The sequence below is a fragment of the Gymnodraco acuticeps genome, unplaced genomic scaffold, assembly GCF_902827175.1.
Source record: "Gymnodraco acuticeps unplaced genomic scaffold, fGymAcu1.1, whole genome shotgun sequence".
NCBI classification, from domain to species: domain Eukaryota; kingdom Metazoa; phylum Chordata; class Actinopteri; order Perciformes; family Bathydraconidae; genus Gymnodraco; species Gymnodraco acuticeps.
The window spans coordinates 798,935-871,023 of NW_022990889.1; the positions used below are offsets into that span (position 1 = coordinate 798,935).

Consider the following 72,089-nt stretch of genomic DNA (forward strand, 5'->3'; position numbering starts at 1 on the left):
CTTTGATTTAATCATTCACAATAAAAATAAAAGGCTCATCAATTTTGAAATGGACATTTTATTTTTGTAAATGTGCAGGATAATTATCCAAGTCTATTAAAACTTCCCAGAGGGTTGGAAACACTTAACGCTGCGTGCTGCAGCAGGCTGCGAAACAGCGCTGTGTGAGAGCTTTCTTGATGACTGGGAGTGTTGTCAGTCACAGTCTGTGGTTTGATGATGTGTTTCTGTTGCTGTGCACCTCTGCAGGGAACGGTTTTGTGAACTCCAGGGGTTCTCCGGGCATCCACAGCTCACCCAGCGGCAATGGCCTGGGTAAAGTCATGCCCACCAAGTCTCCACCACCCCCCGGAGGGAACATGGGAATGGGAGGCCGTAAGCCAGACCTTAGGGTTGTTATCCCTCCGTCTAGCAAAGGGATGATGCCCCCACTGGTGAGTACAGCACTCCACTGCACACAAGCATCACCAGCTAAAGGGTCTTTAAGTACCTCTGCTGCAGGGCAGACCAGAGCTTTGTTCAGTGCCATCCAGACTTTCATAGAACAATCTTGCTGGGATTTTGCCACAACTATTTTTGACATTATCACATCGATATAGCATTCAAAAGACTGTGTTTATCTACCAACTGGGACTCATTGTGCAGCGTTATTATTGTGCTGCATACTCCCTCTATTAACATGTGGGCAGAGCCAAGAATCTGCAGCCCAGGTGTCATAACTCGCACTCAATTATTCACATTTAAGAGGCTTTCTCTAATTATATTAATGAAGGTGCAGAGAGCTCTGACCACAGCGAACACCTGAGGCTAAATTCTCCTGGTCATAAATCAACATGAAGCAAAAAATATTACATGGGGATTTTTTCAGCCTGTGGCCAGCAAATATTCTATTTTCAACATTGCGAGTTGCTGATGTTGTCAGCAACAGGAGCCACTCCAGGAAAATTATTGTGTTTGGTAAATAAACCAAGGGTTACTGTGGGTGCTCCTCCTTTTGCAGAACATAGCCTGGAGCAGTTTTTAAACAACTGTGTGTTACCATGTCGGCATGTGGAATCAGCGGAGCAGGACAGGAAGTGTTGTAAGAGGTCTGAAACAGGTTAGGCGGTGGTGGGAGGAAGGCTCTGTTGGAGTGGTAGAGGCTGTGGCAGGTCTCCAGACAGCCTGTCATTAGGCCATAATGGTATTAAATTAATCACATCTCAGTGTGACAGAGTGTAGATGAAGACTTAATCAGGGGCCCAGGGTGTGAGCCAGATAATATCTTGTCGCCCTTGTCGTGTCTTCCTGCCGCTATTGATTGAGTGTGGGTATTAAGACAGACCCGGCCTGGTCGCAGAATGTCCCACAGCACAAAGAAGATGGAAGATGGGCCGCTGGTTGCTCTCTCAGAAAAGAGAGGATTTGAAATACTCTGCTAAGTATCATGCAGTCATTGTTGGTACCAGTGAAGTTACTTCATGTTATTTCTGATGACTATGAGATGATTGCAGTTTCACATTCAGAGTTATGTTCGTGTCGGTCAATATATATAACAATTATTTACTCTCTGTTCTTAATTCTGTTCGGAATTTGTCTGCTTCTTCTTCTTCATTATCACAAGATCAAGACAGGTTACATTCTGGCCAATGCTTTGGAAAATATGGTTCAGTTAAGAATAAAACAACGGACATAAAATGTCGAAATTCAATATGACTGCAGAAGTCATCCACTCTTTTAAATTCCGTAATGTCCCTTTTACTGTAAAATCTAGATAGCCGTTGCTATTTTCCAGAGCGATTTACAGGTGCTTTTTTCTGTAACCTCGCCTCTCTTCTTCTCTTCTGTTGAGGGCAGTCGGAGGAGGAGGAAATGGATTTGGTGAGTTTTGACAAATGCCTGGGCAAATGGCTGATATTTGAACATACTCCAGGAAATCACACAAGCAAGACTGAATGCAGTGCTCCAAAAGGAGATTGGCTCTCTGAACTGCCAGAAATAATACGTTTACATTTTTTTTTAGTCACTGCATGTTTGGGTCGGCCTGTGAAAATTGCCTCAGCCTGTTGAATTGGCTCCCCCATTGCCAACACGTCAATGTTAGTCACCTCCAGGAGTTTGAGAGAAAAGGAAAGGGAAAGCGTAGCGCAAATAATGTTGCATTTTTTAACTATTATAGTGTAGCCACAATCTGGAGGGGTTTACAAGTTATAAGTGTTGGGTAACAAACCAAAATCATTTCATATTTGTTCTAAGGAAAGGAAGATTACATCATCTTAAATGACATCATGCTGTGAGATACTTAGGGTTTGGTGAAGTCATCTGGATGGAGAGTGTTGGAACAATGCAAGGAAGCCATCAACTCGATCCTGATGCAATGCTGCTTCAAACGTAACCGTTGGCAGCTGCACATTGTACTCTGAGGATTTGTTACAGTATTGTTCGAAGCTATGTCTGCATTTGATTAGTGGAGTTGGAGTGTCTGCATCTGTAGCTCACAGCGTAGTTTGCTGCATGACCACACAGTGCTGTGTAGGTGTGTTTGAGTGGACTGCATGTCGGTCACTGCACTTAAAAAAAACACCGAAGCTCTACTGTACGTCTCTCTGGAAGAATCCTTTCTCTGCCGCTCAGTTAAGAGATGTTTGTTTGATTGTAAAACTAATCACTTGACTCACTTACTTTGCCTCATTCTTAATGTCTTTTCACAAGGCAATAGAGATGCTGTGGAATGTTGCTCGCACTTTAACAGCATCCTTTTTCATGTCTAACAAAGTACATTTCATTAAAAAGATTGTAGGAAATGGGATTTATAATTAGTTTGGCCTGTTGCTGCATGTTGATTCTTGATGTGACACAATTCATATTTCTGATTAATGATTTTTTTAAAAGTTGTATGTATTGTAAAGCCCTTTTTTGTTGTTGACAAAATAACAAGTTTATCTGCAGTTTGTTGCAAACATATATTTAATTAACTATATCTGAATGACTATATGACAATCCCTGTTCACCACATGAAATATGTATCTTTTGCTGACATATTTGGAAAAATATGGTGAGGAGTGAATCAGAGAAGGATCAGACATCCACAAAGCTACACCACCATCTAGTGGTCACGCTTGTTATTACCCCGATAACCTTATTTACAACGATATGTATTTTTTACAAAGGATCTCAATTAAATGTCTTCAATGACAATAAAATGTGTCCAATTCTTAGTATAGATTTTGGGCTTATGCTGTTTTTTGTGTGTAGAACAACCAGAGGATAAACAGCTCCCAGCAGCTGGCAACTCCGGTGGTGTCTGTCACCACCCCCAGCTTACCCCCCCAGGGCCTGCTCTACTCGGGCATGCCCACCTCCTACAACCCTGCTGGTGAGTCCGTCCTGGCTCTCCTCTCAGACTGAAAAGAACGGGCTCAGCCGCGCTGTTTGCACAACACACTGTTGGTTCTTGCTCTTTTCACAGAGGCACATGGTGTTGTATCTGAAATGAGTTCTCACTGTGTGTGTGGTTACTTTTGTTTTCACAGAGTTCTCCCTGAGCAGTGCGGAGATCTCCTCCCTACAGGGCTTCAGCTCTCCTGGGCTCTCACTGGGCTCCATGTCGGCATGGCAACAGCATCAACTGGGCCAGGCAGCTCTTAATTCTTTGGTGTGAGTAACATAACACACGTCCAAACAAAGGCACACTCTCCAGACGCCCTCGCATAAATGCAACACCCACTGTGCTCTGTGATATCATGCTGAATCCCACATCTACATATTCCTGGCTCTCTACAGTGCTGTGCCTCACATTTGTTGTCTCATTTTTATTCTGAACACAAAATGTCATGCTTATCTTCTCTGTAGTGGTGGAGGTCACCTACCTCACGGCTCCAACCTCTCTATCAACACCAGCCAGAGCTTGAACATCAAATCCGAGCCCATTTCGCCGCCACGGGAGCGTGTCACCCCATCTGGCTTCCCCCTTCAGCAGCAGCAGCAGCAGCAGCAGCAGCAGCAAGGGTCCAGCCGACAGGAAGTCCTGGGACGTTCACCCGCCGACAGCCTCAGCTCCTCCTGTAGCTCCTACGACGGCAGCGACCGTGAGGACCACCGGCCAGACTTCCATTCCCCACTGGGGCTGGGCAGGCCCCCTGCTGGCTCCGAGGACAGGGAGGGCCCCTCGGTCAAGCGCCTGCGCATGGACACATGGGTGACATAAAGAGCCCCTATCACGCATCCAGTCACCAGCCAGTCAGAGAGCGGGAGGGGTTAGACATGGAGATAAAAGAAAGAGCAAGGGTCCTAGTGCTATTATTATGATACTATTATTCAACTCCTTTCAATTTGTAAGACTGAGTGGCAAATGTTATAAAACGTGTCAGGACATATCTAAAGTAAATTCACAAACTGATACAGTAGGATTAAAAACAATCTCAGTTAGCTGGACGGAATTACATGCACAGGCAGGTGATAACAGGTACTTGGTGCAATTCAGATGATGTTTGCAGAAGGAAGATGTTCAAAAGAAAAATTGTTAAACAATAGGCGGTAGATTATTGTAAGCACTGGTCTAGTCAGACACTTACATGTAGTTGCTGTATTGCTGTTGTGCTCGCAAGTTGCAAACAATCAGAGAAAGTTGTGTTGCTTTCAGGCTAAGGACCCGTACATATGATGTTCAATGCAAGAACTATCTTTTAAAATCATGCTGTAACCACAGAAGACCTTTTATCTCAAGTGGCCTCTTGTAATTTATTGATTCATTCGATAAGGGGTACAGAGACCACAAGTTCATTAAGACCATACAGGACTTTTCACCACACAGTTAACAACAGTTGAGACAACCTTAGTTAATAAATGAAACAATACTGTTGGAGGTAAAAACAAAGGAGCATAACAATGAATTGCAATAATGACATATTATTAATTTTTAAATTGAAAAGAGTAGGTTATATAAATGTGCAATTAAGATAATGCGAACCTGTCCAGTTGAACTGGTGCAAAAATCAACACATTTATGTAACAGTTCATCAGTAATATAAGCCAAAGCTGTTCTTTTGTGTCGTTTTGTACAGTTGCTACGGTTTCCTAACAATTCACTCAAACACACCATCTCTTTCATCATAGTTTTATTTTTTATTGTGCTGTATTGCAAACAGTGTAAAGTCGTGTAAACAAGATCTTGAATTGATATCTAAAGCCATGAACATTTGCTGTTCTGTTTGTAAAATGGATCATTTGAGCCAAACCTTTTCTTTTGTTGTGTAAATAGCGACTTTAATATATATCACCAGGGTGTGAGTACGTGCTGAATGTACTGTATGATCACCGTTTTCAAGAAAAGTATATTTTTGTGGATTACAGCCAAGTTTACAAGAGTAGACCCTTAAGAAGTAGATCATTCACTGGTCAATATTTGCTATTATGTTCCTTTTACTGTAATTTCCTCTAAATTGAATTATCCACATAACCTCCTGTGTGTTTTGGTTCCAGATGGCCAATTGTTTTTTTCTCTCTTTATTAGTGATGACTGTTTGTCCTATAGACATTGTTGTAACAATGCTGTGAGATTGAAGTTCCACTATTTTCAGATTTGTAAAGGATAATCACAAGGCTAGGGGAAATAGTTTTTTTTTCTTCCCTCCTATTGTAGTTGTATACCAGCAGCTGCTGAATACACTGCCAACATTCAAACCCAAGGTCCCTGTCCCACATTGAAGAATAATCTATTGTTATTGCATGTAGCTCAACAGTAATACATGCCATCTCCCAAGCCCTTTCCACTATCCTGTTATTGGCCCGAGCAGAAGACATAAACATGGCTGTTGAACTTCACCCAAAAGTGATAAGCTTGTGTTCATATGTGGTTGTAAATATCGCAGTCAGTCATGATTATGTACAAAAACCCTTGTGTGTTTCCCTAATTGGCTCCAGAAATTGTACCTTTTATCAATGCCCTATTACTAGTACTACTTTAGGCTTAGGAGCCAGAAGAGTGAAAATCTGAAGGCATTGAAGTCGTTTATGCGTAAGGTGTTTTGATGCTGACCGTGACAGGGGGGGGGAAGGGGCTGTGACTTGTTTTCTTCTCCATCATCACACACACAAATAATACAGCAGCTAATTCATGATAACAGGATGCCATTGACTCCAATCTCACTGCTGGATGCACACATTTGTATGAGAAGTTTGCTGTATGCGAAAGGCATCGCTCTGCATTCACCGTGACATATCTTGTGTGTTTCTGCGGTCTCTCCGCCCCATCATCAGCTCCATGGTAGTTCTCAATATAAAAAAGTACTGATCTATGCAGTTTACGCCCCAATTCACACGACATATACAGATTATGATGTCATTACAGGTGACATTTAGTCCACAAAGCATCAGGAAGAAGCACATTTATAGATTGACTGTTAGCCTCTTATCCTGAAGTGCCACAGCAGTACTACCAATAATACATTTGATTAAATGATTGATTTGGATACCCCGGGGCAATCTCTTCATGTTCATATACATTGGTAGATATACATTTCATAATGTATAGTAATTCATTATGTAATCTAGTTTAACAAAGCAGGTGAAAATAGCAATAATAAATGACCACAACAACAAAAATAGTCTGCCTCTCTCGGCAGCATCACCTCGTAGTTGAGCACATACTTTAGCACTTGATCACATATCAGGGAATTTTGTAGTTTGTCTAACTATATGCACAGTGAGGAAATGCCTTATCCCAAAGAGAATGATATATATCATTTTTATTTTATTATCTCTCTGTAAAAAAAACACACACAATGCAGATATCATTCAAACTTGACCAGACCTGCCTCTTCTTACAAAAGACCCACACAAGAAAATGCACAGTGAATGCATCGTGATATACTTTGCCATTTTGGTCCATGTCCAAATTGTGCACAAATAATGAATGTGAAAAGAAAGGGTAATCGATGATCCTTTGTAGAAGACTTTCTTCACTTTGCTGTGTAAGAGTACACTGCTTCGCTTCATGGCTTTTATAAACAGAACTACGTGTTTGGTAAGTGTTTGTAGTTGATAGTTCACTTAACAAAATAAGCTGTTTTCGGTTTGAATGCTCAGACCGTTTGGCGGCACAAGCTGGACTTTGTTGCCAATAATGAAATTATTTGTTTCAAAAATCGAAAGAGATTTTAAGTTAATCTACATTTTCTTTCCCTTGAATGTGTTATTTTATTTTCATCATACAATAAATATTCAAGTGAACTTTTTCTTAAACAATTAAGATACTATGCTAGATATTGTTGTACAACATTTGTATTCTTCACAAAAGTACAAATATTGGCTTTTAATGTGTAATTTAGGTTATCTCTCTTATTCTGTATAAAATGAAGTAAACAACTCTTACATAGAATTTGTTCTCCTGTGAAGTTCCAAACAGTACCAACTGTCAACTTTATTAAACATGTCAGTGTATGCTCAGTCTGAACTCAATGTCTATTCATCTTTGAATCTTGCCGAGATTGCATCTCATTCACTGCATGCAGTATGTTAAAACATTCTCTGACATTATCCTTATTGAAATCACCAGATTGATAATGTTTATTTAAAAATAATGCAACTGGTATTGAACTAATTTGACACATGCTGAATAAAGGGTGCATGCAGTATGGCAGCTAGTGGTGGGAGAGGTTCTCATATCTTAAAGTACTACAATGTTAAATCATTACAACTTTGAGCTACTTCTACTTTACTTGAGTATTTCAATTGTCTGCTACTTTGTACTTCTACTCCACTACAATTCAGAGGTAAATCGTGTACTTTTACTCCACTACATTTATACGTTTAATATTTTTACTTATTTTGTAGATTTGGATAGATGATATGAAATATAAAACAAAACCTAAATAAGACTTTAGTTACACCTGGAGTAAATTCACAAGCTACCCTGCAGCACACCAAGTAATTACAATTAGCTGCACCTTTACCAGCTTTGATAAAGACTTTAATTCATCATTGTAATAAAAACAAATAATTTTGGTAGTTTAAATATAATTTGATGCTAATACATTTGTACTTTTACTTGAGTTACATTTTGATTGCAGGATGTTTACTTGTAACAGAGTATTGCTACACTCTGGTACTTTACTTTTACTGGAGTACAAGCTCTACTTCTTCCACCTCTGTGTCTTCAGCTGATTTTGAAATAACTTTAACAGTGCTGAATCAGTATTTGTGCTTTTTTTTAAGCTTCTTTGTGTGCTTCACGTAGCCTACTATGGATACGTACACAGATCAAACATAAACTGTTTCACATCGAACCGTTTTAAAAGGGGACCTCGTGTATTTCCATAGTATCTCCAGCAGGAGGAACTGTAACACAGCATTACACAATAGGCTACTGGTCTGCATCGTTAGCTGAGTTAAGGTAAGTTGGTTAACCACTGAAGCTAACACCTCACAACAACATTAGTCTACAACATGAACTATAATACAGGTTACTAAGCTAACACCACATTTATCTTCACTATCCGTTGGTTGAGTAACGTAGGCCTAGACGTAAAGTAAATTAAAATAGGCCTATGTTGAAATTAAAGATGAGCAACATCGCGAATGTTCATTAGAATATGATGCTTAGCTAACTTATAGTTGACACTGTCTAGACCAGGGGTACTCAAATACAAATCTTAAAGGTCCGAAATAAATGTTTCAATAAGACAAAAGTCCGTTTATTACGGTTATTCACATTTTTAAACAATTGCAACAAAATTCTTAACACGAGGTTGCAAAAACAAAAATAATCTGTATGCAGCAGTTTTCATTGTTATTGTGTCTGTGCTCGACCCCTCAGAGTCGCAGTGTAAGAGCTGCACAGTTATGAATAAAGGCAGCTGCACCCTCTTTCATTCAGCATTCCCATTATTGCTTTATAAATGTCTTCCCCCCCTTGTGTGTCCACTGAGGTTCGTCAGGCCCAACACATCTTCAACAAACTCCCCCTTTGCCTCATCATAAAAACTATAGGTTCAATTCAATTCAATTCAAAACCTTTATTTATACAGATAAAACCCATTGAGATCATAGACCTCTTTTACAATGGTGACCTGCTTCAATTAGTTCCAAACATTAATACAAACATGACAGAAAACAAAGGACATTATATGATACTACAGTTTGTATACTAGTAGCATTTACAGACACCAATATGTTCTGATTGTATAGCGTCTATCCTAGCTTTAAAAACATGAAATGGAATCAAACTGCTTAGCTTCCATTCCTTTTGTAGACTGTTCCATGCTAGCGGCGCTGCGCATCTAAAAGCTGTATTTCCTAATACAGTCCTAGCAGTTGGCACATGTAATACAACCACAGCTTTAGATCTCAGACAGTAGCCATTTACAATACGCTGTGAGATCAGGGAACAGATGTAAGACGGAAGTTTCCCTAACATTGCTTTATAAATAAAAAGATACCAGTGATTTAGCCGCTGTACAGTAAGTGAAAGCAACCCTGCCCTTGTATACAGGGTACAATGATGAGTCAAAGTCTTACAGTCTGTCACAAACCTTAGTGCACTATGATAGGCAGCATCTATCTTGGTGAGGTAATTGGCCGGCGCATTCATATAAAATAGATCACCATAGTCCAGCACAGGTAAAAAGGTCACAGTGACTAGCCTTTTCCTGGCCTCAAGAGAGAAACAGGACTTGTTTCTATAAAAAAAACCTAGCCTAACCCTCAGTTTTTTAAGCAGGTTATTTACATGCAGTTTAAAAGAAAGACAGTCATCAAGCCAGATACCAAGTTTTTTTCCTTGCATGGTTACAATATCTAAAACAGGCTCTGGGGACTTTTTAGCTTTTGAAAAGAGCATTAACTTGGTTTTATCCACATTTAAAAGAAGCTTAAGCGCTGAGAGCTGAGTCTGAACAGTGTTAAAAACAGTCTGTAATTTAACAACAGCCTCCTTAACTGAGGTACCTGCACAATACATCACAGTATCATCCGCATAAAAATGTAAGGTAGCTTCCTCCACATTATCACCCAAGCTATTAATATAAATGGAGAATAAAAGTGGACCTAGAACAGAACTCTGAGGTACACCATTAGAAATGCTCAACCACTCAGAAGTGAGCCCATCAAAGTGTACACATTGGGACCTTTCAGAGAGGTAGTTCACAAACCACCCCACTGCAAGGCTGGACAAGCCAATGCTGAGTAGCCTCTGTTTTAAAATGCGATGATCAACGGTGTCAAACGCTTTAGAGAGATCAATAAACAGAGCTGCACAACTCTGCTTATTATCTAAAAAACTAGTGATGTCATTTACAACTTTCATTGTGGCAGTGATGGTGCTAAGCCCGACTGATGTTTCGACAGGATATCATTTATACATAAAAAGTCCTTTACTTGCTCACTCACTAGTCGTTCAAGCACTTTAGCCAGAACTGACAATTTCGAGATTGGCCTATAGTTATTTAAAATAGTTGCCTCCCCTCCTTTCAGTAAAGGCAAGACATAAGCAGACTTCCATACTTTAGGAATTGTATTTGTGCTAAGGGAGAGGTTAAAAAGAGAAGTAAGCGGTGGAGCAATAAAATCTACAGCTATCTTTAAAAGAAAGGTTCTAGGTTGTCCGGGCCAGCCGGTTTCCTAGGATCTAACTTGGATAAAACATCATGGACAACACCAACAGTAAAAGGGTAAAACTGAAAGGGTTTTCCAGACCACATTGTTCAAGGATTGGAGCGTTCACAGAAGCAGAAGCACAGTCAGTGACAGAATCAAACAGCGAGCCACAAGACACAAAATGCTTATTAAAACAATTGAGCATAGTAGCCCTGTCTGATATAATGCCAGATTCTGTGGTAAGGCATGGAGGTAGCTCATTTGGAATATCACCAGTGGAAATCGATTTTATGGCTTTCCAAAATTTCCTAGGATTATTCAGATTTTCTGTGGTAACTGACAAATAGAACTTTGATTTAGCACTTTTTATTTGTGATGTGAAGCTATTTCTTAGCTGCCTAAAGCGTAGCCATTCTACCTCTGAGCCTGATTTCCTAGCCTTAGCCCAGGCATTGTTTCTCTCATGAAGGAGACTGGACAGTTCAGCGGAAAACCAGGGATTGTCTCGACCCTTCACTCTGAATTTACGCAGAGGTGCATGTTTATCTATAATTTTCATAAAACCAAGATAAAAATAAGACCATGCAGTTTCTACATCCGCACACAGATTGATCTTACCCCAATCAAAATCAAACAGATCGTGTAAAAAACCCTGCTCCACAAAGTGTTTTTTTATCTCTCCTTGTGATAATGCGTGGTTTCACTTTTTGGATCTTAGTGTCCCTAATTGTGGCTACAACACAGTGGTCACTCACATCATTAGCAAATACTCCCACAGATGAGTATTTATGTGGCACATTTGTTAAAATGAGATCAATTAAGGAGGATTTATTTGGGGACTTAATGTTTGGGCGAGTAGGACTATCTACAATCTGAGTAATGTTCAAAGAGGTACACAGGTTTTTAAAGTCCTCTGACACAGAAGTTAACCAGTCCCAATTAAAATCACCAAGCAGCACTATTTCCTTGTAGGAAAGTTGAGATAACAGTTTTGCCAGTGAAGATAAGGAGTCCTTGACAGCTGAGGGGGGTCTGTAGCAACCCACCACCATGACCTGTTGACCCTTTGTGACTTCGACATTCACAGCTAAAAATTCCAGTTGTTTACTAACCGATTTGGAAACCATATTTGTTACACAAAACTTATTTTTCACATAAATGGCAACGCCACCACCTTTTTTAGGACGGTCAGTGCGATATACATTGTAACCATTTATGTAAATGTCAGAGGCCAGGATGGATTTATCAAGCCACGTTTCTGATAAGACAATGACATCAGCATCAGTTGAACTCGCCCAAATACGGACAAAATCTAATTTAGGTAACAGACTACGCACATTTAAATGAATTAAACCTAACCCCGATCTAGAAATAAAATCAGCAGGAGTAGCTATTTGACTAAAAGTACTAGGTGGACCCGGATTTGGCTGTACATTCCCCGATAGCAACAACAATAAAAATACCAAGCACCTTTTCCTCTTAATCAACACACCAACATTGTCCACTGTTTTAGAGTCACCAGAAAACTTCGCGAAAGTGAGATTAGAGTTCAAAAAACAATTCTGAAGGACCATCGTGGCAGGCAAGTGAGAAAGACAGACATTTGACGAGATGAATGTCCGCGACAGTGCAACCAGCAGATGTTTGTGCAACCCATCCGAACCTGTACAGGGGATGTCCACTGCCGGCGACAGAACAGACCCGAATCCAGCAGATTTTTCAGGATGACTACCGATCTTCTCATTGTCCAGCACAGTCAAAAAAAGGCACAGCAGAAACACGACATTTGCCATTTTCCCAGTTCAGCACAACAGCATCCACGAAGTTCCCGAAACAAAACCACGGACAGCAGCAAGGAATAGGCAACCAGCAGTGTGGCAACACTCCGTTTTCTCCGCGATATCCCCCGATCAGGCCTCCGCACCGGCAGAAGCAGAAAACAGCTGTGCGGGTCTCCCCAGCGGATGGCGGCCTTCAGCCGCGGGACTCCTCCGTTGCAAAGGTCATAGATCAAACGTAACCCCAGTTCTCAGAGTAACATGAAGTGAGATGTCTCACTATGGGATGCGCCTCATCGCGGAGCAAACAGAAGCATCAATCTCATTACGCCAATCCTGATTGGCTGGTGATCTTGACGTCAGCGTCAGGGAATTCACCCCCTATAAGTAGCTTGCGCCACGACGCATGCGTCATTCAAAATAAGCACCTCTTCTCGCTTCACCATAGCAAGGAGGGCCGTCTGGTGAGACATCTCACTTCATGTTACTCTGAGAACTGGGGTTACGTAAGTAACCTATAGTTCTCATTCATAACACTCCGTTCAATGTCTCACTATGGGAAATTGTAGCTCCCGTATTGTCAGACGAGCTTATCTCGAAAATCACCAAACCAACCAGAACTTAACAGGTAGAGCTCTGACTCAACCAGGTTCCCAGCACTGCTTGAGTCACACTGGGAGCAGAACGTCCAGCCTGTTAAGAGGCGGACAAAAGTGAGCGGCGAGGACCAGCTCGCCGCTGCACCAATGTCTTGGATGGGAGACATCCTGGACAGAGCCCAGGATGCAGCCAGACCCTGAGTCGAAAGAGCTCGCGGACCCGAGGGTGCCTGCGAACTCTGACTCGTATGAGCCCCAAAGCAATTGCTTCCACAAACCAGTGTGAGAGCCGTTGCTTAGTAACAGGCTTGCCCTTATAAGGGTTAGCCCAGGACACAAGGGGTTGGTCATTATGACGAAGCACCCTTGATCTGTCCCTGTACGTGCGTAAAGCACGGGCTGGACACGGCAAATCCGGCCGCTGTTCCCCGGAGGAATACAGTGGCGGGGAGGATGCCTCAATGTCAAATGTGGTACCTGAACCAACCGCCTTAAGATAAAGGCAGGGTTGGGCTTCAACCACACTCTGTTTGCCCTGGGGCGAACTGAGTGCATGAAGACTGTACAGATAGCGCATGAGTGCCACTGGCTCGCTTGGCAGCTGCCAGGGTCAGCTTCATGTCACACTGTATTCAGATTGTACCACTCACGGGCCAGGCCCATAGAGTCAAGCGCTCTGGGTGTGGGTGAAAGATCGCCCCCCCCCGTTTGGGACAGTATGTCCCTGCGTAGTGGGAGCTGCCATGGCTGCCCGCACAGCAGCTGATATATCTCCGCTAGCCAGTACATAGCTGGCCAGTGCGGAGCTATCAGGATAAGTGTGTGGCGTTGCTCTCTCACTCTGGCCAGAGTTGGGGGTATCAGAGCCAGGGGTGGGAACGCATACAGAAGGCCCGGGGGCCAATTGTGCGCGAGTGCATCCACGCCTAACGGTGCATTTAGATCGCGCATCGAAAAGAACAGCTGACACTGAGCGTTGTCTTTCGATGCGAACAGATCCACCGCGGCTCTGCCGTAACGCACCCACAGCTGGCTCACAATCCTTGGATGTAGAGTCCAGTCTGCATAAAGTGGTATACCTCTGGACAGTAGATCTGCCCCGAGGTTCATCACTCCCGGTACGTGCGTCGCTCTCAGAGAGAGGAGACGTCTACCGCTCCATAGGATCAGTTTGCGCGCCAGTGTGTAACTGGAGAGAACGCAAACCTCCTTGGCGGTTAATATACGATATTGTGGTCGTATTGTCTGTCCTCACGAGGACGTGATGTCCCCTGAGGAAAGGCAGAAAGCGTTTTAGGGTGAGAGACACCGCTAAAAGGCTCCAGGTAATTTATGTGCGCCCGCTGGAGGTCTCTGCTCCAGAGACCCCTCACCGGGCGACCTTCATAAATACCTCCCCAACCTGTCAGACATGCGTCCGTGGTGACCACTTTCCGTGAAAGGACAGCACCCATAGGCACACCTCGTACTAGAAAAGTCGGGTGCAGCCAGTGGCGCAGTGCCATTACGCATTTCACAGTAACCATCTTAGTTTTAGGGCGGCCACCCAGCGCTGAAACTCCCTCATGTGTAAGCGTCCCAGTCGTACGACCAGGATGGCTGACGCCATGAGCCCCAGCAATCGCAGGCATGATCTGAAGAGAACATGTTTGCGCAGCTGGAAAAGAGCGAGACAAGCTCTGAAAGCTTTCACCCTTTCTGCTGACAAGCGAGCTGAAAAGGGCACCGAGTTCAGGCGTAAACCCAGGAAGAGTATAGTCTGTGCGGGGCACAACATGCTCTTCTCTGTGTTTATTATGAAACCCAGGTTGAGCAGGTGCTTTACGAGGACATTTGTCTGCGTAACAGCCTCCTGCTCCGACTGTGCGAGAAGCAGCCAGTCGTCCAGGTAGGTCGCCAGGCGAATACCCTGTTGTCTTAACGGGGCTATCGCGGCTTCCGTACATCGTACAAACACCCTTGGACTGAGAGACAGACCAAAGGGGAGTACTCTGTATTCATAACAGATCCCCTGAAATGCGAATCCCAGATATTTCCTGTGTGGGTAATATACTGGGATGTGAAAATACGCATCTTTCAGGTCGACTGATGTAAACCAGTCGTCTTGTCGCACAAGCCGCAGCAGAGATGTGTGAGTGAGCATTCTGAACTTATATCTTTTTAGATATTTGTTCAGAGCCCTCAAATCAAGTATTGGCCGAATTCCGTTCCCTCCCCGTTTGGGAACGAGGAAGTACTATAGAAGCCGCCCTGACTCTGCTCGGCGGGTACAATAGATATAGCCCTCTTTTCTAGGAGTGAGAGAATCTCTCTCTCCAGAATATGGGCTGACTCTCCTCGGGCCTGCGAATGCAGAATGCCTGAGAAGCGAGGGGGGGGGTGACGGTGACTTGGAGTCTGTAGTTCCGTGTAACTGTCTTGAGAAACCCAAGCAGATGTCGTGAGCATCTCCCGCTGTATGCTCCTTAGAGCCAGCTGAGATGTCACGTCTCTTCCCCCCTGAGTCTCTATTTGTTGTGTTATGGGGCCCTCCAGTGTCAGAGCACTGTGGTGCCCCATTTCGACAATCCCCACCGACACAGCGCATGCGTGTGGCGGTGGTGCCCTTACGGCTCCAGCCGGCACTGCGCATGCGCGTGACGGTGGTGCCTTCACAACCCCAGCCGGCACTGCGCATGCGCGTGACGGTGGTGCCTTCACAACCCCAGCCGGCACTGCGCATGCGCGTGACGGTGGTGCCTTCACAACCCCAGCCGGCACTGCGCATGCGCGTGACGGTGGTGCCGTCACAGACCCGTCAATTGTCCGCCCTTTGAGAGAGGCCGTAGCTGCTCTCAGAAGGGGAACAGTTGACGGACTGTTTATTGTTTTTATTGTTTTTCTTTTCATTTTTTCGAGCTGCGCCCTTGGCTCGAAGCCTGGATGCGTCAGCGGAAAATGTTTTATGACAGAAAAATCAATAAGTGTGTGACATGTGTTTATGCGGACTTGAGGATGGTGTTGAGGCATCTCTCGAGGCGGCGGGAACACATTTAGAGCTGGGGAACCGTAGACTTCCAGCTCTGTCACAGAGGGGAGAAGGAGGGGCTGTCACGCCGCTCGCTTCTTCTTCCTCGACTGCTGGCCGAAATTCTGGGTTGGCTGCGCCTGGGCTGCAGCCGGAACCGGAGATTTTCTAGGCCAGCTCGCCCTCGTTCCCTGCCTGGGCTGGGGACTCGGGGCGGACTGCGACCTCTGCGTTTTCGGTATTTTGAACCGAGCAGGGTTCGGGGCAGCTTGGACGAAGGGCTGCCGCTGCGAAGGCAGCGGCTGGGCCCTTCGAGGGAGGCAGAGGTGGAGGGCCTCGTCCTCCTTCTTTTTCGACTTGCATCTCCTCTGCATGGAGGCAAGAGCGGAGCCGAAAATCCCCTCGGGAACGATGGGCATGTCAAGCACATCCTCCTTTTCCCGGTCTGGGAGGTTGGTGAGGTTGAGCCATCTAGCTCTTTCCTGCACCACCATGATCCCCATTGTTTTTCCCGTGGCCTGGAAGGCGTAGCGTTGGACACTGAGACAAATGTCTGTGACCGCGGCCAACTCGTCCAGAACGGCCGGTCCAGGATTACTCAACATATCCTCACAGAGCTCCGCTTGGTATGCGGTTAGCAGTGAGGAAACGTTCAGAGCCCTGGCGGACAACGCTGCGGCTCTGTAGGACCGTTCAGTCATGGTCGACTGGAAACGGTCCATCTTCGCTGGCAGCGTGGGGTTCCTGCTTGGTGACGGGCCCATCCTCGGTAGGAGGATAGTAGTTTTGTATGCTCATCCGTGAGCAGAGCATCAAGTTGACATGTCTATTACAGCTGAATGTGGCGATTACCATTTTGTTCAGCAAAACGCCTCACAAACGTATTAAGATCAACAGCTTTAGTGCGTTTTGATTCAATGCTGAGTACAGCCAAACTGACAGTCTCTTCTCTGTCAGTGTAGACCGCAAATACCTCATTCCTTCAGTGCTTGGGTCCGAATGCTTCTCGTTTTGCACCGTCCTGTTCAAATGAAATCGCCGCCAATAGGCGCATTCACACCGCAGTACTTTTCCCACAAAGATTCATGAGAATTTAGTTCATGAGAACTCTTTAGTTCTCATGAACTAAGTACAGATCGCGTTCACACCGGAATAAGTCCCTGGGGGTGGATTAGGCAAATGAAGCCGCTGACGTCACTTCTTCTTCTTCTGCTTTGGGTTTACTGGCAGGCCGCAAACCACTTCACGGCGTATACTGCCGCCCAAAGTCCCCGGCCGGAAGTCCCCGGAGTTGGGGACTGGCTTCAGTAGAAGCTGCTGGGACTCCCAGCAGCTTCTACTGAAGCCTTCCGAGTAAATCGCCAGAACGCCGACACCCTCCTCATCTCCACCGCTCCCATGTTTTATTTGTGTTGCCATAAGTTAGTCTCTCTGCGTTTCTGCGCTGGGCTAATGCTAATGCTAATAATGCTAATGCGAGGATAATAAAATGGCGGCTTCACAAAACTTTTTGGGAGTTTTACGGGGCGTGGTTTGCAATCCGCCCAGCCAATCAGACATAGGAACCTTTTTCTCCCACGAAAGTCCCTGCTCTCTAGAGGCGCATTCACACCGCAGTACTTTTCCCACAAAGGTTCATGAGAACTTAGTTCATGAGAACTCTTTTGTCGCGTTCACACCAAAAAGAGCCGGTACTAAAATTTGTTTATGAGAACCTTTTTACCCCCATGAAAGTCCCTGCTAGAGAGCAGGGACTTTCGTGCGGCTCTCTTGTGAGAAAATAGCTATATTTCTGATTGGCTGGGCGGATTGCAAACCACGCCCCGTAAAACTCCCAAAAAGTGTTGTGAAGCCGCCATTTTTATTATCCTCGCATTAGCATTATTAGCATTAGCCCAGCGCAGAAACGCAGAGAGACTAACTTATGGCAACACAAAATAAAACATGGGAGCGGTGGAGATGAGGAGGTGTCGGCGTTCTGGCGATTTACTCGGAAGGCTTCAGTAGAAGCTGCTGGGAGTCCCAGCAGCTTCTACTGAAGCCAGTCCCCAACTCCGGGGACTTCCGGCCGGGGACTTTAGGCGGCAGTATACGCCGTGAAGTGGTTTGCGGCCTGCCAGTAAACCCAAAGCAGAAGAAGAAGAAGTGACGTCAGCGGCTTCATTTGCCTAATCCACCCCCAGGGACTTATTCCGGTGTGAATGTGATCTGTACTTAGTTCATGAGAACTAAATAGTTCTCATGAACTAAGTTCTCATTAACCTTTGTGGGAAAAGTACTGCGGTGTGAATGTGCCTAATGCGCCTTAGCAGGGATTGAAAAGGGGGTAAAAAGGTTCTCATTAACTAATTTTAGTACCGGCTCTTTTTGGTGTGAACGCGACAAAATAGTTCTCATGAACTAAGTTCTCATGAACCTTTGTGGGAAAAGTACTATTGATGTGTCGGTCGCGAACGAGTCAAAGAGCCGGCTCTTTTAAGTGAACGATGGGAGCCGGCTCTCGCCCGCGAACGAGACATTTTTGCGGAGGGATCTAGATCGGCATGAAGGCACATTATGCAATGTGCACATTATCCCGCTTATTACATGGCCACATTCTCAACAAAGTAACGACATGACTCCCAATAGTAATGGAAATGCTTTTATGGATTTAGAAAATGATTTTATTGATTTAAAAAATAGTTTTATGTATTGATTTAAATTGACATGCATCCGCTAAGAAAAGTAGTCCGTTGTTACTGTTTGAACTAACGTAGCAACGGCAGGAACTGCTTCGATAGTGTTTTTGAGGAGCTTTTTGATTACAGATTTGAAAACATCGTTGCTTGCTTTAAAAGTAGCACAATTCATTATGTCAAACCTTGGAAAGTATCTAGATATCCCTGCCCTAATGCCAAAGTAACTGGCAACTGAATATGTGTTGCCGTTTGATGTCTATGTCTGGACCGCTGCCCCATTACTTCTCTTACTTCTATAAAAATAAAACACGGAGGACGGAGATCTCTTTTTCTCCCCCTCTTCTGACAGCCCAGCAGCTGATCTCAGAGCACGCTCCCCTCTCCTGCAGGGGGGCGTGGTCAGCTGCAGCTCACAGAATCAGCCCCCTGCAAAAACAGCGCTGGAAAGAGCAAATAGAGCAAAATGAGGCATGGCTAAAATGCAGGATCTTTTTGGTATTTTGAAAAAAAAACTATATTTATATACTTTATATAGGTCGATACAGTAGCCCCTTTTTTTAAATAGTTTTTATAGGTGTTGTTATCTGTTTTGTGTAGCGTGGTTCTACAAGCAAGTCAACCGGGGGAGGGGTTACATGACGTGCATCTTGTGCTGCATTCACTTACACTCGGACATTAGAAACTTTCTCTCATAAATGTCCGATGAGCCACAACTTTTCTTTCAAAACAAAGCTGCCAACTGGGGTGTCAGCTGGGGTGGCAAGGCCTATTTTTAGGGTGTCAGTTGCCACCCCGGTAGGTGAAACTAGGCTACTAGCTACAGTACAGATGGAACTAGATGAGCTGTTAACTCTCGCTCTGAATTTTTTTTTAAAACTCTCGCTCTGACTCAGACAGGTTGAAAGAGACCATGGATGTATAAAGAGACACACACATTTTCCCCACCCGCATTCCGCGAAGACCCGCCCTACTGTGCCGCTGATTCGCAGATTGTTTGTGGGGAAAAAACGCTGACGGGATGCTGAATGTGATTGGACCAATGCGTTGACAGACACACACAGACAGTGGATCAGGACATGCAGACCGCTGTTTGCAGTCTATGGACATAGCGGATCATTTTGACTCGTTGCGTTGTGGCGATGTCTCGCAGATAACACAGATAATACATATAAAAAGTATAATTTGCTCAGAGTCCAGAGACAGTTGTGGTTGTGTGTTAGTTACATCTCTTTAACGCTTGATGTTAAAGTAATCATGCTTTTACTACAATGTTTGCTTAATCCTCAACTGAACACTGACTAATTAACTAGGTTTACAGTGAGAAACATCCATCATAGCAAAAGGTTCTCTTGTGTTATCAAAACATTGTTAGTTTTAGAAAATAAAAAATGGCAAACATGAACTCAATAGATAGTTAAAAACGGCATAGACGGATTTGGGTGATATTGACTAGGGTCCCCTCAGGACCCAAACAAGAAGAATAAAAAAGCAAAAACTAAAACAGAAAACAATTATATTAATTATTAACAGTTTGATTGAGTCGTTAAATATTTGCATGATAGAATAACGCACCTGTGAGATTTGCTCCATTGTGGTAGGCCTATAGCTACTCAAATAACTAAATTAAATTGAGCAGCAAAACAAAGAAATGAGAGACAAACAGGGGTTTGAGGTTAACTGTGTAGTTGACAAGTTCAATCTTTCATTCATGGTTGTGTTCAGTGAGAAGGCTTGCATGTGCATTACTCAGTATATTTGTCCCCAGTGCATGTTCTTGGCTTCCCCTCTATCGGACCAGCTGTGCTGCAGGCTGGAGCCGGTCCAGTGTGCATGTGTAGAGTAACCAAGCAGGGTTTTAGGCTGTTTGAGTTGTGTGAGAAGGAGGGTGACAGGCCACCTGCCATAGGGGCTTGCCCTGTTCAGATCCCCAGCCCTGCCTTTCAACTGGGAGCCAAGTTAGGGTTCTTTCATGTGGGCCTGATCTCCTTAAGACGTCAGCAAATATTGAACAAGACTCAGTCCAGACTCAAACACATCTGTTGTCATATAGTCTCTACTGTTAGGCACAGACATGGAGAGAGAGAGAGAATGAACACCAGTGGGTCTGTTGCATTAGCTTCCATGTGTGGACAGAAAGCTATACTTTATACTTTGCAAACACAAATGCTCACTCTCGACGAGCTTAGGCTAAACCATGTTCCACTGTAAACAAATATGGGGCTGTGTGAAATAGTTTGAGTTTGGTATGACAAGGCGGCCACTGACTGCCAGATTCGTGCTGAAGATCAGACATGAGATAAGACGATCAGATAGCCAACATTTCATATGCCTCAGCCATGTTGTAGAATCCATCAACAGTATTTTGGGAGCGTTTTGGACAGATAAGAAGGCCAGTTGTATTGTAGAATTAGCATAGATTATGGAATTAAGAGTTTTTCTCAAATACTTGGAGCCTTAAGAGAATACATATTAGAGGAAGTGTAAGGCATGTCAAACTTGAAACAGACAAAAGCCCCAGAAATGCAAATACATATTAAAATCAACAATAAACAGATTCACAGGAAGGGAATAAACAGTCTGTAAAACTTAGTCTACTGTTAGCTCAACTGTTTTAGCATAGTTTCGGTTCTTCACTGTGCATTTAATGTCATGCAACTGTGTCATGGTATCATTTATTTGTTTCTGATCCCACATAATAGAAGTAATGCTCTATTACCCACCACAAAAAGACTTGGGTAGGACTCATCCCTAGACTGTGTCATTCTCATAGTCGTTGAAACTCGTCCTTGTGTGACTGGTATGGCTGGTTTTACCATGTTTTGCCTCTCCACCAATCAGCTGCCTTCAAAATTCTCCTGAAGAAGAAAAGGACACTGACTACAGGTTGTATTGCCTGAAGTACTTCCTCTTTGACCTCATAGTTGGGATGGTTGTGCTGCCTCCTTACAAATGTGTTGTTGCTCTCGGTGGAGACTGATTCAGTGTGTTGGTTTTTCAAGCTGTACGGCAGTGGTCGACTGAGCAGGTATAGTACTTGTTATTATTATACTGCAATGTAGTATTACTTGGGTCAAGTAGTTTATTCAGAAATGTTTATGTTATCAGATATTAGGCCTCAGCACTATTGGTAAGATAGCCTCTCACCTTTGTTTTGTTTTGCTGATTTATTGTAGTTTAGATAAGCATTGTTTGTGTATGCTGACAAATCCTTGAAAGTGCTTAATCTGACATTGTGTTGATACTTCTTGACCTAAAGTCCCCTCTACAGTAATGAAGAGCCTTTTTGATATTTTATTTGAATAAAAGTGTTAAGCTAAGGAAGAAAAAAATGGGAAAATATTGTTTTTAGATTTGTTTATTACCTTTATCAGTGAGAACTCTGGTACATTTAACATTTGACTGTTGTAGTTTACATACATTTTAATTGACTGCATCTTCTTTATATAGTACTTTACTGCATTGTCTTTGGCCTGTTTGTATGTAACCTTATTCTATTTATTTTTATTTTCAAGTCATTGCTCAAGATGGAGGTCAAGAAAAAGAACTTCTTGGGGAACCTGCGTCTGAAAACTAAGCTGGTCAACCTGAAGAAGCCTGGGAGAAAGAAACTAGGAAGAAAGCTGGCCCATCGGCGCAGTATCTCTGTACCAGACCTCAGGTTTGTGCCAGACGAATCATTTCCTGCTGACAACCCCGATGGGTCCACTCCCTCTGATGCCATCTTTTTTGGCCACTCCCCTGGTCAAAGTGATTCTGATTCTGTTGCAAGTGGCTCGATCGTTGATGGACAACACATCACAGACAAACCATACGATACAGTCTCAGAAAATCAACTCCTCAGAGTTCCCAGAGAACGCACGGCTGCTGCTTTAAAAAGAATAAGCGCACCATCGGGGTCACAGAGCCTTTATGATGAAATTGATCAAATGTCATATACAGGCTCAGAGATCAAGCTGAATATTGCTCGAGAAGGCTTGTACGCTAAAGTCAACAAAGGAGCCAAGGGGAATGCACCTAAATTCCCCTTTGACCCTATTCTTCGACCAAAATCTCCTTTCCCAAAAGCACTTTCACCAAGACCAGACCTGGTAGAGAGAGAGAGTGTCTCTGGTGAAGACGCCACAGCAGACAGATGGTCATCAAGTGCTGTCGCTGCAGTTCTGGCCAGAGCAAGCTCAATGGGAGACCAAATTAACCCTTACAGAGATAAGAGGCCCGCATCAGTTGAGTATAAAAAGTCCTCCTCTGAGAAAGGAACTCCACTACAAACCAGAGTAGCTCGTGCGGATACAATGTCTCCGATGTTAGATACTCTGGGTACTCCTTTGGAGAGGTCAGATGGAACCTCTCAGGGCTCTACCTGTGGCTCTCCCAATGACGAACAAGGCAATATGCCCTGGACAACAGATTCGGAGGACCTGGACCGAGAACTTTGCTCTCCCTTTCTGATGGGAGACTTCACCAACGAAGAGATTCTGCTAGAAGAAATACGAAAAGAGGAGGCCTTGGAAGAAACCGCAGAGGTCAGTTTTATTACAAGTTTATTTAATTACATGTATAAGAGGACGACCCTGTTCTTAATTCAAGTCAGAATGTAGGCCAATGTACACCATGATATGTTTGTATTCAGATGTAAAATTTGTGATTTCCTTTCGTGATGATGAATCAATCTGGACAGCCATCCCCTTCTTTGTAGATACCATACAGTCATTGTTAGTGTCCCTTCTGTTGTATGAACTTAGATGTCAGCTCTTATGAAAGAGTAATCTTCAGCCCGACAAACGCCATGACATCGGCATTTATTTTCTAAACTTTAGCTCAGGCTTTAGGTTTTGTCACACTTTATCATTACCTACAGACATATTGTACGATCATTTAATTGTGACGGTTACTTTCATCTAACTGGTGCTAAATATGAAAGCAACCCATATGATGGGTGTAAAACACAAAGTGACCACATGGAATTTGACTTTATACAACCCTGAAACAAAAGCAATTTTTTCTCAAGATGCCTCCAAGATACCAGTCAAAAACCTGTGTTACCAGTTACAAATATGTGTGTACCCCGGAGAGCTCTAGTAAACTTAAAAAAAGAGACTGATAATATCTTACTGTTACTTTACTGTTGTGAGGAAGTATTTACATAGTGTAATCACCAAGCAATCAATGCTTGGTTCCCTAAAACACGTATCTATTGCCAGGACGAATAAATGAGTATGTCTCGAAATAAATAAAGACATTTTTGCTTAAAATTAAAGCAGTAACACAGTAGACATCTCAGCTTAAGTGAACTTTTTATGAAGTGTTTGCATTCAGATGATTCAAAATATATGTAATTACAACATTTTTCCATGTAGATGTCCAGTGAAACATGCGATTTATTTGACGAAAACATGCAAGATATTCTGGAAAGCTCTTCTGTGAGTATCAATTGCACTTAAATTAGGTCAAGGAAATGGTACGAGAAAGAATATAAATGTGAATGGTTCTCTGGAGCAGGTTGTAACTGGGGAGACGGACATCCAGGGACCCCTACCCTGCCAGCGATACCTCCTGAGCATCAACCTGAAGCAGGGAAGGAACCTGGTCGCCCGAGCCAAGCGGTCTGGTAGGTCAACAACAAGCAGGTCATCAATAAGTAATTTTTTTTTTAAGTCTGTACTTTGACAATATTTACTAACTTTTTTTAAGAAACAAAAACAGTTTTTTTTTTGCATCAGTACCCAATAAAAGATGCCAAATCAGATTTATTGCAGTAACATTAAAGATTGAACCTCATATTAAAAGGTGCAGGAACATACAACTTGTATTTATAAGCCAACCAGACAGTGAAAAGTAGTTAATAGGTAAAAGGTATTTTTGTATAAGGAACATGGGCTGTGTTCAGTTAATGCAATTGTTTACCTGTAAGAATGAAACAACATGTCACCTGGTAAGGAAGAACATTCACTGGAGAAGTATGCAGTCAGACCAGTAGGACAGACAGACTGAAAGGGATACAACAAGTAGGCTGTTTTTAAAGAGAACACCTCATCTGAACAGGAAACTACGGGTGTTCCCACATTTAAATAGCTGGAACATTTAAATCGTTTCTTAGGCGTGGATGGTGGAGTCATTATTTAATTGACATTTAAATGGACATCATTTATTGCTTCATGGCTGGTAATCTCTCTTAATACAAAGCCTGTGAATTATACGAACATGTTGTTATATCATCGATAGACATTTTAAATCTACTAAGAATATTACAGGTCAGATCAGTTTTTCTTCTAAATGATTTTGCTGATGTCTTTAGTTTTGATTTTGAAATCAGTTTTCAAATGTGCTGTGTATGTGGGATATTCTATTAATGTTTACATCCTAATGCAGTCCATTTTGACATGTTGTCCTTGGTTATTATTCATTGTCATATCCATGTATAGAAATTCTGAAGGATAATTCAGATTTTACACATTGAAATGAATTGATTTCATAACTGATTTATCGAGTGACCATAATAATCTGTGAGAGAGAAAGATTTTGGGAAAGCAGCGCCCTCAAGTGGCCGGACGTGGAACTACAACATGAACAATTTATGTGTGGCCTAAAAAAAGTTTAGGTATTTGCTTAAAATATAAGTTCAGCCATTTATATAGTAATTGGTTAACTTTAAGTATAGTTCAAGACAATTGTTAAAATTGGCCATTTAAGATTGATAAAAGCATATCATAGTTGATGTGATATGTCAGTATTTCAAAGCATACATACATCTTATTTAATTGAAATGTAATTGCTTAGGATATTCTGTACTTTTAACCAGTTTATGTGTTGCGTGATGAAAAAGGTAAAAGGACTTCCTTTTAAATCTGATCAACTTTTTTTCACCATCCTGGTGGCGGAAGACCCTCCTAGCCCAGTGCCCTTCTCCCTTCTAGTTGAGACCTTACTTTCCCTGACAAGATGGCACCGTGATGATGCAATCCCCACACGCCCCCTGTCTGTCCGCTGTTTGCCCAACAATCAACACCGTGCCAAAGGCTCACCAATGGCATACATTGTCATTACATATTCTGAAAGGACCCACGCCACCAGCCCCCACTCCTAGGTTTTTGTTCTCCTTTTTTTTTCTCCATTAATTTCCATCGTCACCGTTCTCAGTCATGCCAGAGCTTTTCTCCTTGCTAGCTGCCACATTCTCCTCCTGTCAAGTTGCCTGGAGGTTTCCCTGTCACAGGCTGGCAGGGTGGAGCTGCTGTGGGTCCTGCCTGCCTTTGCGAGATGTTCATTTGGAGTGGGGAGCTGACAGGCCTGACAGCCCATCCCCACAGGGCCTTTGTCATGTGATTCAAGCCTCCCTGCAGGCTCTCTCAAGCACCCCTTTATTCCCCTATACAAATGAAGGCATGGGACTGGCTTTCATTTTTTGGCCAATCTGCATGCAATTGCAGAAACAAAGAAGTCCCATACCCCCACCCCACTCGCAGACAGACTTTCTTAACAGGCTTGGGAGATTAACACTGGTTGCTTCTAGATTTTGGTTCCTGGTTGCCTCATGCTGGCGAGTGTTTCTACTCTTTCACAATTAAACAGCTACATCCCTCTGATTTTGCCATGTGTGGGGTGCACCTCCTCCTCACATATTTCAGTCTCTCACACAACCAGCATGGGGGAAGGGTATCTAAGTGTGTGTGGTCATGTGTGTTTTCATACACAGTGTACATTTTTTGACAATATGTTCTACAAGCAGTAAACATAGTTTGCGTTAAATTATTAACTTCCACCATAGATTGCTATGTTATTCAGTGTTATGTTGTTTATATAATAACTTAAAACTTAAGGTAATTATCACTTGTGTCACACAACACTATCTTGCTGATTTGTTTTTCGTTTTTTCATTTTAGGGACCAGTGATCCTTATGTGAAGTTCAAACTTGAAGGAAAACAGTTTTGTAAAAGCAAAGTGGTTTACAAAAGCCTAAATCCGCGGTGGAATGAGACCTTCTTCCACGCTCTTCGAGACAGAGAGCATGACGTGGAAGTTCGGGTAGGTGTTTGTTTGAAAAGAGGGCCGAATCTTGCGCGACAACAGTGATCCTGTACTGGAGCACACCATTTCTGTTAATAATCTGAATGATGTTTGTTATATTGTTGCAGGTCTTTGATAAAAATAGAACTGCTGATGAGTTCATGGGTTCCAGCACTATTTCCTTGAAAAGTCTTGAATTGTACAAGTAAGGAATATATTTTATATTTATATTTTAGGGCATAGATTATCAAAAGGATACCAGTAGGTGGTCTTAAGTTTTAAATTGTCATGTCTTTTGTGTCTCGTCACAGAACATATGAAATGGAGTTGCGTCTTGATGATCCAAAAAGTAAAGAAGATGACATGGGAGTTATTATTGTTGACATCTGCTTGATGTTTAGAGATGCCACGATCAAAAGAAGCCCAGTAAGATTATTTTTCACAGTATTTTTCAGTATTTGTTGTTGTAGTGCATTGGCCCCAGCCTTGCTTGAATTACTTGTACTGATTCATGTATTTTCCTTCCAATAGAGATGGCCACCGAGGAAGAATAAGGTATGGAATTTTATACCATTACATTTACTTTTTGATATAGTCATTTATAATTGAATCCAGAATGCCACCTTGAGTTCAACATTTTAATTTACATGGCAGTGTGGTTACGGTTATCCTGATCTATACCACTAGGGGGCAGTATCTCACTGTACTATGGTGCAACAAAGAGTGAGGTGTATGCTCAGGATGAGGGCTTTTGTGTGTAACCTTGGTTTCAGCACAGCCTGTTTCTTTTGTGGTTTTATCATGAACCTTTTTTGCAATACATATTATTTTGAGTGGCAACATTAGCTGAGAATAAAAATTATGGAACAATATTACATTCTGATAAAAAAAACAAAATAATAATATTGACTGAATACGCTGTCATGAAGGAGCCTTTAGATGGGTATTTTAGAGCAGTATTTGGCTCTGTAGTAAATAAAGTTCCATCTCCTCTCAAGTGGGTTTCAATATATTGCAGCTGTAATTAGATTTAGAGTGAAATAGGAGGGTTGCTGTTTGGGACTCACACTGCAGCGAGTGGGTTTATATTCACACCTATGTAGTCACTACATCTGCCACTGTTCAGTCTCTTGATGGTCCAGTAAACAATCTCAATTTAAAATTAGATAACAAAGGAATGAAGCCATTTTCATACACATTGCAGGTTATCCGCTACAGATGGTTAAAGATACTCAAAGGGAGACAGAAATGTGTGATGGGACTCTTCACAATGTTCTGCTGCCTAAATCACAGTGCTAATTTAACAACGTAACAATGCCATTTTTTTCCCATTTCATTTTTGACAAACGTACAATATCTCATGCATTTAACACCTATCCTGGAAGTGCTGAATACCCAGCTCTTACAGCTCCACTCCCCCTCTTACAGAACCTCGTTTCCTCCCTCTGTGTTACCACCACAGAGACAGGGAATGGCAAGTGCCTGAGTAAAACTCTGCTGTGTGATAGTGTTTCAAACAGGAGGGGGCTGTATGGGAGAGGCGGGAGGGGGGCTCTGCTGTTCGAGGCATGTTGCCAGTGTGGGATGCCTAAGATCGGCAATGCTGATAATTCCCAGGCATAGCGGGCAATAACCCAGATGTTAGGATGTAATATCACAGCTGTGGATGGACAGTGCTGAGGTACCCGCCAAATGGACCTGGGTCTGAGCTCATCGTGCTTGTCCCCATGCTGTCCCACCATATGGAAGCAATCGCACGGCCCTTTTAGGACCAGGAATAGATTCTCTTTAGGGGCCACTTACAGTTAAGTGGAATTGTTTTATTGGCCGCTGAGATAGAAATGTGTCCAAGATAAACACTTGGGATGACTTGGCTGAGGCCTGTTTTATATCGCTCCTCCACTCCCTCTGTTCCACTTCTTTTGAAGGGGCTGATATTTATAGGGCTGTGCCTGTGGTATTCCATGTTAATTCAGGTCCCTGAGATGTGCTTTGATCCCCTCCGGATTGGGTGGCAATGTGGGTTGTGACCCAGCAGTGAAGAGGAGGGGCCGGAGTGGCAGGGGAGTTGTAGTGGGGCTGTTTGAAGCAGCGTCGCCAGGGCAGTGGAAGGAGCTGGGCAATCAAAGAGGCAAGAGCAGATTACGGTCCTGCTCTTTAATTACAGTCCGCCCTACACAACCTCTCTGCTGTTTGTTTTTACAGCCCTGGCCTATTACCGCATGGCCTCACGGGAACTCTAACATGGACACATATCAAGGCCTCTCTCTCTCTCTCTCACTCCCTCTGTGACACACGGCAGGAGAAGTCCATTATTTGCTGGGCTTGTCCTTGATTTCCAAAGAGTTCTCAAATGCACAACATCTACAGTATGTTAGTTTTGTAGAATCACTTGAGTAGCAACTATTTATTATTTTGCTAGTTAAATAAATATTGGTTGAATTTGCCAACATGCAGTAAACTCTGATGCAGGCCATACATACATACATACTGCATGTATGCATAATTTGCTGATGAGAGAGCTGTGCGGTGTGCATCATTACTCACTGCTGCCTGCTGTCTCTTGTGCAGTATGCCAAGTGTCCTGCCTCCCCACACTCAGTCTGGGAGCCAGTGATGAGTGGGACTGTCACAGCCAGGGACATCTGGCTGCTCGCTGACGTCCCTCTCTTCCTCGCACTCCAGGAGCCTCCATGGTGTGGCTTACCTGTCAGTAGAGATGTGCTAATGTGCTCCAACAGAGATGTGCTGTATAGTGTGGACCTTTGTCCTACTTTCATGCACTCTGTGAACATGATGAGGTGCCAAGCTGAGGCAGGAGCTGGTATACTGAGGGGGAAGCAGAAAGCGTCCACACACAAGGAGCTTTTAGGAAAAAACTGTCTGTGTGTGTCTTTGCCCTGCAGCAGAACCCGGCCCCACCAACCCAGCGGCCAAGTGAGACGCAGAGAAATCCGCTGAACAACCAGAAGTGGACAGGAGTGCTCCGTGTCACCTTGGTGGAGGGACTGGACCTGCCGCAGTATGGCGACGGGGACATCTACGTCCGCTTTCGACTTGGTGATCAGAAGTACAAAAGCAAGGTTGGACTTTATTTTTTTCTTAAAGTCTTTACTTCTCCTCTCCTCTTTCCCTTTAATGTCTGCTCTTTATACTTCAAGTCTTCCCTCCCAGCCCCTATCTCTTACTTCCCCGCTTCCCTGTCTCAGCAGGTGCCTGTCAGTGACTCACCTCCACCTTGGCTCACTGGGCCATGGCAGAGGCAGCTCATTAGACTGGGCAAGGCTGCCACTCACTTCTCCCTATGCTTCGGGTGCTGGGCTTCATTGCTCTCATTTGCATACCCAGCATGCCCTGTTCATCTACCTGTACTTGTTGGCCTCCCCCCTGATGATTCTACGGTGCACTTGTCTTGTGTTGTCGTGTCATTTCTTTGTAAACCTCTCTGCTTTCCTCTCTGCTTGTTTGTTTGTTGGACAAAGCTGATTCTAATTGGAAGCTGTCAGTGTTTACAATCCCAGAGTGGCTACTGAGGTGTACACATACAAGCAGACACAAATAGAGACACATACACACAACACACCTCTCTTTCTCCTCTCCTGCTTCGTTCTGGTTGGACTGAATGAAGCCTTAATCCACCTGTCATGCAGGAGCTGCTCAGTCTGATAATGCATTAAAGCTGTCATTGATTCAAAGTGTGTGTGTCTGTGTGTGTTTCTGCGTTACTTTATGTGCTGAATCTGTGTCTCGACTGCCCTCAGAACATCTGCGTTCAGGCCAATCCCCAGTGGAGAGAGCAGTTTGACTTCAATCAGTTTGAAGATAACCAGGAACCTCTGCAGGTGGAGGTTTACTCAAAGAGAGGGAGGAAGGGTGAGGAATCATGGGGGATGTAAGTATTTCCATATGGGTAGTGTTAATTTTGCTCACATTGGCTCCTCCACAGAACTAATTGGCCTTATGTGTTTCTATGGTACTATTTTCCTTGTGTGTCTCAGGTTTGAGATTGCCCTATCGAGACTTCCACTTAATGAGAGGCAGCTCTACACTCATGTGCTGGACCCAGGAAAGGGCAGGCTGGTGTTTCTGGTCACCCTGAGACCCTGCTGGGGAGTCTCCATCTCTGACATTGAAACAGCTACCTTGGAGAGCCCTGATGAGAGAGACACAGTAGAGAAAAAACTCGTAAGCTATTTTTTGTCTAAGTTCATGCAAAAAAAAAGCCCCCCAAATGTTGGCATTAAATCACACCACTATTACAGTTCAGTAAGAAATACAGATATGTCGTGAATGATATGTCATGTGTTAACAATGTAGCTTGATGTAGTACATTAATCAACCATGCTCATAAATGGTGTTGAAAAACTTTTATTATTTATCTTTTCCAGAGCCTTAAGAACACACACAAGTGTGTGGGAGAGGTTGGTTTCCTTCAGGTCAAAGTCATAAAGGCAAATGATCTTCCTGCCACAGACCTCAATGGTAATTCTGTTACACTTCTCTGTTTTTCTATCATCACTATCAGGGCTTTTTGTTTACATAAATAAACACACTTTTTAATGATTTTCAGGCAAAAGCAACCCTTTTTGTGTTGTTGAGCTCGGAAACAGCAAACTTCAAACCCACACATTCTACAAGACCGTCAATCCAGAGTGGAACAAAGCCTTAACATTGTATGTGGGAAAGAAATTGTATCAACATTCATATTATTATGTTGTATATTGTTGTTTGTTTTATTGCGAATTACATGTTTCTTAATTGCAATGTTTCAGCCCAATAAAGGACATTCACGATGTGATAGAGTTGACTCTCCTCGATGAAAATGGAGACAAAGCCCCAAACTTTTTGGGGAAAGTAGACATTCCATTACTGACCGTAAGTGTGTTTAAGATTAGCCGATACATACTACTGTGACTGTTTTTAGTTTGTCCCGCGTAATAATATCTGTCACAAAATACACATTTTTGTTTCTCTAAAAGGTTCAAAATGGGCAGCAGATATGTCTGTTGTTGAAGAAAGAAGACTTGGGAAGTGCATCAAAGGGAACAATCACACTGGTGCTGGATGTTATCTACAATAAAGTAAGGATGACACTTTATTTGTTCAAGCTTGTTTGAAAATGCTGATGTTCCATATCATATCATTAATGGCAGTGTGTGTTTCTTGGTTCCAGGTCCGAGCTGGTATCAGAACCTTTAAACCAAAGGAGACAAAACTAATGGAGGAAAACCAGAAATTCTCCAAAAAGGTAAAAAATGTAGCAGATGGATTAGAAAGACTTGCCAGTATGTTTCCCTCACATCCCAATAATAAAGTAGCAGCAACAAAGCTACACACGGTCGCAGTTTGGATCGGACATAGTCAAACTCATTTGTTTAACTGGCTTTAATCATCTAATTTCACAAATAGCAAATAGGGGATTGTAAAGCTGATTGAAACTCATTGCAAAGTCATAAACATTATGTCCAGAATCAAAAGATACTAACAGTGTTTTTTTCCAATTATTTCCGATTAGGTTCTTGCCCGGAATATATATCGGGTTCGAAATATCAGCACAGCAGTTCTGTACACGTTACAGTACATTAAAAGCTGTTTTCAATGGGAGAGCACGCAACGGAGTCTAATAGCCTTTCTGGTAAGTCATTGCCTCACGTTAATGAACTCTCTTTAAGCCTTGGGGCGAACAAGTTTTGTCCCATTTCACTGCAACCCAGTTTTAACTCTTCCATTTTATGTGAATTAGATCTTGGGGAGAATCTTTGGGTTAGTCATTTTCTTTCCTCTGCTCATCTTTTTCCCATGAAAAACAATGGCTACCTTCTGTTTTTATCCCATGCACATTTGATGGATGTGCTCTATCCTTTAAATCAAACCCCACTTGGCTTTCCTTCAGTTCTGATGACATTAGAGTGTATTTGAAGGGGTGTGGTTTGGGCGTTTGTACATCTGACTTCTTAGTAAAGCCTCTTCGCCCGGGGGACGGTGTAAGAAGGATCACAGTCTCAGCTTCCTTGGGTGGAGGAGTGACAGTCTGCCTCCGAGATTTGAACCTTGTTTAAATGTCTCTGTTTAGCTGTTTTTAATGAGGGTATGTGATCTAAGGTCCTAAGCTTAAATAATCTTAAATCACCCTGTGAATCCCCCTCAGTACAGCACATGTAATGTCATGATTAAGAGTGTACACTTGCCATGAAAGCCCTGCCAGCGCCGTGTCAGGGTGAGGAAGCGGTCACAGACAGGGTGTGTGAAGAACTCTCCTTTCACCGCCTTTCTTCTGTCTGCTCTGTCTCAGAATGACATGCAATTCATACCTGGCGTATTCTGTAAGCCCTTCTCACTGATCCTGAGGTGCAAATCCCCCCAGGCAATGGCCAGGCTCAATGTATCACTGCCTTTAGAACAGCACAGGCACACAGACAGGCCGGCGGACACACAGACAGGAAGACGGAGAACAATGCGGTTGATTGTATAAGGACAGAGTGGGAGGCAGGCTACTATCTGGGAAAGAAAGTTGGAGCACAGAGAGAGGAAGACAGTTGGGTAAGAGTGCGGTGGAGGAAGGCAGATAGCGAGAGACTTGGAGGCGGGGATATGGCCAGGAGAGCAGTAGGATAGGCAGGCTGACAGGTGACAGGTCAACGGGACGGGGCCATCTTCCTCCACCTATAATTAGATCCTCCGCAGGCGATGGGAGTGTGTGGTAGCACTCTCTAATCTTTCATTTCCACTTCTGCTCCACCTGCTGTTTAGGAGTGCAGCACACAAATGGAGATCTTAGAATGACGGGGGAAAAAGCCTCCCTCACTATTTTCATAAGGATCATCATTGTGACTTTAATGTAGTGCTTCCCAATCTTATTTTTGTCGACAATGTATCATCCGCTCCCTGTCAGTGCGGATGGTAAATCCTCTGACATTAACTGTAGATGCTCTTCCTTTTTATCTGAAACAACTGCTCTGTATTCAGACACTCACACCAGCACACTGGTTGATAATTTTTAAAAGCAGACAGTACTGCAAGTATTCAGAGAACGCCTTTTGTCTGCCACGAGGTGCGCTTCAAATAGTGTAAGTGTCGAAGGTGCACGGCGAGCTCCGCACAAACGGATTGAATCTGCCACTGTGTATTCATCACCCACTCACCAGCAGACTGAGAGTTCAACGAGTGAAAAGTTATATTTTTTTCAATTACTTATTATATTCTCGACAAGTTACAAGCACAGCAAAACATGCAAATCACATGTCTGTATAGCAAGTAATTGATAGTAGCTGGAAACACTCTGAACTTTGGTCAGCCAGGGAAACAACAAGGTCTTGACTGACAGTCATTACAAGCGTGGGGCCATACCTCTAGCTACACCCGTGCCCCTGCCCACTCCAAAGGTGGGTTCTGTACAGCCACTCCTCCTCCTCCTCCTCCTCCTCCTCCTCCTCCTCCTCCTCCTCCTCCTCCTCCTCCTCCTCCTCCTCCTCCTCCTCGAGTCATCATTTGCAATGAAGTTAGTGTTTGTAGCTGTCCAAAGCAGCATGTCACCATGTGCCTTAATGAAAGCGGCTCCCACTCCTATCTTTATATCTTTAGGCAGTGGTAATAAGGTAACTGATTCAGACATTGACAGATGGCCTCTGCTTGCCTCTCAGATGTGCATAATTATACCACTAGTGTCTGCTCTTTTCCACTGTGGCAGGCAGCGCAGGGCTTCTCAGGGTATGCCGGTAGGAAACGCTGCAGTGGTGGGTCTAGCGTTAATATACATTACAATACATTATTTATCAAGCAGGCATACCGGTCCTACCCTTTTACACCATATACATCCTGTAATGCATTACCGCTGCTGTGGTTTCTACTGGGACTGCGGGATGCTCACGTAGTGCTTTACCAGGAATACTTAGCCATTATATCACTCAGTCCCACAGGCCATTTTTCTGACCTCCACACAGCATGCAGTCTACATTTGTATCCTGTTTATGTAGATTCATATATGCATTATGAAGTGGTTGTTGGTGTGTGGTGTGTAAGGTATTCACATTTTTTACGAGGGATCACTGCTCTGTTTCACGTTAACTAAGTGGATGGGAATGGGGTAAAAAAGCATTTGTTTTTTTCTTCTTTGTTCATATCAAGATAACTTTTCTCACAAGAGTGGCAATCTGAAAGCTGCACATCCAGGAACATATAAAGGTAGCATTTACAGATTGACGGTTTATTTGGTGTATTTCTGAAACTGAGTGTTAATACTGTATGTGAGGAATAGAAAGGCTTGCAGGATTGTCACTGTTTGCGAGTGCAGGAGGGTTACTTGTTTTGTTAGTGCAGTCTCATCAGCAGAGTCCGTATCGTTTGAAGTCGCCTTCGATTTTTCCACCAGTGTGTGTAGCAGTTTTAAAATAGGATCTCTCTAATTAGGTAATGTAACAAAGAAAACAAATATTTCTCACACATTTAAACAAAGTTCTGGCAAATCCTCATAAACATTTTCATCAGTGAACGGAAATATAAACAAGATTTTTTTCCCTCTCCTTGTTTATGCTACAGTAATGAGCCTAGGATCTGCGCTTTTCGAGAGTTTGACAACGGCATGTTCCTTTCTCTGAGAGAGAGGAAATGTGACAGCTAAAATCTTCATAAAATAACGGCCTTTAGATGTGCTTTTCACTAAGACTGAGCGAGATGAATGTGCTATACATCAGCAGTGACTGCAGAGGGGTCACCCAGAGTTCTTTGCTGCACACAAGAATAGGACCTGTAGATGGAGCTACAGCACTGCTGGAAATGTAAAAAGAGGCACCAAGTAGTTCAGTTACTTTTCCCAACAGGAGCCATTCGTGGGAATAACTTGGAGTGAAATCCTCCATTCTGTGCATTACACTAAGACAGAAGTTTCTTGCACAAAAAGGAAGTACAAAAAAAAAACTATAAGAAGCTAAATGAGCATGTATTAGCCAGCCAAATTAATCTGTTTCAGAAGTTTAAAGTTGAGAACAATTTTGATTTTGATGAAATGGATGAAAGAAAAAGGATAATTTACACTTGAAAGCTGATTTTGAGCTTTGCTGTCATTAGACCGCTTTAAGTATTTAAGTAGAATTAATATTTTAACTTATGAGGTACCTCATCTGTCAGGAGTTAGACTAGAAAGGAACCTGTATACCTCATGTGAGTATTTGAACCGTTTTCTTTTTGTAAGTGCCAGGTAGCAACCGCTTTAGACATCATTTGACAGCCTGTGAAATGCTGATTGCCTCACATCACACACTGTAAAGATGGCATTTGATGAATGTTTGATGCGATGCAGCTGTAAACACACTTGGCAGCTGCGACGGGCACCTTTTTTTTGGGGAGGCTGATAAAATCATCGTCTCTCCCGATGAGGGCAGGACGGGGTCAGATCTGGCTCCAGAGGTCCCCGGAGACCACCTGTGTGGAGCCGCAGCAGTGGGGGCCATTAACCAGAACACCAGCCCGGCCGAGATCAAAGCTATAATCAGAGTTGTCATAATTGTTCTTGTTAACACTGTCCCTGAAAATGAGATGCTTTGTGAGTCTTGGATCTGCCTATTTGTGGTTTACTGCATTGCAGTGTGCCGGCCGAGCTTTTGTGAGAACAGCGAGAGGACTGCACGCCTGTGAATCGTCTCCTTGTTTTCACTCCGCATCTGTTTTCTCTCTGTTTGAAAAAGTTTGAGGTTCTAAAGGAGTGGGTTTCTTCAGTCTCATGGGGGTTACACTCTCCATCTCTGTGGCAGTGAGAGTTCTCACAGACTGAGTAGTGGGAATGTGTCTAGTAAAAAAAGAAAGTGACAGTGATGGGGATGTGTGTATTCATTGTTTTGAGTCTGAGATCTATTCATATTTAATCTAAGTCGATGGCTACTTGCAAACTGCTCAGCAGTGTCTTAAAGTTTATCACAGCATTATCATTTATCTGCACTGAATGGCTGTGTGTCAGTGGACAGCTCTTGAGGTTGGCTGTATGCAGCGTGTAACCTTGAAACATGTCCCCTTATTAGTGGGAATAATAAGCTTTCTGTGTTAATATTCACTTCATTAGGGCTGGAAATGGTTCCTATTTTTTAAATGTTTTGGGACATGTAGTTTTAAGAAATCATTTGATGCAATTTAAACAGACCAACTTCATCATTTTTATTTAGCGTTTATAAAAAGCATGAAGGTTTTATTTAGTACAAACAAGAAAAGCGTCCTTAGATGTATAAAAGCTGACTGCACTGAATAATCGTCTAGAGGTTTTATCTGTGCATCTGCTGTACTAAGGCGTTTCATATTATCCGTGTTTTCATGTATGCTTTGTGTTTAACCCCTTTGTGTGTGCCATATTATAATGACTGCCTTTAACATACTCGCCACCTTCCTAGTCACAGAGGACACTTTTCCCCAGGCAGCTGAGGCAGCGACCTGTCGGCCCCTGTGTGTGGCTGTTTCGGGGCCAGTCTTGGCCCCGGCGCGTTAATGTGCGTGTGAGCTGAGCTGACAGGGAGAGAGAGTCCATGCCACTCCCTCCCCACCTCCTCAGGGGGAAAGGCTCGCATGGCAGATCTGTCACCCAGGAGGTCGCTTAGTGTTAACGCTCCCGACACGGATTAAACACTAGTGGCCAGTGCCGGAGTGCAGGGTCAGTGCAGCCACCACTGACAGGCACCACAGGCCCCCGCTGACTGCCCCGCTCCAGCCTCGTACCGGCGCTACTCTGGCCCTGGCATGTGTCAGACAGGCGGGGAGACAACGGCCAGAGCTGCCCTGTGAGCACATGCTAATGCTCTGCATCACACGGCTCCTCTAACTCAGAGCGCTGATAAAGAGCCGCTATCTCTATCGTACTGCACTCTGCATGCAGCCTTAAAAAGGGAGGCATTTTATTCAGCTGCCTTTACAAAATTACAAGAAAAAATGTGTGAACACTGAAATAAGAGAAATAAGACTGTGACATCATTTTCATAATTTGATTTTAGTTTTGAATTTAACCATGGAATATCATTCTTAATGCTTATTTATAGCTATGGTTTCATAGAAAAAATATGCAGTTTTGTTGCTATTTATTGAGCTATGATTTAACAAAATAATAGTAATAATTGTTAACAAGTTCAAAACTGACTTGAGCTGTAAATATCTACGTACTGTACGCTCTACTGTATTTGATTTAAGAATTGAATCGTGAATTGCCTCACACTCCAGTACCGTTAGGACTGATTTCATCCCGCTGAAGAGGGACATGAGATTTCCTATTTTATTGCCCTCACTCCGGTCTTTCTCCCCCTCTTGCTATGTCTCCCTCTTTCTCCCCCCCCCCCCCCCAGTCGATAAGGCTTGAGCTGAGCGTATGTGAAATATTTATTCAGCGTTAGCTCAGAGCACCATGGCTGCCCACACACTCTACCTGCCCTGAAGAGAAATCTTATCTGTGCTTCCTCTGCCTCCGACACCCCCTGAAAGCCTGTCCCCACACTGGCCCAAGCTCAACACAAATTACATGTCTCATTGCTCTGCGTTTACAGCTACTTTAAAGCCTGCCGCTCCTGTCCCCAACATAAGCCCTCAGCCAGACTCTGTTTCAGGCGGGTTGAGAAAAAAAGAGACCTGCATGTGCTGAGCTGCTGCTTGTGCCTTTGATTCATTATTAATCTCCTTTTTTGTATTTTAATTGAGGAAGTAATGCAGATTAATTGTACTGCCCTTGACTTCACCCAGAAAAAAGACCAGGTTATTCAAGGTTTTGTAGAGGTTCCTATTTTCTATTCAAATAATACTTTTCATTTATTTTCTTAATATTTCTAAATCACATGTTTGCACAAAGTCACGCACGCAGATTAAGGCCTTTTTTTGTCCAGAAAACACACCGAAAACACACTTACCGGCACAGACAACCACACACAAACCCTGCAGCCTGTAGTCATTCTTGTTAAACTCTTTCAGTATATGTTCATGTAATTTGGCATCCGTCCATGGCCCCCATGACTGACCCTCATAATGCTGCCTGGCGCTCTCCTCGCTTTGTTTAGCTTTCCAAGTGGAGTGCATCGACAGGGAGTAGTGAAGACACAGCCAAGATTAAATCTTCCATGTTTTTGGATTGCACAAAGTCTTAAAAAATAAGGGTATTTTTGAAATGGAGTACACTAAACAAATAGCTGTTTTTAGTTGTTAGCTTGGTACAGTTATGATAGTGGATGACCACCCGTGATGTAACATTAAATTCATTTGGCTCATCAACAGTATTATGTGTGTAATACTGATGTTTACAGCCTGTTATCTGCTGTAGTGTATAGGAAGATCTGTTGGCAGCCTTGCAGTCTGGTGGTATGTCTGCCACTCAGTAGTTTGGGTTGTTAAACTGGGCAACCCCCTCTTCTGTTAATCAATTTACAGGATGGTAGAAACTCTTTTAGAGGGTGTCTTTGTCCCTTTGTTCCTGCTACGATCCCCTTTCCTCTCCTGGGAGAGTGTGGGTGGTGGGAGCTGCCATGCTTGCTCAGCTTTAAGTTATTTTATTCACACTTTTAATCGCTGAGTGCTTTATTATTAGGTCCTAGATTCTGCTGGCCAGGGGATCTGCATGAGAAGGCGAAGAATGCATTTAGTGGAATCATATTAATGGCACTATAAAACAAATCTGTCAGGCTGTTCTTAACCCTGCTGGCAGAATTGCTCTGCCCAGGGTTGCCCCCTTCTCCAAGCGCTTACAGGTGGCTAAGGAGAGTGCATCTCCATCATCTACTCCACCGCGTGTTAATAGTTTTATTAATTCATTCTTTTTTTTCTCCCTAGGCACCCTGTGCATAATCATACAGACATTTTTCAGCTAAATGGTGTTTGTCAAGGGAGTTTTCCTACATTAGAGACACTCCTCCCAGATATACACACTAACACTTGTTCAATTACAAGTCGTTCGTTATCCAATTCTGCTGTGTGTACACCTAAATGCTCAGGTATATCATTACTTATTACCTCCCTTGCTTTTGTTTGTTGCTTTATGGCCTTTTTGGTTAAATCAATTACTGTCTTACCACTCGTGCAACATATTATTAGCATTGTCGTCTTTAAAAAGTTCAAGGTTTTACTTGTAATGCGTAATTTGTTGAATGATAAACAAATCCGCCCTTAAAACTGAAATAGAGCCTCTTTGATTATTTTTCATACAAATGTACACTCACGCCTGAAAGGTTGCACTTTGTCCAACACGTCCTTTAATCACCCAGCTGCTTGCTAATAAAACATAAACCACTTAGTGGGGAATTAGTTCTGTCTCCATTTCACAGAAACTCTGGAGAATGTGGGGAGACAAGGGGAAGGTTTAGTCCTGCCTCTGCTCATTACTGCGGGATGTCTGACGGTAAAGTCTCATTCTGTGCACCTGAGTGAAGGAATCTGAGAGGTTTTCCCAGATGTTTCTCTCCCATCTTTTTTATTGGTGTTAAAAAAGCATGTAAATCCTGAACACATGGGGGAGGAATTGAGAAGATAGTTCTGACAGTTTTGGTTTATACCCTCATTTAAGCACTCAGTTTAGACACAAGGCATTGTATTTCTGTAGGCTTTTATCTTGTCCACTGAGCCAGAACGCGGTGAGCAGAAATTTGCATTAGTGGGCGATTATGAATACCTGTGACAGATTCTCTCTGCCGGCTCCCTGGGCGGAAATGAATTGGCTCCCTCTGTTGACTTGCACAGGAAGACAGAGACCAAGCAATTAGACTTTAGTGGTTAATGTAGCAGCTTTTGCAGGGAGGGCAAGGAGGTTCAACATTCCTGCTGGGCTCATGTCAGTTTCCAGGCACATTCTCCCCCCTTCTCTTACCTCTTTTTTATAAGAATACTGGGAATATGACAAGCTACCTGTCCGCCAGCCAGCTGAATTCCTCGGGGGTGAGGGGAGCGTCGCTTTCGAATTGCCTCATGGGAGCTGAGGTGACAACACATGACGTAGGTTATTCATAACACAGAGGAGATGTACTGCAGCTACCTCTGCACATCATGCATATTCATTGTTTACTTTTTTCTTCTTTTTGTATCCCCCACTAGCTCCAGTTTGTTGCTGCATATGTAATTCAAATGAGCCTTTAGAAAAAATAACTACTGTATAACATTTGTTAAATTCTGTATTCCTTGGTCATCCCGCTGTGTTTCCGCATGTCGCTTCGGTTCATCCACTATCTCCCAGGTTGTATTGGGGGATAATAGGCAGAACGGTGGTGAAGCCTAGGGCAGTAACACCACAGTGTTGTCGGCATTACTCACGGTTCACGTTTCCCTGGTGGCCGTTTGAACCGAGACCTGGTGTTGCAGTAGGTAGACCGGCCCCCAGAGCTACGTACAGGGACTCTGTATGGTCGCTTTGACAGGAGCAGTCTGCTGTTTACAGGCCTGCTATTGAAGCCTGAAGGCCCCAATGGTTCACATCCTGTCTCGGGCTAACTCGAACATATTGTTCATAGTCGAGGCAGCCTCAAGCTTTTAGAGGCTGCACATTGCTGCTATCGTGTGAGTACCGCTTAGCAGTTATACTCAACCTTTGAAATAAACTTGTAAAAATAAATACTTGTTAGGAAATTAGCATGTTGGAAAGTATGCACTAATTTTAGAAAACATATGTAAAGCGTGAGAAAAATCGACATTGTTAAAGACGTCTGTGGTAAATAAAAGCACACCATATGTCGAAATCACACTATAATAGATTTGAAAGATTCCACTTGCTGTGGGGGACATTTTTATTTCATCCCTGTCAACTGGCTGGTGTGATCCTCCTCACATTTCCTGATACTTTCAGTTGGAGACAGACTCATTAGGCTGTCACTAAATGGTTTTAAATGCAGCCGTCCAATTAGTGCTCTGCTGTGAAATGCAGTGGGTGTTGTGCAACGTGCTTAGCACCACTCCTTTACTGAATTATAAGGGATTACTCATTCAGTGTGATCCATCTTATTTCTACCAGGGGTCTTGGCTTTTCTCAGTATCATCGCCACGGAGGGGGTAAATGTTGCAAATGCTTCTCCAGTTGCCATAAGCGTCTCATCGGAGAGTCTTGCTGCCTCCGAATCTAAGAGGATTTGATGTGCTAGTTAAAAGACAGCATACCATGCCTATCCATGTCATACTTCCTGTTCTACCGTAAGGCGCTCTGCCAGCGCTGTGTTATTGGTGTATATAAATAGGATTTCAACATATTAAAAGTTGTCCCTCAATGTCTGTTACTTTCAAACCACTAAGAGTCAAATCTGTTGCCATCGACTGTAAATCTCAGAGGCTTTACAGTGTGTAGTACTTATCATGAGATTTAGGACGTGCTTAAATCTATTATATATTTTGTTTCGGGAACAGGCTTGCTGAGATTTGAAAGCTGAGCTCCTGCTACAGTGTGATGGGCTTTGCGTTATACTGTCATGTCCTGTCTTCTCAGATCTTCCTTGTGACGGTGTGGCACTGGGAGCTCTTCATGCTGCCCCTCTTCCTGCTGCTGCTCATTGGCTGGCACTACTTCCAGCTCTCTGCAGGGAAGGCCAGCTCCAACCAGGACCTGGTGAGTGATGAGGACTCTTCAGTATTCATCCTTACACATCTGTTGATGCATGCTGTTACAGTGCAAATTCAATCTGTATGGTAACCCACCTCTGGTCAACCCCTGAGGGAATCAAATCCTTTTGGCACACGTTAGGCAAATAGCAGTTTTACAGTAATGTCAATTAACACTTGCATGTACACTGGATAGTACTTGGCAATAAAAAGCACCTCGCAGTACAGCCAGTTGAAGCAGTATTCCATATGTTTTATAGCTAGTTTCGACATTTTCTCCAGAGACCTATTAAATCACCAAGCAGTAAGATGCCACTAAAATTAGATCACTGTAAATGTATGTTTAGCCTATAGTCTGTTGAGTCTCATCACATCTGTAAATGCAGGACTATAGTTCTCTACAAATATACAACTATCTCTACCTACTGTTGTGGAAATTCTGGTCGCCCTACACTTGTCTGTGAAGGTTAATGCTGTTCACACTTCTGACTGCCCCCCAATTTCACTGTGTTGTAAAGCCTCCTCACCGGCCGGCCGCGGGCCTGGCCTGCTCACACCCCCCCAAAAACAACATCCCCGGCCTGGTGATTGTGTTTATGGCTGCTGGCAAAGATACCTTCCCCGGGCAATGTTAAAGCCCAGGCTCACCCTCATATCCAGTGTTGAGACACGGCTACCCCTCTGTGACCCTCTGGCCGGTAGTGACACAGCTCTGTTCCCAGGCAATGTCACAGTGTGCACCACATTGGGGTCAGGGATGACTTGATATAAAGTGATCTAGGCAACAGCATCCAAATTAAATGTGTTTTTTTGTCCTCTTTCTGTTTTTCTGTGTGCTTATGTTGTGGAGAAATGAGATTGCTTTGGTGTGACAGTGCTCTTGTGAGGAAGGCCCTCTTTCACCTCTGCTTTTGTGTGAGGTCACCCCTGTGATGCAGTCTCTATGGAAACAAGCCTCTCCCAATAGGGGTGAATGTACTCAAAGAAAATTTCATTACTAGGTGTTTGTTAAAAATGCTCCAGTGCCCACATGTCCCGTTCGTTTGAAATCACCCTCTACCCTTTATTTTCTCTTAGGTGAACATGAGCATGGGTGACGAAGAAGAGGAAGACGAGAAGGTATTTTATTTTGTCTTTTTTTAACATTTTAAGGGATAATATGTTTTGGTGGAATCGCTTTTCTGTTTTCAATTTTTACAAAAATATATATTTTTATGGATTTCCATAAACAAAGAGGGTTGGAAACTTTACTCAAAAGCTTGTGGACAAAATGTATTAAAGCGTGGACCCTGCTAATACTTATTTCTGAAACATGAATCAAGGTTGAATCTAATTGTATTACCTTTGGTGGTTCAGAATGTCTTTTATTCTTATACAAATTAAGAAAATGTTTTTCTTAAAATTGTTATACCAAAGAGCCATACCGATTCTATTCAGTCTTTTAGCATAGTCACTATGAAAGTGACTTCTCAGAAGCTATTTTCAGACTGAGAATAGAAATATTTCATGCATCCTAAATGAGGGCAACATCTTTGAAACATTTGTAGCGTGTAGATCTTTATCCTGTTCCTCTGGGTATTCAGAGTCACTTTATAAATTCACTCCGGAGAGATACTACTTTGAAAATCTTTAAATCCAAACAGCACCGTCAATTCGATTTTGCACGGTTGTTGCGGCTAAAATCGACAGATTTAGTTGTTGTTGTATTATCATTTTCTAAATAGGATAGTTGTGTTGAGAATAACCTTTTACTACCAGAACAAAGTAAAATAACAGCAGTTAACTTATACTTTGCTCCAAAAGGTTATCAGTCATTCTAACGTGTTCGTTTGTGAGAAGTCATAAATGATAATGTTTATTAATGTATCTCTCTAGCGTCTCTCTTGAAAAACAAAACAACAGGAAAGCTTTAAGTAGCCTGAAAATTATACTTCCCCGCAGCACATAATATTCAATTACACTCATCCCACTGTTTTTCTGTAAAGAAGGCAGAGTTAACAGGGATGTGTATTATTGCTTTATGGCAATGAAGTGTGGAGCTAACGCAAAGCCTCCAAGCAATGACCCTTGTGCTGCGTGTCTAGGCCCAGGATTCATATCCATAATGCGCTCAATATATTCTGTTGTGATGACCTGAGGCTATGAACAAAGCCAGCTTCTTTTAAAAACACAGGCACATCCACCAAATCCTGTCTGAAAGGATGGGCTAATTCACAGATGAAACTCGCATGATATGTCTGCACAGAGCGGGAAGCCGCCTTGCTATCATTGCTTGGAACGGGCAAACTGGTGCTTAAACAAACAACAGTGACACCGAATATCTGTGTATTTATGCATATTGAATCGAGCAGGATTACATGTATGCACTGCATTTAATATCATTGCTATACAGACTCTTTTTGCATTTGTCTTTACCTTGACACCTCAATATATAATAGAGGAATGTTTACTTTTTAGTTCAGAAAATGGCAGTGTCTTTAGAGAGGTTTAAGAGTCTCAATATATGCTGCATGTGTTTCTGTACTCTTAAAGCTTTTTGAAAGGTTTTCCATGAGCCTCCCTAAGCCCTTTCACACTCGGAGGAAATGAAATATCTCCTTTCATTTGTTAATTAACCAGTCACCCATGTTTGTTTTAAGCTGTCAGCTTTAATTTAAAGTGGCTTTTTTGAAAGTCTTGTTATGGTCTCGCTGTCACTTGAATGTGAGATCATGCAGTTAGATCAAGCAGTGTAGCTTTACACCTCCTATCAAAGTCTTCTTTACAAATATTTGGGGTTAAAGAGTGATCAGTGTTAAATTTGATGACTTCAAAGCTTTTCCTTTTTTACCCTAGTCTTCCCTCTAACATGTGAATAAAGGCTTTTCCTCTGAGAAGGTTATGATTACCCCTCAAATGTGTTTTTATCCCCCTTTTCCCCCTTGAGGAAGGAAATGTTTAAACCTTAGACAGAGTGGCAAAAATGTGAAAGCATGACGTTAAAGAGAGACGAAAGGCAGTGTTACACCAGGATAATACAGAACAGATTCTCTGCCTGTGAACAAATCTGTCCTCGGGGAAGGAGGCAGCTTACAAATTATGTGTGGGCAAAGTGACTTCCCTTTGGCCTTAGGTATCAATTGTGCAGATAGACAATATTTAATCATAACATAAAGAAACCGAGGCAAAACCATAGATCTCCAATAGAAATGAAAAGGGAAGATGAAACGGGCCCTTCAGTGCCCCCCGGCTGCCAGTGTGGGTCTGGGGTTGACTTGCTCCGAGAGCTAGCCCTGGGGAGTTTGGGGGAGGGGAGAGAGAGGATGTAGTTGTGGGGGTGCTAGACTGGGCTAGGGGGTTACTCCATCTCTCACCCGATAGTCCACTGTCACCGCTGGGTCTCCTTGAACACACCAGTCGGACAGACTGTCCATGTCATGATCTGCGGTGTGCCGAACATGCCCCCGCCCCCGCCCCCCCCAACATATGAAAGCCTCTGAGAGCTTTTCTGTGTTTTATGCTTGCAAATTGTTTAGTATCTTAATTTAGCTGCATGTGAGATAATTTGCCTGGAACACAGGTGTTTTTCATTTAGATGCACTTCTTATCTTTGTCAAAAAAGTCACTAGAAAATAAATCTAGTCTGAGAATTCAAATTTGGCAGCGTTTATTCTAATTAGAGCGATGCTAAATGAGCTTTTTTCCTCCAGCGTTTGATAACAGCCCACATGTCTATGAGAGTATGTTTACCTTTGTGGAGGAGATCAAATTGGTTCTCCATTACCGCACCTTAAAAGCAAGCTTTGACCATTTTATTGGAAATGAGAATATGATTTCACACAGGTTTTCTAATCAGCAGACATTTAGGATTCATTTAGTCCATCTCCAGCTCACTCATCCTGTTCCATTTCAGAAGGAGATATTTTATTTATTTGTATTTCCTCTGCACTCATGTTCTTGCTGAAAGAGAAATGAACAAAGATAAAGAATATCATCAAATGATTAATGTAAGAAGGAATTTATTTTTGGTCGCTAAGGATGATTTCAAGAATCTTAAAGCACATGAATAATGATAATCACGAGAGCTCTGCCTCTCGATGTGTACTTCAGAGTACATCTATTTGTCTGTTTTCTCTTTAGAAATTAAAGCCAATATGGTTTCTCTTTTCTCCTGCTGGAGCTTTGTTTCTGGCTAAATTGACCTTGCATGTGTATTCAGTGCATTTAAAAAATGCTTCATATCTCTTATGAGATTTGAATTTGAAATCATGTAATTTGGTCGTTTAAACATCTTTAAATGGACATTTAAAAAGGAATGTGAGCCTCACTGATGAGGCTCCATATCCAGTGAGCTATCCTCTCTCAAAGTGTGGCTCTGGGCGTCCATCAGGTGCTCGCTGGCACGGATTGTAATGGCTTTTAGCAGACTCTAACAGTGTTCCCCGCTTTCAAAATAAACTTTGGATAAAGAGCTCAATTAACACCTGATGTGGAGTAAAGGACATGCATGAAGGCTTGCTCAGCCCCCCCAAAGCTGCAGAGTGCAGGATGATGATGCATAAACACAGATAGTCCTCTTTCCCCACGATCAGACCATGAGATGCTAATCTCAAAAGGAGCATATTTGTGATAGTTTTTCCTTTTTTGGACAGTGCTGGGCCTCCAGTGTCTGTCCAGATCCCAGCCCAGTGGGGGAGGCACTGCGAGTGTGGGAATTGCTCTCTTCCTGCGCCTTTCGTGGAGAAGAGTGGGCCTGACAGTGGGGAGTCTCTCTGTGCTGGCAGTGCGTGTTTTCCCAGGGGCCGCCTCATGAAGCTCTGATAAAGGCATTCTGTCTGGACCCTGTCAATGCACACAGGCTGCGGCTTCGGCTGACTTGTAACATAAACATATAGACATCCCCAAGCCTCCTGCTAGGGTCCATCAGAGCGCCCTCCCCCAACACTCTCATCCCCCCTCTCCCACTCACTCTTCCTCTCCCGCCCTCTGTCATCATTCCTGTCATTATTTCCTCCTTTTGATGTGAGGCTTCTCAGCCCTCTTTAGCTTGTTACTTGTTATCTCGAGTCACTCCTCTGCCTTTGGAAGGCTTCACAATTCTTGCCTTGATGTGATCACATTTATTTCATTTTGAGACCCTCCAACCCCCTCAAATGTTGACTTATTGCTTTGCTACACACAGTCATCATTATCTACAGTAAGTGCATTAAAAGCAAATAATAACTCATGTGTAAGGAGGGCTAGAGTCATGAGAGGGAAAGAGTTTACACATCCAACCGGCGTTCTATTCAACGTGACGTTTTTTTCTAATGCAGGGAAAGTGTTTGAGTAGGTAAGAAAGCCTGGCCTGACAGATCTGAACAAACATGTTCAAACTTGTCCTGTGCGGGCTGCTGGATAGGAATCTTTAGGCCCCTGCTCTTCTTGTCTAGGCCGTCTAATCTGCCTGATTGCGGTTGGCCATTTTGTGTACTTTTCATCTACCGGAGAGTCTTGATTGTGCGGCACTTGTGCAACAGCTCTATTGTGTGTGGCGGACAAAAGCTCAAATCTCTCAGCCGTCCACAGAACAGCTTCTGAGCACTGAGTCTGTCTCATCTTCAAAAGCATAGTCTGAAGATGTACAGTGTTTGCTCATTATGGGACATTCAATAGATAAATCACACATAATAGCAGAGCTTAGATAAACTGCTCTTTGTCTACCCTGCCCAACAATTGACATGCAGCGTACCTCATCAGTGTCTGTGCATTTTTTTTTTTTGGCTCCAGTTTCAGGAATCTGGAAAGAAAGGTTTGATGGATAAGATACATATGGTGCAGGAAGTAGTGCTGGTTGTCCAGAACGTTTTGGAGGAAATCGCAAACATCGGAGAGAGAATCAAGAAGTAATTTCACATTTCATATTAATCATACTTCTTTTTTAATTAATTAATGTTGTTTGTTTATATAATTTCGCATTAATCTGACACCATTATTCTCTTAAAGCATATTCAACTGGTCTGTCCCATTCCTGTCGTGCATGGCCTTCCTGATGCTGTTTGTAACAACAGCACTGTTGTATTATATCCCTCTTCGATATATCGTGCTGATATGGGGTAAGTTCAACATCTAAAAACTCTTAGTTATTTCTTACAATTCTGAATGAAAACATAAAATATGTTTTTTAAAATCGTATTGGGCAATACAAACTCCCACCATTTGTTTCTTGATAAATGCTTCATTACTGTGATTAAACTCTCCTAGCAAATTGTATAAAAATCGACGCCCTTAGCATAGTAGCAAAAAACAACACTTATTCAATCTTCCTTACTGCACATCTTTGATTTAATGAAGCACAGTCATTTAAGAACTGTGCCATGCCTACACCTCTGCAGAAGCACAGGGATCAGACAGCTGAGCGGATTTCTCTGCTCAGTGTGGGCTGATGTAGCAGAGGCGAGGCCTAAGGTTTGTGTGCAAACAAAGCAGAGGTAGAGTAGCAAGCTGTATATAATACATGATGTCCTTGGGCAGTCTGTAGGCTCCTGGTCTAGCCTCTCATTATCTGCTGTAGTCATACAGAATAGACAGTCATCTCAGTGGTCAGGGAGATATGCTGCCCTTAACAGGCTCTCCTCCTCCAGCTGTAAGCCCACAACCACTGTACTTCCACACTGCCTTCAACACAATCAATACCAAAAAACCATCATATCAAACAAAAAACACACAGTCGGAGACACTCCTCTGCCTCCCCAGTTAACCCCCATCTCAGTGGTTGCAAGGCAAGCCTTTCAAGTTGCTTGCACATATTTAAGTCCTTAGGTTCTTTGTCTGCATGTTGAGGTACAGGCAGTACCAAGCTGTGAATATAATGGTCCCATTACAAGACCCCATAGATGTTGTTTTTTTCTCTGTGGTGTGCAGCCATGTGCAAAGTAAATATAGATGTGCTATAAATGATCAGATTGAAGCAAACAAAAGTAAAGAAACATTTTCTTATGAATCTTTGGCTCTTTTACAAACTAGAGCTATCATTATTTGTCTTCTGTAATTGATTACATACTGCTGTATCCATATCCATCTCTATTGGATTGGTCTGGCTTTAATTCAGTTTGACTGAAATGGATCAATTGAAATGGCATCATATAATGCAGTTACGAAACTCTATACCTAGATAAGGTTACAAAACTCTTTTCATTAGTGTAACTTTTTACGCTGTCATTAATGCTGGTTGTTATGACACCTTTTTATTTATTAATGTGTTCTTGTTTTCACAGGCGTTAACAAATTTACCAAGAGGCTGCGCAACCCACATACTATTGACAATAATGAAATACTGGATTTCCTCAAGAGGGTGCCTTCTGATGTTCAAAAGGTAAGGGTCCAATTTTACATACAGATAGGGAAGGAATTCCCTGAAGATGGCCGCATTATTTGCTGTACCAGAATTCCCAAGTGTTGCAGAAATATATCCTCTGGCTTTGTTTGATTATTAATGGACTCTCGCCTTTAAAGCAGCCCCGGCCCAATTATTCCTCAGTTCAGCTCCATGTTGTCGTCGCATTGCCTGAGTGAGGAGATGCTCAGATCCGTCCTCAGCCATATTTCTGCTGCCTCGTCCGTTATTAGCAATTTTGCCTGTCTGATTGAAGCGCTGTGACATTAAATGTGGTGATTGGCCGAGGGCCGGCGGAGGGCTCCTGACGTCTCTGGCTGTTGTGTCAGCGCAGAAACTCTGATGTGGCCTCAGTCACTTCTGGGTGGTGGAGTCAATTAATGTAGTCGTCTAGCCAGTCCTCTTGCCGGGTGCCATATGTGATTACATATTAGCCATGGCTGATATGTCATTTGCATTTACATCACAGAGCTGAGGAGAGCTGTCAGGCTGTTGTAAGTGGTGCTGGGCGCTCGCTGTTCTCTGACTGAGGATTTTGCTCGGCCAGGAAATGAAGTGCCACACAGCGCCTTCATCTCCCAGGTAACTCGCCAGACTGAATTCAGCGAGAAACCCTGACAGTCTGGATCTGGAAAGACACTCTCACCCCAGTCTGTTTCTCTGCTGCACCCTTGATGTCCTCCTGCAGCAAGCCGTTGCTGACTCCTCTGTGATGTTGGAGGGAGCCTGTGTTGTTTGAGATTTGGCTGACTGAGTTGGCAAAACAAGGTGGTGAATACATTTTGATTCAGAATCCTTTGTATGTCTTCTTCCCCGTTGGGATACGATGTTTGAGCTTTGAAAATGACTCACTTTCAAATCCCAGGGAAACAATACTTTTTAGCCTGGTTTAAAAGAGAAACTACATCTTGAAAATAGCTCCAATCATGAAAAAACAAAACACCCTTAAGATTCATCATAAGTACGTTTCATTATGTACTGAGAAAAATAACCTTAACATCATATACACAGGAGACCCAAAACAATAGTCCACATATTTTGTTTTTGTTGACTTAGAACTTCAATCCTCAGATAGGTGTGGACATAAAAACAACACAAAGGCTGGAAATTGACTCCTGTCTTTCTTGCAAATGTGACTTGGCAATTAGTGCCTGTGCACATCTACAAAGTGTGCCTCAAACGGGGACTTCTGACAACACTGTGTCTGTCCTGAAATAAGAAGCATCTGTCAGTTCTGAGGACAGTTTCATGTTCTGATGCAGGAGGCAGTCACTTTGTTCCGACATTCCATCTCCCATTCTAATAATGGAGACCGGCTAATTAGCATAGAGTCCTTACCTTTATTCAACAGATTCACTGTATTGTTTGAGCTCAGCAAGCATGCTTCAAAAGCAACTTTTCAAATTCCAGCACTTTTCCTTTGAGTTCACCCTATGATCAGTCGTCTTTGGATTATGGTGGCAGTTTTGGGAGAAAAAAAGATGGACAGTTGAATCAAATTTTTTGAATGTCAAAGAAAACATGATTCTACAACATACATTTAGTTTGTAAATCCATTTAGACATCAAGACATTTCTGGGAGAAAAAACATGACAGAAACTACTGCATCATGAGCTTAATTCTACACATGTAACCGGCAGAAAAAAGAGGGGTTGAAAGCTCAAATGTCACATTTCAGGTCCCATTTTTCATCAAAGTCACACCTAGGTCTGTAAAGCTGCGAACAAAGTTACGCGTCTGCTGATGTAACTCTCGCTTTATAGCCTACGATTCTCAGGCTTGAACAAAGTTTTCTTCAGGGGACATAATTTGCAGTGAGTGATTATGCAGTTTGCAACTCCTTCACTGGCCTGGCAGGTCATCTCAACAGTTGATGTCTGTTTCTAATATTGTGATTGTGGTGCAGAATGAGGGGGGCGTATGCTGGTACGGAACCCTTGACTCTTCAAATCCTTCCTCCCTGTGATTAATCCCCTCTGCTCCTGTGTTTAAAAAATGATTCATTACAGCCAAGCCCGCCTCGCTTTCCCCTGCACCAGCTCTCCTCAGGGGAGCCATTACCGTGCGCTCCACTGAGCTCGGATTACCTGCCTCTGACCAAACTCCTGTTTGTTTTTACAGGTGCAGCACAGCGCGATCAGAGCGCCCACCAGCCAGAACCAGCCGCGGAAGAAAAGGTAAGCTTGGTGGACACGCTGGATGAAAGGCTGCTCTTCTTTTTGAATACGGTACAACGCGGCCCACCTGACAACAATGCCTCAGTACCAGCAGAGCCTGTGACCCTGAGCCCCTCCCCCCCACACCACCCTAACTCTGCCCCCTGCTGCTGAGGGGCAGCCGGCCGCTCTCTGGTTTGTGTGTTTGCCACCCCCCTGACAGAGGCTGTGAACTGCAGCAGCGAGGAGGCCAGCACATGGCGCTGTCAATCACAAGCCTGGAGGTAAAGAAAAGAGAGCGCTGCGAGGCTGAGCCTTCATCTTCGGATATCATTTAGAAAAGGAATGAAAAGCGTCGGGCTCGGCTTACCTTAGACCTCCACTGTTTTTTTTGGGACTTTGGTGAAACTAAGAAATATGCCTTCAGGTTAAGTTAATACAGGCCTAGCAGTTTATCAAAAACAATCCATGGATTTTTTTTTCTTTAACCATGTTAATATAATTAAAGGACATTTTGCAATAGATTTTTTAAATAATCATCAAAATAATATGTTTAGTTGCACATTAAAAATATTAGGACAGAGTACTGAATTTTACTTTTTTTTTTGTGGTATGGATTTCCTGTATATAATATATTGCTTTCTTAATTCTCTCTTTGAACCAAATATATATTTATGTACTGCAAGTGTATTATTACCAGCTGCCTTTATGTGTATATATTTTTACTGAGTATATGTCTGCATCATCAAATGGAGAATTAGCAGAAATGCTGAATAAAGAGTGTGATCAGTTTTGCTCTTGCTTTTTCAATAACTGCACTCCAGCGAGGTTGGATTACACCACTTCTTTACTTGAATACACAGTAAACACATCTGATTACACAGCACAGCCATTGGAACAGAGCTCACACACCGGCCACCGCTGCGCCTTGGTTACCGAGCTCACATCAAAGCTGTGTGGCTCCAGTGTGCTTCCTAATGCATTGCTTTGTTGCCTTCTCACAATAACAGGGTCCAGATGAGAGAGAAAGAGCTCATCTCACAGAGAGTACTCTCCATCCTCAGCACTTAGTGCTTTACATTTCCACTAAAATCACCTGGCCTATCTAATGGTTACACACACATACTCTGCTTTTTCCATCTGTCTCCCCACAATAGTATTTCCAAGAAGAGGGTTGAAGTATATCCTCTAACAATTCTCTCATCCATATTTAGTTTACGTATAAAACGTTTTTATTGACACCTTTGGCCATTGTGATTTTTGCAAATCTGTTCTACACAATTTCTGATTATTCTCTCAAAGACAAAAAAAACGAGTTCCTTTTAAAATGTTATCAATTCATACTGCACTAATTCAACATAATGGCTAGAATATATTAAAGCCCGCTTACGATGCTAATATTTTTGCATCAAAAAGAAGATTACTCCTTTTACCTGCTTTCTGTCTTTTTGATAGTAGACAAATATTTCTCTTTCGAAATATTCATAGTTGGGACTGAAGTTGGGCTGAACTGAGGCTTGGACCCCACCGATGGGAGTTTGTTCTGACTGATTGGGGGACTGAGCATCGCGGCCGGGTGCCCCCCTCCTCAGCAGTATAGCACGCTGGTGAAAGAGCATCCATCTGTGCTTTGTGAGGAGTTTGATTGGCTCAGGGGGACCTGGTGGAGCCCCGGGCTATCTCTTTTGACAGGCTGATAGAGACATCACTGGGATCTCCCAGGAGCTGCCACCAGGGGTCCATTTCAAAGTGAGAGGGTGTGGAGGTGACCCTGAGCTTCTGACGAGCTAAATCCCACACACTGGCTGTAACCCTTCTACATTCTTGGCTCCATTGGGGCTTGGGGGCTGGTTTTGGCTGTGCTGGGAGGAGGGCAGCGCTGAGGAGGGAGGGGTGTGAGGTACACAGATCACTGGCAAGACCCGATGAAGTGTCCCCAAGAGGTGAAACCAATTAAGCAAAACTCCCAGGGCAGTTTTTTATTAGACATTTCAGAAAACATACAAATTGCAGCGCTGGCCATCTATATCTCATAAAGCCAAATTCAACTAAAAGGAACTCACTTTAGGGAAAAGCCATTTTAAGTTGAAATATTATTGTGTCAGATATATCATTGAGGCAAATGCTGGCTCTGACATTACGAGAGGTCAGATGGGAATACGGTTGCCTGCCTCCAAGCTGTCAGATCTTGGGATCAGTGGCACTGAGGTTGGACTTGGATGTTCCCTGTATCATTCATAGTCAATGGATCATACAGAGGAGGCTGTGCATGCACCAATGCTCATGATACCTACTCATACACACATTGGATGCACACACAAAAGCACACAAAGCTCAAAGAGGTGTAATCATATTTAAAGAATTATTCATCAATGTATTTTCTCCTGGGGAGGCTCATGTCTCAGCAGAGGAAGTCACTGTGCAATATGGTCCCTCAATGCAGTGGGGAAAATCCCTGGATGTTTTACAAGCTTGCTAATGAACATTTGAGCCACACAGCAGTTAACATTGTCTGATCACATTTTTTCTCCAGTAGATGTTGTTGTTGTTGTGCATGGTGTGGCAGTGATGTCTTCATCAGCCTGTCAAAAAGGAAGTGCCTGCAGCTGTGGCAGATCCCCCCAGAGCCTGTCACACTCCTTGTTTCCATGGCAGTCCTTCAGGCAGCACCACAGGCAGGCTGTGTGCAAGGACCCATACAACCTGTTTTTTCAGCAGCCGCTCCTCTGATGTTCAGCCCCGGAGCGAGCGTCAAACTACCAAGTGCAGAGAGAGAGAACACTGCACCCTTTCTCTGTGTCGGAGTTCTGTGCTGCTTTACAAGGAGATGCATAGCAAAAAAAACGTCCTCATTTGAATAAGCCACTATTCGCAGCACCTCCTTAGTAATTGTTACATGTGCAGTGCTGTTAAGGTTCTATGACCTCCTCTCTGAGAGACATAATGCTCACAGTAGGACAAAGTAAGGAAAGCACGACTCATCGTTGACTTACATGTGTTAAAGCTCTTATGCATGTGTTATTTGGTCCGCTTGTACCACCTGAGAAGCAGGTCATGGAGATCAGTAGCTGCGCTCCGAGTCCCAACTGGCCTAAATTAAAGGTGCAGAGGTTACGGTCTGCCTTCAGTCAGAATCTTGACACCAATAAAGAGCAGAATTTGCCCGCAAATTAACTTGGCGGAAACACAATCTAATGATATGAGTTTGCTACAGTTACATTATTTTGCCTATGTGAGCATATCTACCTGAGGAGGCTGCATGCTTTAAAAATGATGCTGTAGCCCGCTTAAGCTGTTTGTTGCAGGTATTAACTTTACCAGTCGGCACATTGCTTTCGTCTCTCCTGATGAAAGAATATATAAATCATGGTAACCAGGATTGATGTTGTCTCTGGGAATAAGATGGATTTAACAACTGAGAGAAAATGGTCGCTAATAACAGCTGTTTTCAGTAGCTCCAGTTAGCTAATATTGTATTTTGTGGCCCACAGTACACACTGGTGTTAAGACATGGCAAAAGCCATAATTCTTTATAGCATTAAATAGAAGATGGCCTTTAAGAGATGAAATTAAATCATTGGCCTTTAAAAGCATCCCTCTAAGGGGCAAGCTGCATTAATAAATTCAACTGATTCTGCTTTAATATTATTCAGAGTGCATTAAAATGAAGACAACAGCTGGGATCATGCCCAGTCTCAGGAGTATTGCCCGGGCCAATGAGTGCCGGCGAGATGCAAAGCATGTCTGAGCGCAGCCCTGCGTTGTGGACGGGGGGCACAAGGTCTCAGTGTTACAGGTGCAGGCCTGACAGTTGCTGTACTGGGATCAGAGGTTGTTGGGTACTGACACCGGCAACAGGACAGTGACTGCCTGCCTCAAAAGCAATGTCACATGGGAACAGACACCCAGCCAATCAGACCTTTACTGCCACAGTCATGACTGAACTGCTTATGACAACCTTCAAACTGTTAAATGCTTTCTTTGTAAAGCTATTGTATGGAATAGTTATGGGCTTACTTTGTTTTGTTGAAAAATTGATAAACTGTAGGAGAAAAAAAACTGCACTGTGGCTTTGAAAACAGGAGAGGGAATAAAGTGTTAAGCTTTCTAACATTTGGTGTTACATCAGTGCTCTATAGTTAGCATGAGCACCCGCGTCAGGGAAAACAATACAAAGAATAATTGAACTGCATATTTTACTCTAATTAACAGTGATATAACGCAATGTGACTCTCAGCCTCCTGAGGAAAGAGCACCATATTTTGTTTGATGAATCTGCTAAAGCCACAGCTAGTCTCGCCACTAACCCCTGGGGAATCAGGTATCATTAGAGATATGAACAGATCTGCTTTTTGTCGCTGAAAGAAGGGGAAAACACATTTCCTCTGTGCTGGCACATGGGTGGATGTGAAAGTGTTCAATATTAATAGCCTTTCATCAAGGACACAATTAGGACACCTCTATTTGACACATTCTATAGGTTCTGAATGAATATGGATATATGCTCCCAAGGAAGGAGCCACTGGCTGAATAACAAAGTGAAATCTCCGGCAAACCCAGCAGAATAAAGAATGCACAACATGACAATCAGGAGCTGATGTATTTTGATCCAATGTGAATTTAAAAGAAGCAAGAGACTCTAAGTGTATTATTATTAGCCCGATTTATAATTCACGGCCCAGGGCAAGTTGTATATTTATCCAAATTAGCATACATTCCGCCATACAAACACAAATGCAGCACACACATTTAAGGGGCCACATTTCTTTCATCTGGTACACTTGAAATATTACTTCTCTTGCTTGGAAAACACATTGACACTACCTGTGTGTTTCAATTTCTCTGTTGCTTTCAAGAGATACAAAAAAATACTAAACGATTAAACCTTAACACTGGTCATGGATCAGTCAGAGGTTCAAAAAGAGAGCCGATCTGATTAGTGAGTGCAGTTTAGTATATGTCATTTTCTACACCAGAGGCTTGTGGTGCTGAATGCAAAGCTAAGGTGTGAAGAGGGCTGTGGTGAAGTGAGGAAACTAATCACATGTGTTTCACCCCTGAGCACCGTCTCCTCCAAGCTCTGCCACATTATGACACAGGAGAGTCATGTAGCACACGAGCACGGTTAGGCCCATTAACCAGAGCGGCTAATTATCGGCTTCTACAAGGTCTTCAAGCTCTCAGGCAATGCATGTTCTCATTTCTGATTAAAAACATAAATGCATGCAGAAAAAAGAGGATCAATTACAGCGAGGCAGAATAGATAACAGCCCGTACCAGAGTAATTAGGCTGGCTGTTTCATCGGAACCGCTTGCTCTGTGATGAAGCTTTAAAGAGTCCAGTGGCAGAAACACCACAACCGTGTTTGTTTTATTTATGATGTTGCAGTGTCACCCACTGGGGCCCAATTAGCCTGCGACTGATGCCTTGGAAAGCATCTCACTGATCCTCTTTGACAGGAAATGAAAGCCGCACTCACGTATGTCCTTCTAGTGACCCGTGGGCTTCAACCTGTTAAGGGCAGACTGGCCAACAGCAACGACTTGAACGTGCCACCACAACCCCCTTCCTTCTTCCAGGCCCTTTGCCAGTATATTTCATACCATTTAACTGTGTCAACAGAGGACATTAGGGATAATCTGCCAGTTGTGGAAGTGGTTAGGCTCCACATTCGCTTTCTCCTGGCTGATTTGATCGTGATGCACTGTAATGTATGTAACAGCCTTTCTCAGCGTTCCTTACCCACATGAGGGAGCACCACCATAAGGAATGAGCCTGATTGCAATGTTGGCTTGAGCTCTTACACCAGCTTCAAACCGTTTGTCAGAGTAATTTTCTTAATTAACTGTGATGTGCTCTGATTAAAATAGTATTTACCAATTTACATCATATCAGGCAGCACTGGGTTTAAATTGGCTTTCTCAGACGTAATGCATATGTTTCAAGAAAAGAGAGAGAAATAAGGCAGTAAATTATCTAGTCAAGCTTTGATATGGAATTATAAATACTGTTAAAAATTTTTTAGAGGACATGCTCATTTTAGTGGCCAGCTTCTTCTTCGGTCTTGATAACAATAACAACTGTGCTTAAAACCACTTTCATGCAGTCCTTCACACCTTCCTCTTTTCTCCATTAGAAGTACACAGTGCTTCATGTAATCCTTGAATTACTCCACACACACAAACACAGACAGACATAGTTTATTAGTTTCAATAGGCAAATGAAAAAGAATGTCTATGGTCCTTTAAGCAAGCAGCAAGAGACCAATTAGTAAGTATCTCTATTCAATTTCTCCATATCTCTACTGAGTGAGTGTGAGGGAGAGAGGGGTCTAGGGGGAGGAGTTTGAGCGGCACAGACAGGAAGAGAGAAAACAAAGCCATCATCTCCCAGTGCTTGCCCTCCTCTCCCCTCTCCTCTGCAGCTCCAATTACTGGCTTCTCTCCCTGCCATCAGTATGCAGCAGGGCCGCTCCTCTCCTCCACTCGCCCCAGGCCATTGAATACGTTACCTCCGCTATGGGGCTGGGGGCTCAGGGGCACTGCGCCCCCTAACCCCCTGGATAATTTGGGATTCCTGCCTCTGCCTTGGAGAGCTGAAAACAAATAAAGCACCCAGATAAATAAAGAAATAAGGTTGCCTCACAAATATCTAGAGATCTACTGATTTATTGATTTGTTCATTCCTCTACTTATTATTTGTAAATCATTACTGATCCACAGCCACCCACAGCTTCCATACCAATCCTAAGAGAGAGGATGAGAATGCACTTCACTCAGGACAAAGTTTTAGCAGCTAGACAAAGATAAAATATCGTTTTTTAAAGTTAATTTTTTCTTACAAATAAAATAAACAAAACAGAATCAATATTTGTGCTGTACTTTATAGAAGAGCATTGTATAGTTGAGTGTTTTGCTGATATCCGAGAGTGTCATATATGATTTCAGTGAACATATTTTGCTCAACTTTTTTAATACCATATTTATGTTTGTAAATGATGCATATATTTCTTATCTTATAACATTTAATGTATACATTGATTTTCTGTCTCCTCAGACATAACTTTGTTTCTCTCACAATATAAAACATCTGTCTCAAATCTTTTTTTCTTTTTTACAGACCACTGTTTGTTTTAAGTGAAGACTATTGTCAGGTGAGAATAATCATTTCCATTCTTTTGCACCCCAAAATCTGTGCAATGCACTTGAGGCAAGTCTATAAAGCTGTTCAAACTAGACTGCCCCTGGCTCAGATTTATTTTCCATCTCCCTGTCTTTGTCCAAGGTTTAAGGTATATGGTAGCTCACAGCTTCAGACCATACAATTGGTATTAAAGCACTTCAGGTTTTGTGCACAATACAGAAAAGATGTGTTTGAAAAAGAACAAAACACATTTTAAAGAACGCCTCATAATATATCCCTCTACATGACTATTTGTATCATCTTCACAATGCTTAAGTGGAGCTGAATGTCCTGAAAATGTATGCAATCATAAAATGGAATGAACAACAAAAGGGTGCTTCACTGCAGCTCTAAAATAGTGAAAGAGCATTTCTGTCTGTCTAGAGCCTTTTATGTTGACAAACACCTACACTGTAGTTCTCATGCAGTGGTCTGTGTCCACAGCTGCTCTTCCCACTCGCCTGCGAGCAGATGTACGCTTTGCTCTTTTGGGTAGAGCCTCATGACTGACTGAATTGTTTTGGAGATAGAGATAACAATGAAATTCAAAGAAATGTGCTGGAAATGGTGGTGTGAAAAAGGAGATCTTCCACTTCATCGTACAGCTCGAGGAGGTAACTGAGAGCAAAAGCCCAACGTGGGCCGTCCAAGCCAGACAGAGCTCACATCGCACCCAAACTGCGTCATGCTCCTCATAGTGACATCCATGCCTGTTTAATATGCTTTTGTTTCTCCAAAAAACAGTTGGTGTAAATGATTACTAGATTACTTAATGTAGCGCTGAATCAATTCTCAAATGTGTCTGTCCCTGCTACACAGAGCAGGCGGGCTGGGCGGGCAGAGAGACAGTGAGCATGATAGAGCCATGGGGGAAATTAGGAGACTATTACGGAGACACTGTTTTTACTCTTGGCTTCCTCTAGGATTTTGTCATTGAATGTGTCTCCATTTGAATAGTTGGAGCGACTGATCAGGCGATGTTAAATCTGCTGGCCACATGATTTTATATTGTGATATTGTCAAATAATATGTTCACAAATTCAACCATGATGTAATATAAAGGTGAGGTAATGCACTTACAATGATTAAGAGGCCCCTTTTTTTCCCGTCACAAGCAGATTCCAGTTTCAACTTCAAGGCTTGTTGACTGTAATGAAGCGCCGCTCTATAATGGCCCATTTGCAGAAAATTCTACATTTGAAACAAACCACATACATGGTGGAATTTGACAGGCTCATAAAGTGTCATCTGCTTAAATACCTTATGACAATGTAAGATTAATGACGGCCCATTCAGTGCTATGAGCTGCAGAGGTGGAAGAGGCACCTGCTCCTCAAAGGCCAGCTCTAATCATTCTCATCTGGACTCCCTGCTGACTTACTAACCTGCTGTTCCTAAGGAAAGGAGATCTTTCGCCCAGATCCTCAAACACTTTTCTGGGCCCGCCGTATTACTTTCCTAATTCAGCCCAGATGTGGCGTCCCCACTCTGCCATCCTGTTTTTTCCCCCCGCTCTGCTTCATCTCATTCCCACCTGCTAGCTGACCTGGGGACCCGAGGCCCAGACTCTCATTTGGTTTGCCTCTCTCAAAGTAAAGTCCTGTTCTTTGAATTGCAGCAATCTCTTCTTTTCTTTTTTTTGCTTCAGTCTGGAGGGTCTGAAGTGAAGTATGCATACTATAGAGAGTGCTGGAATCTTTCTGTCACATTCTCGCATGTTTTCTGTTATCGTAATATGGATCCCCTGTTTATCGCAGAGCGGTCTGCCTTGGATGTAGAAAGTGAACAACTATTTTGGACTTCAGTCTGTTGGGCTACATCACTGAAGAAATGTTTTTATATCATATTATCTTATGAATTAACAAGTGATGTTGATCTTGCATCGTTCATGTCTTGCATAGAGTATATTTGAACGAAAAATGACAAGGGCCATGTCATTGTTAGATAATGAACACTACTGGTTAGCACTGACCGCCTGAAAGATCTCAACTTTAATTGGATTGCTTGGCTTCCCCAAGCTGATGGACATGCTTGTCTCTCAGGACCACTGAGCGTCTGTCTCCACTGGATGGGCCCCAGTAAATAATCTCTCTCCCCTAAACGCTTACCGTTAATTGTGTTTTTTCCCCCCCTTCTCCTTCTTGAGATGTGGTGGGTAGGGGTGGGATGGTGAGGGGAGGAGGATAATTAAGACAATGCCTTTGCTTCACTTTGGAGCGGGGATCCCACTAGAGCTGAGGCAGGTGCCTCTTACTGGAAGAGACTTACTGACAAGGCCTGCCAATCAAGCCTGCAGAGCTCTCTGTTTCTTCAGCTCCTAGGTGCTCTATTCCCTTCAGCCCGTTTATTCCAAACACAGTTTTAAAATGCTGAGGATTAAGCAGGTAGCAAACAGGCCCAGTCTGTTGAAGGGAATCAGTGTTCCCCAGACTACGAGCATGCGTCTGCCTCAGCCCGTCTACAGCGGCACGCACGGTGAAAGATTTTATCTTACAATTTGTTATAGCTCGTGCTTTAGAGGTGAAATTGTTCCACTAAAATGTAAACATTGCAACAACATATCTGAGTTTTGATAAAAGCTATTGACAATATGGATGTCATACAGCAATATGTATTTGTATTTATTGTATCTTCAGTACGTTCGCCACCACAAAGGTTGTTGAGCGGGAAGCGCCAAATAAACTCCATGGTTACGATGCCAAACACTGTTGCTATATTTTCTTACTTTTCCCTTAGGTCCTGCTGAGCATTTGCATGGATAGGGGTAAAGCTGAACAGAAACACAGAAGGAGACTTCTTTTTGTTATTCTTATACATGACCTGGAGGGCATTGTCAAATGCGCACAACTGCGGACATATAGTATAATAACATTATCAAGGCGAAAGTGTAATGGCTGTGAAATAAAAAATGTATCTCTTTAAACTTGCTCCTCATCTAGTAGACAGACTGGAGAGAGGTGCCAGCAGCTATTCACGACGAAGCGGGAAAGCAGGTCATGGAGTCACGGCCACTAAGAGCCGCTGTGCTATAGAACGCCACTGACAGGCTCTACAAGGCCAGGGCCTCATCTGGCTGCAATGCCAACACTTAGGAACTGAATATGGGCTACAGTTGAGACACAGAAAAGATATCCTTGCACAAAAAAAAAATATATTTTTCCATTCAGAACATTTATACACTGTTGAAAATAAATACATATTTCACAAAAGAAAGGAAACCTCAGGAATAGTATCTAATACATTTATTTGGACTCACATGTAAAAAAAGATGTATCTTTATTTTAGAAAAACTGGTAGCCACTCGCTAAATGTGATATGGGAGTTAAGTGAATGGGAGAGTGGGTCTGAATTCCCCAGCAACCGTAGCCACTCGTCACACACAGACAGGAAATGGACAGCCACTTTGGGGAAATTCAATTCAGTTGTCGTCCACTGTGAAAAAGATTGAATCATGTAGACATTTGAGGTGATTTAATGGTGTTAACATACGCACAGTGGAGCTCCATGACTTAAGCTGCACAGGCTTTGGATTATTGAGTTCAGTGTAAAATCAGTCACTTCTCCAGTGTCCATTTGACTGGGAGAAATGGATGGACATAAGCAGGAATTCTGAAAGTGATCCATTTTTGGAAGGATAAACTAGTGATGGATTTCGCCTCAGGCGCTGTTTTACCAGGAACTTGAAATTCACAGGATCACTTGTGCTTTGTCTTCTTTAAATGCACTTGGGTAACGTCAGATTGGGAAATGTTTTAAGTTATAATGCAAGTTCTGATACATTGAAAAAGAATATAGCTGTAGCTGTTTTTGTCTTTCTTTGATGTGAAGGGCCAGAAGGTCTGGTGTACTGGTGAGTTTTATCTTCACAGTGAGAACATCAGAACTTATTTTCAATTGAAATGCTGCTAAGATGTTAGCTTTGTGAGAGACCATTTGTTAAATCAGATCTCAGAGAGAGGGTCTTTGGTATAGTGGCAGCATTTCCACTATAGGTGGACATAGCTCCCCCCCCCCAAAATGGTCACACTATATAAATCATGATAGACCGAAAACAGTCAATGATGCAATGGAAGACTTTGACGTTCTTTATGGCCATAATGCATTTTCTGTTTTCCCCTGCCAACCTTTCTCCATTAACTGTTGTTATGTATCTTTGCAGGAAAAATATGGCCGAAGGTTCCTTGGCTTTAAGCGTAGACGATAAATTCTCATATGACAAGTGCAGCATTTCCTCTGATACTCAACCAATGTTTGAATACATATTTGGCATGCAGTGGTTGGAACCTAGAAATGTACCCACTGTGGTCAGGCAGATCAAGAAATGCAAAATAAATTAAACGCTGGTTGGTTTTAAACACTTTGCTCATGTAGTGTGTAAGTAAGCAAGATGACCTCAAGGGGCTGCTAGCAGGGATTGTTCCTCTTGTACTGCGCCCAGAATTGTTCACTCATTCACAATTCACCTATGAACTATATTTCATATATATTACTGGGTACATTTAAAAATATATATATATATTTACACGAACAAACAATCTTCAGTTTATTCTGTTACTTATTTTTTCACAAAACAAGGCTGCAGGGCTGTCAATGAACACATAATGTAAGCATTACATTTGATGTCATTACAGTAAACGTGCATTGTCAAGTCAGTGTACTTTTAAATACCAAAATCACAAATTTGCCTCAGAGAGCTGTACAGCATAAGAAACCGTCTTTCCTTAGATTCTCGAATCAGACAAAAGAAAACACACAGCCGGGGGGCATAAACTCCATAACACGATGTATGTATGTTATAATGATACGAGCCTGCTAAGGTCTAATGTCATTAATTTACTAAATGTAAAAATCAACAATTTCTGATCATCACATATCCAGCTCATTTTGCCATACAATCATTATACATACATAGTTGGTTCTGTCAGTTGATTAAGCAATGTCATTTTCCAAAGTCAAACTAAAATAATGTTTTTTATTTTAAATCTTAAAAATTATATTTTAGTTTAAAATGTGATTTTCACATTTTATTTATGTATAAACTTCTCTTTCATTTGAAACATATCTTCAAAAGGTAAAGAGAACTTACAAACATGAACTCCTTACACGTTTTATAGTGTGTAATGCCATCAACACTCCCACAGTATTTTTCCCAAGGACAAACTGTCTGTTTGCCTCGTGCAAGTGGCCAGCTGGCTTGACCTTGAGTTTCACTTTGTACAATTGGAATAAAAAATATTATTAAAAGAGGAATAAACTCTTTCTCTCCTTTCTCTATTGTGAGTTTGTCGAGTGTTGAACATTCACAGTTTTGTCCTCCTCTCTAGCAGAGATATGAACAATGTCCGTTTCTAAAGACTTCCTCATCAGCTGCAGAGAGCGTGGGAGTGCTGGTGTCTGGAAACAAGCTTTAGCTGACTTTTTTCAGACTACAACAACATCCTCCTCCCTGTGCTCCGTGCACATGTCCTCTCACTCCGTGCATTATGACCATGATGAGCTGACCACATCCTTGGAACACTTCACAAGATAAATAATTGAACCCTCAATAGCCCTTGATGGACAAAAATTGCTCCTCCAGCTGCCACTTCTTCTTTTGCTTTGTTCTCAAGAGCAACAACAACAAATGGGCCTTTGCAGAATCCCACACTAAGAAAACACATTTCACAATGATAACACATAAGAGCTGGGGTTACATTACTCTCCTGCTCAGATGATTCATGCCATTAGAGGTAGACTATGTGTTGTACAAATAGTAATAAAGAAGCCTTCAAAAGAGATATGTGATCTTAAAAGAGTGTTTTATCCCAGCACATGACTGATGTCACCATCATCAGTTATCTGTTACCAGCTAACTTGTCTTTTCAGCAATCGGGAGAGAAGGCAGACAAAGGCTTCAGAGCAAGACGTGAGGACTTTGAACAATAGGTGGCAGTGTGCTACCACGGAAGGCGGCAGCAGTATCTGCAAGTTGTTTGAATCTAGTCTTGGCAGAGGAAGGCTTGAGGCTGTTCTGCGGATTTAATTAGACAGAAACAGATACTCACATGTTCATTTCTCAGCTGCCTCCCATCCATTTCTTTACAGTCTGTTGGGGAAAAACGCTTTATGGTCCAATTGTAACTTTAACTGTGAGCACAGAAAGAAGCACACATTCATAGTGAAAAGCCAAGTGTTAGGACCTTGTTTCACACCTCCTAGAGGCAACCATTACAGCAGGTAGAGCTGTCAGAATCGCAGGCCAACTGCTAAAATACACAAAAGAGAGGGAAGACACTTTTTTTTTGCATGGACAAATAAAGTATTTTCAAAAAAGTCTTGGGGTATCTTCCTGGCCAGACACCACACCCATGCTAGTCAAACAAAGACCTATAGAAACCATTGTATTTGAAAAGACAGAAATACTAATAATTTGTTTAAGTTATAATGATATCAAGTCTTTTTTCCCCCTCTTCGGTAAGCTTGTTTAACTTAAAATCACTTTTTAAAACACGTAGTACAACTATTGCAAAGTCATCATTATATTTGAGCTATAGTTTATATTTTAGGTTAGGTTTACTTCTGTTTAACATTCTAAAATCAACGCAGTCTTCAGTCACATACATCTTTATTCTACGTGGCAGCGGGGTATGCTAACATCATGTAGGCTAACACACATGACGAATGCCAGCAGAGGAACAAAGAATACAAAAAAAAAGTGGCGTAATTGAATCAGAGGAAAAATGTGGCGGTGTGAGTGAGAGTAGGGAACAGGGAGCTGAAAGAACAATATTTAGAGCAATGGTAGTTGAGAAAGTGGCTTGGCCTACCACTAACCTTCACATCCATATTAAAAGCAAGGTGTCACTGCATGCAAATTAGAAGTAGCCGGGTAAAGCACTGTTAATGAACCCTGCCATTGAACTCCATACAGCAGGCTTGTCATTAGATAGGTGCACCATAAATAGTCCATTTGGCAGGGAGCCAGAGGGAGAGGCTAAGGCACAGTTACCAGCAGTCGGATCGGGCCTTTATTGTGTTATGACAGACAGAGGGGACGATCAGACAGGATAGAGATATGGGCTTTCCTTTCCAGATTAATTAAAGAAAGGATCAATTAACAGTGATGAAAACCATGGCGGCATACTGACTAGCTGATAGGCCAATCAAGCCTTGAAATGCAGAGTAGTTGGCATGTTTTATCTCTCCAAACTTAATTGCAATTTTCCAGAGGGAATGACGTGATCAAAATGGCGGGGTGAAATTAGCTCCACATGAATAAAGTATTTATTTGATGCATTTGATTCAGGTCTAAGTCTGTATTGTACTTATAGGGGACTTTCTTTTTTTGTTCCGGGAAGAAGTTCCTAATTTCACAATGTATTCTTCCCCTGCTCACCTTTATCATGGTAATTTTGACCACGGTTCCCCTCCTCAACATTAGCTTTTGCTGAGTAGCAAAATGCCTTGGCTGAGGACAATTTGTCCCACACTGCCCAATCATGCCAGATGCATGCGGTTATACAATATGGAGCATTCATGAATTCATTTGCATATTAGGATATCAATTTTGTACCCCTCACCGCTGCCACTCCAAGGCAGATTTGAGGCAATAATGACCTTACAAAAAATGAAAAGAACAAAGATTTGACTGCTCACTTGTGAGGGTAAAATAAATTAAATATGTCCAAGGAATTAAAAGGAGGGAAACACATGCATATACTGTAGGAATGTGATGAGGAAGTTTACTAGAGGATCAGGAGTTTGTGGAAGTAATTTAATTATGACCTTTAACCTGAGCAAACAAAGGTTTTATCTCATATCTATCTTATCCCCTGACACAGAAGACTCACGTGGGCAGTACAGAAACCTCCACTGTATTGTTAAATATAAATGAATGCAACAAATTCAAGTTGCATTGGTGGTCTCAGAATGTTACCATTTGCTTGTTTTTAATTATTTATCCAGTTATTATAACAATATTAGCTAAGATTAAACACACACACATTGCTCATTACCTTGGGAACACAGCCCACCAAAAGCTCATTTCCTGTTGAGGAAGACTGCCTAACCCCGATTGACCCTCAGATATTCCCATTACCATGGGCCAATGTTTAAGGGAAGGCTTATTGAGCTACCTCAGCTGGAACACCCACCACTGATTTATGAGCTGGAGACTACTCTGCCTTTAATGATTATCTGTTTAGTTTCCCCCCCCCACAAATCATATCAGAAACAAGGAAATGGGAAGTATTATTTAAATGGAAAAAAGAAAAAATATTTAAAAGAATCACGGCAATGGAGCTTTCTGCTTTAGAAATGTACTTACAAGATGTAAGAAAGGAGAATTTATTTTTAAACCCTTCCAGGGAATGAATATATTTTTATAATAATTGTATAATGTATTCTGTGTTTAGTTCCTAATTTGGTTTAATTTCTATTTTGTTTTACAGTTGTTTATGTGCATACTGTCAGAAAAGAACAGATGTCAATATACCTGTCTCCCTGTGACTAATTAATCTAATCCCTGTCAGTCTTTAAATAGCATCCCGGTGGAATATGTTCAATCCACCTACATTCCTCCGACAACTTTCATTACGAGAACAAGGTCTAAACTGTAGACGCCGTAACCTCGCTGCCGGTGTATGACCATTATGCACAACAAGAATCCTGAGATCTTTCCATGTCAGTAATACTGCTAGATGGAGGAGAAGCTTAAGTGAGTCTGTCATGGTAATTATGGTGGATAGTTGAGGACTATCAGGTCCTCAGCTCGTTCACTGCCAGTCTGATCAATCCTGAGCATAAAGAGTCTCCTGTGAGCCGGGGGGAAATTGAAAAGATGCACTTATCTACCTAATGGCAATAGCTGAGGCAAATCACATGCATTTTATGGCTAGGAATAACTGTATTTGAGGTATAGTATCAGCGAGTGCCCTGTGGCCATGTTCAGCTGCTACATTTGATTATCCATCAGGCTGTGTCATAATGTGAGTAAATGCTGCTGTAACCAGTCGGCTGGTCAAGGGAAATGTAATGTCACAGAATTGTCATTCATTTTATAATTTGCTTACTGACAATCCAGTCGCTATTCAGAATATATATATATATGTATACGAATATCAGAAAGCAGCAGCCAACATTGAAAATGAGCTGTATTTTTCCTCTAGTAGGAAAGAGATTGATGTCTGCCTCCATGCTGTTGCTGTTTTTAGTTAAGAGATGTTTTTTTAATTGGCAGTGATGGTACTGTAGCACATTATCTCAAGTATATAAGTTACTTAAATGAGACAATGACTCTATGAAACCAGAGTAAGCCAGAAAATGTAATGTGTTTGTGCATGGACATCAATGGTGAGGCAGAGCCGTTTTGCAGTCATTTATCTGAAAATGGCATATAATGTAATAACATTTGGGAAGTAACTGTTTTGATTGGGATGGGATAGTCTGCCGAGCTGCAGTTACATGCTGAAAACACAATATTAGTGTCCATCATTTGAGGTAACTAACAGGGTTCGGTTTCAGGGTTTTTGGGAAATCAAATTAGTCTGCCAGACATCCAATTTGCGTTTTGGTTTCGTCAAATAGCTGCTGCATAATTTGCTGGAGGCCACAAGACAAGAGGAAAGTGGCTCATTTGTGTTACATAACACAGAAATACTCCTGATGTGAAATGGAAACTATTATTTAGCTAAGCAAAGAAACGACCTACACTTGATGTACTGAGGACCTTGTATTTAAAAGGTTCTCACATGGCAAGCTGCTCAGCATATCCAATGTGAATAATACATAGCCATTAAAAAGGCCCATTAAAATAATTGTTGGTCAATAAACTAGCGTGGGTAGAAGTTAGCCTGAGAACAGCCAGCGAGATTGTCAAGCTTCTGTGGTGAACACATAGTTCTTCCACAGCTAAATCATATCAAATGGACTATTGACAGCTTTCTGTCAATAGCTGAGCCCTTGGAGGGTTGGTTATTTGCACATTGACTGATTGACTGTTTCTTAATAGACACATAATTGGTGACAAAGACCTTCCAATGAAGTGTCATTTGCCAGAGCATTTGTGATAATTCACAGCCTGTCCCATTTTCTGTTGGACACAGTCCCAAAGTAGGCGCTGTGATGAGAAACATGATCCACTAGACAGTGTCACACAGACAAGAGAAAATGTACAGTTATTCGTAGCATGGTGAAATAGCTCAGCAGTCATCTGAATGAATACAAGACAAACAAACAAGATGGCCAGTATGGAATCTATAGATGGAAACACGGAGGATGCAATATGGGGCGCCTCAAACTTTGACCTGATATAACATTATTCATTGGTAGTAATATTACAAGCTATTTCCTCTCATTCCGGAATGTGGACAATGTTGATGGATAGTAATTTTCGCATGGCACTTTTGTTTACCTTATTTATCTGCCCTGCAGACTGACATAACCATCATTGCCTTCATCAGGGAGACAGAGCATTTACAGCCGGCTTCTATGATTGCAATGCTGCAGACATTTAGAGACGAAGAAGGAGAAGAAAGAGAAAAAAAAGGGAAAAACGCCCCCGTGATCCTACCGGATTTCATGAAGGCACTGCTTTACAAACCAGCTGCTTGGAGGATTTTTAACATCTATTAATGGAGAATTACTCCAATTACAAGCTTTCTTTGCACCAAGGCCCCCTTCCGCTGCCTGCCTTAGATAGTGCACACCTCTGGGAGCCAATCACAGCCTTCACAGCCACTGGCAGCAGATGTAAGCAATTTACTTCTGATTTCTTCATATTCAGTGTGAGACAAGCTCCTGGTGACCCACGACCCTGGAGCCTGCAGGATTCTAACCCTATCAAATTAAAGCTCTCTGCTCACTTATTCCCAAGCGCTCCTCTGGTGCTAAGCAGCCATCTCGCTGCATAGCAACGCCGGTCGGGCGTGCTCGCTCATACGCCCTGCCTCATCAGCTGCTATTAGGGAAAATATACAGTGCTCTAATTGGATGAGATTCAGCTAAGGAAGTGCAGTTAAAGGTCATTTTCCACCGTGTGCCTCCTGCTCTTGAGAATAATTTCTATGTCCTCCGTCTTTGGGAGCTGTTAAACAAAAGGGCCAAAGTTACAATCCTTTCTTTCTTTTTCCTGACAGAGTGCCACAGGCCGTGATGAGCAGCCGGTCCTGTGAATCATGTAAACAACACAGCCACTGATGTGCTCTGTGTCAACTGCGCATCTTCCACGGTCCACCTTCACAGTGTCCTGGTGCCTATGTATGTCGCAACCTTGCTGTTACACAATTTTCTGCATTTGCTGAAGGTGAGAGAAAACTACCTACTGTTCTAATTAGTTGTCATGTTGCTGTATTTTCGCTACATGGTGTCAGTTTTAAAGGCTGGTTTGCCATGTGTTTTTTTCAACAATGGATAACAATACCAAGGATCATACACAACCATATACTGTACTTACACTTTGTCCCTCCCGTTTTTTAATTTACATTAAGTGGAGTGTTGCCTACATTAGCATTATCATTGGAATTAGCGGTTAGCATTATCATTACATCAGCCTACTTGCGTAAAGCCTTTAAACTATTTTTTTTAAGACATCATTAGTGCCAAATTGTTACGGTGTGTGAAGCAGGCAGGATCCAAATGCAGATTTAAACGGAACATTCCTTTATTTCAAGGCTACCGGATACTAATAAAGACAAAACAGAACACTCACCGGAGACTTAGTCACAAACAAAAGACGAACCAACACTGAACACAGGAAAAGACAAGACTAAATACAGGGAGGGGTAATCACAAGACGAGAAACAGCCGGGCAGGGGAGGAGAAACACAAGGGCGACAGGTAAACACAATCAGACAATTAGACACACCAGGGAAACTAACGACAGGGGAAAAACACAAGAAGGACCAGACAATACACAAGGAGGAAAATACCCATAACCAGACATACAAAGCTACAAACGTGACATAACATGAAAATCCTGACACAAATAATGTTGAAACAAAAGCGAAACGGTGATAATTGTAAGGTACCACCATAGTATAATGTTAAAACTAGCGTTACTTACTATCACAATAGTTTGGCCTTGAGGGATCTCTGTAGCTGCTATAAACAGCTTTGTAATGATGACCTGTTACTTTGTTTAAATGCACATCAGTTGTTTCACATTACAGTGTATACTGTAAATCCCTCTTAAGATCCATGATCCTCTTAAGTCACGGGCCACTTCATAAATAAATGATATTCTCCACTGTGGGGCTTATGGCTCCAGTTTAGTTCAGTTCACTAGCTTGTGATGGAATAATGATGAATGCAGACCTCCAGCACACTCACTTAGCGCTTTAATGTATAGAGATCATATACTGAAGCAATGTCTGAGTAACAAATGGAGCATATACATAATTTCTTACATCTACATCTAATATGCTTCTGTCTTTTTATTTATTGAAAACTAATGGTGTGCAGTGAGATTACAGTGTGTTATACTGGCGTTACAGTGTACTGCCGGTTGTTGAAACAAAAATGATAGCATTTAAATTGTTTGCTTTTTTATTTTGGAAATAACTAAATAACTCTTTGCAAATGTTTCTGTTTTATTCTATGAGCTAAGAATGATTGTACAGTTGTAAAAATCACCGCACTACTTAAATTACTTTATATTTCTTAAACTCTACTACTGTCATTTCCTCTACTAGTAACCATCACTTAGCATCTTTTTATAAATATACCTGTTATCAATTATCACAATTCACCTAATTCTCAACAATAATCGGAACTGTACAACAATCCATTCAGTATACAATCTAACTGAGCGTGATTTATATGCCAGCTGCTGCTTTAATTTACTCCATCTAATGTATTGTGTTTCCATATATTAACTATTATGGAAACACAATACATTACACATGTGATTGTGTAAGCGTAATGAAAATCCCAGTCTTGATAAAAGTATGGAAAATATGTTGTTTTCAGTTTACAACACTGTCTGATGCGGGCTGTGCTGAAGCCTGGTTAGCTCCTTCAGAGTAAATGCTGCAGTTTTGTGTGGACTCACAGTTGTAGGGGATTTTAGAGGCTCCCTGTCTGCCAATTTTACAGCTGGAAGGGCAAAGGCCTTTTGAGCTCCACTGGAAAACTGAGAGACATTCAGCGGAGGAAAGGGCCCGGGCCCTGAGTCCCACAGCTTCTCCCACCTTTTGTCCTGCCTGAAAGGCCTCACTGCCTGAAACGCATCACTTGACGCCCAGTGTTTGCTGTTGGGA

At 42.5% G+C, this 72,089-nt stretch overlaps 2 protein-coding genes across 10 annotated transcripts in view; both read left to right on the forward strand.

Moving 5' to 3' along the window:
- mef2aa (myocyte enhancer factor 2aa) overlaps positions 1–7,432 on the forward strand; it is a 58,539-nt gene extending 51,107 nt beyond the window's left edge. For 3 of the 5 annotated variants that reach the window (XM_034233687.1, XM_034233684.1, XM_034233685.1), the window contains 5 exons: positions 250–434; positions 1,837–1,860; positions 3,235–3,355; positions 3,513–3,636; positions 3,832–7,432. In XM_034233687.1, coding sequence (XP_034089578.1) covers positions 250–434; positions 1,837–1,860; positions 3,235–3,355; positions 3,513–3,636; positions 3,832–4,186 — 809 coding nt within the window. In that variant the 3' untranslated portion in view covers positions 4,187–7,432. The remainder of the gene's footprint in view (positions 1–249; positions 435–1,836; positions 1,861–3,234; positions 3,356–3,512; positions 3,637–3,831) is intronic. The other 2 variants (XM_034233689.1, XM_034233688.1) reach the window with 1 other exon arrangement.
- Positions 7,433–21,531: 14,099 nt separating this feature from the next.
- On the forward strand, positions 21,532–52,462 carry mctp2a (multiple C2 domains, transmembrane 2a). Of its 5 annotated transcripts, none has more exons than XM_034233593.1 (24): positions 21,532–21,659; positions 22,147–23,157; positions 23,992–24,054; positions 24,134–24,272; positions 26,515–26,657; positions 26,768–26,844; positions 26,951–27,065; positions 27,171–27,194; positions 29,546–29,722; positions 30,401–30,531; positions 30,638–30,824; positions 31,028–31,121; positions 31,210–31,312; positions 31,412–31,514; positions 31,619–31,720; positions 31,813–31,887; positions 32,155–32,274; positions 40,464–40,574; positions 42,049–42,168; positions 43,239–43,280; positions 47,910–48,025; positions 48,126–48,235; positions 49,397–49,494; positions 51,637–52,462. In XM_034233593.1, the coding sequence occupies exons 2-24, from the start codon at positions 22,159–22,161 to the stop codon at positions 51,694–51,696; spliced, it is 3,309 nt and encodes a 1,102-aa protein (XP_034089484.1). In that variant the 5' UTR covers positions 21,532–21,659; positions 22,147–22,158; the 3' UTR covers positions 51,697–52,462. The 5 variants fall into 5 exon arrangements, with proteins under 5 accessions (XP_034089484.1, XP_034089485.1, XP_034089486.1 ...); XM_034233594.1 differs by having other exon boundaries at positions 29,549–29,722; XM_034233595.1 differs by having other exon boundaries at positions 24,134–24,242.
- Positions 52,463–72,089: the final 19,627 nt, after the last annotated feature.

What these genes read in the sequence shown, in the direction of transcription:
- mctp2a (XM_034233593.1), top strand. Translation starts at nt 22,159, where the DNA reads ATGGAGGTCAAGAAAAAGAACTTCTTGGGGAACCTGCGTCTGAAAACT. An exon ending in ATATTCTGGAAAGCTCTTCT is followed by an intron (nt 24,055 to 24,133) that starts GTGAGTATCAAT and finishes TCTCTGGAGCAG; the next exon opens with GTTGTAACTGGGGAGACGGA. An exon ending in ATCGGAGAGAGAATCAAGAA is followed by an intron (nt 48,026 to 48,125) that starts GTAATTTCACAT and finishes ATTCTCTTAAAG; the next exon opens with CATATTCAACTGGTCTGTCC.